Below are 70,788 nucleotides of genomic sequence, written 5' to 3' on the forward strand. Positions count from 1 at the left end.
TCCTGAGAAGCAGCAGCAACTGTACAAGATAGCCTTACGCGTCATCCGGGACCGGGACATGGAGTGGCCGAACGTGGCGCAGCTCATGAACCTGGTCATGGAGGATGTAGCCATACAAGAGCAACTGGTTGGGGTGGTGATGGACTATCTCGCCAATGAACTCAAAGCCGAAATCAAGTTTGACAAAACGAAACCTTGACGAAACCAATGTGTGTGCATTCAGAAGTGGGTGCCAGATGAACATCCCACCAGCCTCACTGGGGATGTGTGGTGCAGGTCCTAGGCTAAGCAGGCACCAAGCATTTAAAGCATTTGACTTTCCCCAAAATAATCCTGGGTACTGTGGCTTTTAAAAGGTTGCTGGGGAATTATAGCTCTGCGAAGAGTGAACTACAGTTCCCACTATTATTTTGGGAGAAAGTGGTGTCCTTTAAATGTACAGTGTGTACACAGCTCTAGATCCATCGGCGTACACAGCTCTAGATCCATCGGTGCGGGGAGCCTTTTGTCTCCCATTTTTATCCTTATATGCTTGTTTTCTTCCATTTCCCCACTGCTCTTGATTAAAAGAAGAAAAGTTCAGAGTTGCAATGTGCCTTTTTGAAACAGTGTGCCAAGAACATAGAAAAAACAGAGTCTCTGTTTCCACCCCTCCTTAGCTGCTGAATTCAAATAAATCTGCTCTTCGTGAGCTTTGGTGTGATTGCATTTTAAGAACTGTTTGCAAGACCCCCGAGTAGGGATGAGGGAAAAATTCGAGTTTGTTTTCATTTTAATGGAATTTGCATTTTAATTTGCATTCCAGAACAATTGAACATAGAAAAAGCAACAAATTTAAAAATACATTCGAAAATAAAATATCTGGGGATCTGGATTACTCCAAAAAATCTAAATTTATTTGAAGATAATTATCGAAAAATTTGGGGGGAAATAAAAAAGGACTTAGAACTGTGGAATAGATTTCATCTATCCTTTCTGGGGCGTATTTCAACAATCAAATATATTACCAAAATTACTCTTCTTATTTCAAACAATCCCAATTATACGAAAATTAGAATTTTTAGACAATTGGCAAAAAGAACTGTCAAAATTCATTTGGTCAGGGAAAAGGCCCAGGGTAAAGCATAAAATATTAATTGACAATAAAGAAAGAGGGGGGTTCGGTCTCCCCGATCTAAAAACATATTTTGAGGCGGCGTGCTTTGTATGGTTAAAAGAATGGTTTACATTGAACAATTCAGAACTTTTAGATCTAGAAGGGCATGACACCCGATTTGGGTGGCACGCCTATCTGAATTATGAGATATGCAAGGCCCACACAGCATTCAACAATCACATAAGATACCCGTTATTAAAAACATGGGGGAAATATAGAAAATATTTGGAACCAAAAACTCCAAAATGGATATCCCCAATAGAAGCAACAACGGTTAAGAAAAGGAATATGAACAGATGCTGGACAACATATAACAATATATTAATAGAAAAAGATGGACAAATAACAATTAAGAAATACGAAGAAGTTAAAAAATACTTTACAACATGGCTGGAGTACCATCAAATTCATGATATGTTTATAAAAGATAAGAAATTAGGATTTGAGAAAGATCCATCGAAATTAGAAATTAATTTAATAAATAACAATAACAAAATTATATCAAAAATGTATAAATTACTCCTTGAATACCATGTAATGGAGGAAGCCGTGAAAAATAATATGATAAAGTGGGCACAAGATATTGGGCGAACCATCATGCTTGTAGATTGGGAACAATTATGGAAGGTCAATATGAATTTCACGGCGAGTTACACAATTAGAGAAAATATGTACAAAGTCCAGCATCGGTGGTATTTGACCCCCTAAAGGTAAAGGTAAAGGGACCCCTGACCATTAGGTCCAGTCGTGACCGACTCTGGGGTTGCGCGCTCATCTCACATTATTGGCCGAGGGAGCCGGCGTATAGCTTCCAGGTCATGTGGCCAGCATGACAAAGCCACTTCTGGCGAACCAGAGCAGCACACGGAAACGCTGTTTACCTTCCCGCTGTAGCGGTTCCTATTTATCTACTTGCATTTTGATGTGCTTTCGAACTGCTAGGTTGGCAGGAGCTGGGACCGAGCAACGGGAGCTCACCCCGCCACAGGGATTCGAACCGCTGACCTTCTGATCAGCAAGCCCTAGGCTCAGTGGTTTAACCCACAGAGCCCCCTACAGATTATCAAAAATATATAAAAAGGCATCAAGCGCCTGCTGGAGGTGTGGGGTAAGTAAGGGCGATTTTTTCCATATGTGGTGGACTTGCCAAAAAATTAAAATATTCTCGAACCAAATTTATGAGGAAATTAAGAAAATGTTAGGAACAACCTTTGCAAAGAAGCTGGAAGCGTTTCTATTAAGCATGGTTGGAAGCGAGATTCCAACTGCCATGAAAGAACTTTTTTTATATGCTACTGCAGCTGCAAGGCTATTGATTGCGAAAAATTGGAAGGAGACTGAAGCCCCTACCTTGATGGATTGGCAAAGTAAGCTACAGGAACTGGCAGAAATGGCCCTATTAACTAATAACCTGAAAGGCAAATCGCAAAAAAATTTCTCAGAAAATTGGATAAAATATAAATTATATATTCAAAAATACACTAAAGGTGCACTGGATTTGGTAATAATTGATTAAAAAAAAGAAGGGGGGAAAGAAAAATAAAAGGTATACGCAAGGTTTTGATGTATGAAGAAAAATGAACGTATTAGATGTGTATAACAGAGAAATATATTGGGTTTAGTACGTTCGCATAAGTTTAAAAATACATTAGAAATTGGCAGGAAGGAGAATAAGAAAGGAAAGTATAAGAAAGGGAAAAAAAACTACACAAACCCTTTGTTTTTCTTTCAACATTTTCAGTTTTTAATGACTTCTATCGAATTCTCTCTCCAGGCTTTAGAGTTGTTATATATAATTGGTATGTATAATGTATAATATGAAAAAATGAACGAGGGTAACAGGTGGGAGGGAGAGAAGATGGTAGGGAAGATGGTTGGAAAGAAGAGTGGAGAGGGGTGGGAGCAGGGAGGGTGGGAGGGGGGGAAGGGTTTTTTTATTCGCATAGGTATGGGCAATGGTTATGATCTATAAGATTTGATGTATTTGTGTTGTACCGTTACCATATGTGCATTTATGCTTTATGTAAAATTTTAAACTGATCAATAAACTTGTTTTTTAAATCAAAAAAAAAAAGAGAGAGAAGCTCAACAAGTTTGACCAGAACCCCCAAAATGGGGGTAGATCACTGCCAGTCTTTAACTCTGTGACTAGATCGCAGTCTCCTGGGACTTGGCCAGGGCCGGCTCTACATAGACCCCCGGTGGCGCAGTGCACCATGGCGGGGGGCTGGTAAGCTGGGCGCCGGCCTGGTAAGGAGGGCGCCGCACGGAAACCAATTGCGCCCTGCGAGGGCGGGGCGGGCGGCAGAGCGATCTCCGCCCCTCAGCACCAGGGCGTGCGATCTGCTCAAGACGGCCCTGGACTTGGCCACCCCTGTTGTAGTGGAATAGAGTGCTGGACTAGGATCTGGCAGAGACCAGGGTTAAAATCACTCAGCCATGAAGATCACTGGGTGACCTTTGGCCAGTCACTGCCATTCTTCACCTAATCTTACCTCACTGGGTAGGGGGGCGGGTTGTGTGGATTGAACAAGGAAGGGGAGAACCATGTACACCACTTTGAGCTCCTTGGTGAGACCTTTCGGTACGTCCAAGGAAGACACCTTGCATCAACTCCAGAGCTTTGTCCATGATGGAGCCGATGGCATGGCATTTCTCAATACATCTGCCCAGGTCTCAGTTACACATGCCAGGTTGTCCTTCTCATTGACAATCAAATCATGCGGGCATTAGCTGGAACACGTGCAGAGGACGGCGATCAAGATGCTCAAGGGTCTGGCAACCAAGCCTTATGAGGAATGGTTGAGGGAGTTGGGGGTGTTTAGCATGGATTTAGAGGAGACCGATAGGAGATGTGATAGCCATCTTCAAATATCTAAAGGCAGGGCCGTCTCAAGCACGTCGGGCGCCGTGGTGCGGAGATCGCTCCGGCGCCCCCGCCCCGCTCCGTTTCTTGCCGCAGCTGGTGGGCGGGCGGGCCGAGCCCACAGCACGGTTTCCACGTGACTCCGCTGTGCAGCGCCCCCCTACCAGGCTGACACCCATCCAGACTACCCCTAGAGCCGGCCCTGTCTAAAGGACTGCCATATGGAAGATAGAGCGAGCTTGTTTTCTCTTGCTCTGGAGGCTAGGACCCAAACCAATGGATTCAAATGACAAGAAAAGAGATTCCCACAGAATGTTAGGAATAACTTTCTAACAGTAAGAGTTGTTCGACAGTAGGGCAGACTACCTAGGAAGGTGGTAGACTCTACTTCACTGGAGCTTGGATGATCCTCTATCAGGGATGCTTTAGCTGTGATTTCTGCTTTGTAGGGAGTTGGACTAGATGATGATTGAGGCCCCTTCCAACTCTCTATATTTATGATGATGATGATGATGATGATGATAATAATAATAATAATAATAATAATTTATTATTTGCACCATGCCCATCCGGCTGGGTTTCCCCAACAAAGATTAAAATACATTAAAATGTCACACATTAAAAACTTCCCTAAACAGGGCTGCCTTCAGATGTTTTCTAAATGTCAGGTAGTTGTTTATCTCTTTAACATCTGATGGGAGGGCATTCCACAGGGTGGGCGCCACTACTGAGAAGGCCCTCTGCCTGGTTCCCTGTAGCTTTGCTTCTCGCAGTGAGGGAACCGCCAGAAGACCCTCGGCACTGGACCTCAGTGTCTGGGCAGAATGATGGGGGTGGTGCCGCTCCTTCAGGTGTACTGGGCCGAGGCTGTTTAGGGCTTTAAAGGTCAGCACCAACACTTAAAATTGTGCTCGGAAATGTTATGATAGATGCTTTATTTTGGACAGACCATTAGACCAGGGATTTGCTTGGTCAACATTCACAGTTTCTGATATATGCTGGGCAAACAGGGGAAGCAAGTGCTTTGATGTAACTAGCTCCCCCCCCCCTCCATGGATACCTTCAGCCACCTCCACACCTCCCACTCCCTGCCAGCGCTTGCATGGAAAGCCCATTCCCCACCTCCCGTCACCCCTGGTCCAGACACCTACTTCTCTTAACCCTTGTCTACTCACAGGGTTAGAAGGGAGGAAATGCAAATTCAACTATCCCAGCTAGAAACCACCCCATAAGATTGCTCCATTTTCTAAGTGACATCCCTTTAGGTATTTGAAGATGGCTGAGGCATTAGTTAAGAGCATGGTGGTTCCAATAATATTTGTAGTGGTTCCCCTTGGGTACAATGCATAGTGGTTACAGTTACCAGTCTTAATCTTTTAGGGAACGTAGTCCTTTAGATAGGCTGGCCGCTTGGTGAGCCGGTTGGATCGCCAAGGGCCAGTATTTGAGTCCAGGGGTTTTTCCCGCTGCCTGCTGAAACCACGGTGCGGCCGAAGGTGGCGGTGAGCCCAAGTCGCCTGGTTCCGTTACTGTTGTGGGACCCTCCCCGAGTGGACTCTGCGGCCGGTCAGGTTCAGCAAAGGTCCGAACCTCTGGAAAGTCCGGCTGAACCTCTGACATGGCTTGGCTAAGTTCCCAGCCTGTAGATTGTGAGGGGGGTGTTGATGTGCACCCTTGACCAGGGTGTCTTGGGTGTCTCCCAAGTGTGTCCTTTCGCTGCTGGTGGTGCCGGTCTCGATTCCTGGCACGGATGACAGGTGGCGACCCAAGTGGTGATGGCCTCGTCCATGTTAGGCCACCATATGTAGCACCGAGCCAACACCTTCATTCGGACAATTCCTGGGTGTCCGATGTGCAGGGCCTCGAGGACGCGTTGTCGGAGCCTTTGGGGAACCACAACTCGGTCTCCCGACAGTAAACAGCTGTGATGAACCGAGAGTTCATGCTGCCTGGACGCAAAAGGCTGGAACTCCGCTGCGAAGGGCCCGTCTGGCCACCCCCTCCACACCCAGTTGAGCACACGTCTGAGGGTGCGGTCCTGGGTAGATGCAGAGGCCACATCGGCGTCTGATACTGGCACTTCTGGGAGGTCCTCAATAAGAAGACCCAACATCAGGGTCTTTTCCAAGGAGTCTTCTCTTCTCATGAGGTGGCCAAAGTATTGGAGCCTCAGCTTCACGATCTGTCCTTCCAGGGAGCACTCAGGGCTGATTTCCTTAAGAATGGATAGGTTTGATCTTCTAGCAGTCCATGGGACTCTCAAGAGTCTCCTCCAGCACCATAATTCAAAAGCATCAATTCTTCGGCGATCAGCCTTCTTTATGGACAATTAGGAGGCGCATTAATTATGCAATCCTAAATCGAAGCGAAACTATTTGATTGTGGATCCCAAAAGAATGAAAGACTTTTTAAACCTTTCCTAGACCCTGGAGCCGGCACCCCTAGAGGATCAGCAAGGTTCTAAGGGGAAGGTGCATTGACAGCTGCCAAAAGCTGTCAAAGCTGCAAAATGATTTGGAAAATCTGCTAAATTGTTGCGGTATAAGATATTTCATAAAAAGAAGAAATCTGTTGTTTGAAGCTGTAACAGACCGAACTTTGATTTGACTTGTGGATTAGTTAAAACAATGGGAAAGACCAGCCAAGATGGAGACACCGTGTAGCCGAAAGGAAATTTCCAGTGCCCGTCGTCTGTTTTGTTTTGCAAATCTCCTGACTGCTTGTGGTTAAAAGAGGAATGAAAACAATGTATACTCCGGCCTTCCAGGAAGCGGTGTTGGGTTACTTGGAAATATTGAAGGACATGAATAAGACACTGCAACATTCCAGCTTGTCATGGGCAGAGACTGTGGCTCAAGAACAGGATTTAGAAAATCACTTTGAAAGTAAGACTAAGGAACAAGAAATAGAAGACTTTATCAAAACTGACTTTACTAAAACTGACTGGGACTGTAAAGAACAAATTCTGGATGTTGCACAACAAGGAATTGGAAAAGAAGAAGATGAAAGCAAGGAACAACAATGTGAAAAGAAGACTCAAGAAATGGAGGAACCTGGAGGGACTGAAATTTGGGGATGTGTGTTGGTGGAAAGGGAAATGCAGAAGGAGGGGGGTTTAGAGGCCTGGATTTGGAAAGGGGAAAGATGTGGTGTGGGGTAAAAACTTTTTAGTTAGAGACTTTTGGTAGCTGAACAACGGTTTCGGAAATCTTGGCCTGTAAAAGGAAATGTTGACCCAATCGGGGGAAGGGCATCAGGGGAGGGGAAGGAGAGTGTTCTTAAGTAAGTTAAGATTTTGATTAGGGAAATGAATATATATGTAAATTGAGTTTTTCTGGAGGGAGAAAGAAGAAAGATTTAGGAAAAAATTTAAGATTTGCATTAAATATATTCTGTATAGATAGGCATCTGGGCAGAGAGCCATTTTCCTCCTCTCTGCACTTGGGAACACCTGGTGGCAGGGGGTGTCCTGAGGGGAGGGGAGGGGGATGGAAGGAAACTCAGATGCAAAAATGGATATCCTTTGAAGTGCTGCGCCTTGCGGGTTCCTCTGGTGGCAGGAGAGGACTGGCGGAGGTGCAGCATGAAGAAGGAGGAGGATTGAGTGAATATTATAAGGGTAAGATTTTGAATTAGAATACGAAAATCGCCACAACTTGATATAGAAATTAAGAAAACCAGGAAGAAGAGAATCGAGGAAGTCACAAATACAATGTTAAGAATGTAGGATTTAGAATATGTTATTGTTTTATTGTTTGTTTGTTGGTTGTGTTGAAGGAGAAGCAGGAAGTAAACCAAACCTCAGTGCTCCGCCGTCCCCGTCCCTTCAGTGGCAGGGGAGGGACTGGGGGCGGGGGAGGAGGGGGGGGAGGTCAAACCTAGCCTTAAAATGGACCCCTTTGACTCTCCACCCCCGCTGGTGTTGCTGGTGGCAGAAGTGGGCCTGTGGGGGGGAGGGGATGAAGGGACAGAATTTATATTGTATTTTTTGTTTGTCTTGTCTATATAAAAACCAATAAAAATTATTATAAAAAAAACAATGGCAATCTTATCACCTCTCAGCCTCCTCCTCTCCAGGCTAAGCTCACCCAATTCCCTCAACCGTTCCAGGCTTCCAGGCCTTTATCATCTTGCTCCACCTTCTCAGCACACATTCCAGCTTATCAATATCCTTCTTAACTTGTGGTGCCCAGAAGAGGACACAGGACTCCAGGATTAGGAGGATAACCAAAAGGTTCCTTGGACCAGGTGGGTTTGAAGAAGAATTTGATAGCACGGGAGGGGGGTGGCTTGGGTATTCTGGGAGAGAATTCCAGGCATTTTTTTGAGAAGAGGAGAACCTTTGTACTCGAGGGTGTGGTGAAGCTAAAGGAGCAAAGGTGACATTTATGTGGACATTCAGGATGAGAGATACCAGACTTGGCTACTGAGATCCTTGAAGTTAAAACTGACAAGTTTGTGTGAGACACAGGAGCAGAGAGGGAGCCAATTGATTAAAGGAGGCGTGTCTGAGGCTTGATTGGATTAGCAATAAACTGTGAGCAGTGGGTTTTTTTGTTAAACTGAAAGTCAGGTTTTAGTCAAAGTTGCTTACTTTCATTTATTAATTTGCCTGCTTCCTGAACCAGAAGAACTATCTCTTGAAGAGGTCCATTTGGCTCTCTTATTCTATCCGAAGAGGTTCCTCTAGGAGAGAAGCTGTTGTGTGAGTGATATTGTAAAATCTCTTAAACTATTTTTAATTGAGTTTCCTTTATTAACGTGTTTGTTCAGAAGTAAGGCCCACTGACTTCAATGAGACTTACTCCCTTATATGCTGCATGCGCCGCTGCCCTAGTTTTCTGCCTGAATTTCCTTTACTGGGCATTCTGTTAAATGAAACAGGGTAGGATTTGTTATTCATTGAGATACAAAAAAAGAGAGGAGAGGAGTAGGGTGTTTGTTTGTTTTTTTAATTTAGTTGCAATGCAACATTTCACTTTACAGATTATATTCCTTTTTCAAGTTTCTGTGGATGGCATTCAGTGCTAATTCTACTCAGAACAGAGCCTTTGAAGTTAATATGCATGATTAACTTATGCTCAGTCATTTCAGTGGGTCAACTCTGAGTAGGGCTAACACTGAATACCACCCATAGGGTTTGTATTACACCTTATTCTATTACTGAATCATGAAGGTTGCAGTTGTGCTTGCACTTGGGTGTCAGCCGCAATGAATTAAAAAAAACACACCAAACGTTTATTTTTCTGCCACACCTTTGTTTTTAATTGTCTGTGGCCCCTTGGTCTTGACATTTACATTAAAAAAAATATGAATGCATTTTTGCCTTTTGTTTTTACTGTTTTAGTTTCATATTTGTTTTAATGTATGAATCCAAGTGACTCTGAGTTATGTTTTGTAAAAACAACAACAACTATTAATAGGTTCAAATAATAATAACAAAAAGAATAATAAATGAGGTTATTAAGCGCACACAGAAATGTATTGTAAGATAACAATAAATTAAATGGAAGTATGGGGGTGCCAGAAGGCCTAAAATATGGGTCATAAAACAAGACCAAACTTATTTGCAGCTGTGGAAGAAGATTGTTGATTGCAACCTTGTACGGTGGAACCCCAGTTTTCGAGCGTCTTGGAAGCCAAATGTTTCGGTTTCTGAACGCCGAAAACCCGGAAGTAATTGCTTCCATTTTCGAACGCACCGTGGAAGTCGATTGGCTTCTGAGGCGCATTTCTCAATTTTCTCCACTGAAATTGCCGCCCGCCCACTGTGCCTTGCTTGTCAAACGTTTTGTAAGTTGAACGGAATAGAGTACATCCGAGTTCAACATCCGAGGCTCCACTGTATCTTCTTGCATTCCAATAAAAATGGGGAGTAGATCCTTGCTCTCTGGCTGCATATGAGAAAAGTACAGCAACTAAGACCCAAAAAGGTTTGCCCAAAGCATTGCAGTTCAAAACCAACAGATGAATCATGAGGCTTGTCAAGCTTAAGATATTGTGGGAAGCTGGGAGGGGAAGCGGCTCAGTGGTAGAACATTTGCCTTGCAAGGAGAAGGTTCCAGGTTCAGTCTCCTGCATCTCCAGGTGTGGATGAGAAAACTCCCTGCCTGAAATCCAGAAGAGTTACTGTACTGCCAATCAGTGTAGGCAACCCTGAGTTATATGGACCAGTGGCCTGACTCAAAGTGGAAAGCAGCTGCCCAGCGCACTATGTGTGTGTTTTTCATCTGTATAATTTTAAAACAAGTTGTTGACTTGCGCATGCATGTCTTGTGACCATTGTACATTTTTTTTAAAAAAGACGTTCAAGGTCTAAACAATGCCGATTCATGTGAATGATGTGATTCAACTTCTGTGCCGACTATCTGAAGTGCGGGGAATGAAGGCAGCCATCAAACATTCGGGACGAGGAGCACTTATGGCAGGTTTCGGCGCGTTCACTGGAGGCTTGTTGGGTGGAGCAGTTGGCCTTGCAGTGGGTGAGTACATGGTCCCTTATGAAAGGGAACCCTCAGTGCAAAATGATCTTGCCATTTAACTAAAACATTAGTGAATATGGAAACACCCGTTGGTGAAAGGAAGGCAAAAGGCTGTGGCTCAGTGGAGGGAGCACCTGCCTGGCAAGCAGAAGGTCCCAGGTTCCACTGCCAGCATCTTCAGAGTAGGACTAGGAGAGACTTCTGCCTGAAACCCTGGAGAGCCGCTGCTAATCAATGGAAGCAGTACTGAGGGTATCACTCTAAGGCAGCTTCACTAAATCATAATCCTGGCTGGCTTACCTGTTGGGCCGCGCAGAGCTAAAAGGACTCTGCTCCTTGGGAGACAGCATGTTTGTGGCAGACTACGGTTTGGCGAAGCATTATGTTCAAGTACATCGAGAGTGGATTTTTTGAGGTGGTGGAGGTGAACAAACACATTGAACTAACACTAAATTGCAGTTTGGGATGGATGTGACCAGAACCAGAAATCCTCTCAATCCAGTGAGCTATTTTTCCTCTATCTTCCATCCTGTTCCCTTCCCGCCTTACAGCTGTCAATGGGCAAAATGTCTACACCTCCCAAATGCCACCCCATGGTGTCCTCCAGTGTGGTATAGTGGTTAAGAGTGGTAGTCTCATAATCTGGTGAACTGGGTTCCCGTCTCCGCTCCTCCACATGCAGCTGCTGGGTGACCTTGGGCTAGTCACACTTCTCTGAAGTCTCTCAGCCCCACCCACCTCACAGAGTGTTTGTTGTGGGGGAGGAAGGGAAAGGAGATTGTTAGCCGCTTTGAGACTCCTTCGGGTAGGGATAAAGCAGGATATCAAATCCAAACTACTACTACTACTACTCCTCTTCTTCTTCCTCTTCTTCTTCTTCTTCTTCTTCTTCTTCTTCTTCTTCTTCTTCTTCTTCTTCTTCTTCTTCTTCTTCTTCTTCTTCTTCTTCTTCTTCTTCTTCTTCTTCCAACTCCCTGCTCTAGCTTACTTCTAACTTTCCTTACTCTGAGGGATTTCTCTTTTCCAAAAGCAGCCCCCAAGAGCTGGTTCATTACTTAGGTCATATCAAATGCTAACCTACTCAGCAGAACCATATTTGTAGTAAAAGGACATGGCTAACACATGTTCAGTAAATACAGTGGGCCTACTACCCGGGTTTTCAAGTTTATGAGCTCTAATCTATCCCCACAACAGAAGATAAGGGGTGTGTGAGAGAATGAATGCAGCAGAACGATTGAATCTGCAAAAAGGCTTTCTAGATAGAGGCTTTGAGAGCAGGGTGGCTTAAAACACCTCTCTGTGTTGCTTTTCTAGGTGGGGCACTTGGTGCCTTGATCGCAGCCTCAATGGCCAGTGGACAATTTAAGCCCGTCCCTCAGATTATTCTGGAACTTCCTCCAATAGAGCAACAACGGCTTTATGAAGATGTCCGGGCCATTGTTAGGAACCTGGAATGGATGGATGTGGCACAGCTCACAGCACTGGTCATGGGAAACTCATCTCTTCAAGAGAAATTGCTCATGGTGGTGACAAACTACATCACCAAGGAGTTTGGAGCTACAATCAAGTATGGAAAGTAAAAACCACAAGAGCAGCAGTCTGTGAAGAGCAACAAGGAAGGTCCAGAAGATCCCACCAACTGTACTGTGGATGTTTGGAGCAAGTCCTAGGCTTTGCAGACACGACACAATTAAAGGGCTACAATACCACTTTAAGAGTAATTAGGAACCATTTGTTAAGGGCGCAGAGAGTTTTGCACAGCACCAGTACAAACCCACCACTAATGCACTATTTCTGTGGCAATGTTGGGTTACAGACAGAACACACCTGCAAAACAACCAACCAACCAACCAACCAACCAAGAACCCACCAGTTTGAAGATTCAGTTGCTAGTTTAATTGTAGCTGGCTTCTGCACAATGGACACAGAGAAAGTTTCTTCCAGGCAGAAAATTGTCATCCAAATTTGTATCCAATGTAGCGTCAAGTTGAAGTTACTAAGCAGGCGAGATGTGTTGCACCAGCAGAATGCTCTGTGCAAGAGCATGCAAAAGTTGGTAATTTTTTGTGCAATACCCTGTTTCTCCGAAAATAAGACGTAGCCATAAAATAAGCCGTAGCAGGATTTTTAAGCATTCAAGGAGTATAAGCCATACCCCGAAAATAAGACATAGTGATAGGTGCAGCAGCATTGCCGGCTGCGGCAGGAGGAGGAGGCAAAAAATAAGACATCCCCTGAAAATAATCCATAATGTGGGTTTTTTAAAGGAAAAATATAAGACGGTGTCTTATTTTCGGAGAAACACGGTAGATTACATAACCTGTTGAGTGGGATTCTTCTGTTTCCAACATTAAAATTCAGCTGCCCATTGGTGCAAGAGCCCTTGAACTAGTGGTCAGAGAACACTCAATACAGCCCATGGACATTTTCACAAATGAGAAAAGCCAGTCTCTCTCGAATGCTCTCTGCGAGAGCAGAACTCATTGATTTTATACAGGATGTTTTGTCTGACTCTTCAAGTCCAGGGATGGGGAACATGTGGTCATCCAGATATCAGTGGATGGGACAGCATCTTCCAATGCACCTGATGGCATCTTAGGCAGTGTATGGCAGGCCACATGGAGTTCTTTTCATAAGCATTTGACCACTGCTGCCTGGCCCGAGGCAGCTACCTTACTCTTTCTAATGGTAGGGCCGGCACTACTGCAATCGAAAAAGCGATAGCCTGCACATGTGGAACAGATGCTTCAGTTTATTCACAATGCAAATGTTTCATATCTATGTCTAGGAAATTGGTTGGCTGGCTGGCTGTACTCTATTCATTCAGATACTGCTGATCAAAGTACTTTCCTGTTTTGGAATGGGAAATGTGTGCCATTTTAGGATCGAACACAAGAGTGCCCATGCAAGCTTGTATTAAATTGGGAATTCCTGGGTGTGTGTTACTGTGCACACACAGTTCTGCTGACTCCTGCACATGCTCAGTTTGTGCAAAATGAGCACACATAAATCAACAATTTGGGAAGTGAGGACAAAGACAAAAGGGAGCACTCCCTGGGATGGGTGGGAACAAGTCCAACTCCCTGCAATGCAGGAATATCAAGTAAAGCATCCATGGCAGATGACCATCCAATCTCTGCTTTAAAACCTACAATGAAGGAGAGTCCACCACCTTCTGAAGAATCCATTCCACCATCAAACAGCTCTTACTGTCCAAAGGTTCTCCCCAATGCTTAGTCAGAATCTCCTTTCTTGTAACTTGAAGCCATTGCTTTGAGTCTTACCCCCCAGAGCTGGAGAAAACAAGCTTGTTCCATGTGACACTGTGACAGCCCTTCTCATATTTGAAAATGGCTACCATATCTCCTCTCAGCCTCCCCTACTCCAAGCTGAACATGGCCAACTCCCTAAACTGTTCCTCATCAGGCTTGGTTTCCAGACACTTTATAATCTTGCTCATCCTTCTCTGCACACGTTCCAGCTTGTCAATATCCTCCTTAAATTGTGGCGCCCAGAATTAGAGTTGTACTATTACTTCCCTTGATCTGGACATTACACTTCTGTTGATGCAGCCTAGAATAGCATTAGCTTTTTTTTAGCAGGGTCTGGTCTGGTTGCAGATTGGAAGGGGCACTGCAAGAGGTTGGACCAGATCAGGGCCGGCCCAACAGCCAGGCTGGGTGGCGCAGGGCGCCAGGCCACCAGGGGGTGCCGCGCTGCGCCCGCCACGCTGGGAAACGGGGCAGGGTGGGGGCGCCGGAGGGATCCAGCGCACCACGGCGCCAGGGCACCAGATCTGCTCAAGACAGCCCTGGACCAGATGACCCTTGGGGTCCCATCCAGCTCTACAATTCTAGGAGTCTGTGATTCCTGTTTAGCTTTTGGTTTACTAAGACCCCTAGAACCTTTTCACATGTATTACTGGCAATCCAGGTGTCTCCCGTCTTATATTTTGGCTGTGTACGCAACATACATTTTTAAAGCATATGGTTTTCCCCAAATAAATCTGGGAACTGTGGTTTACCGCTCATGAAGTTGCACTTCCCAGCACCCTGAACAAACTGCAGTTTCCAGGAAATCGTACGCTTTACGTAAATATTGTATAAGCAACCTTGATGGGAGGGGTTATACAGTGGTACCTTGGGTTAAGAACTTAATTTGTTCTGGAGGTCCGTTCTTAACCTGAAACTGTTCTTAACCTAAGGTGGCACTTAGCAAATGGGGCCTTCCGCTTCTGCGGCACAATTTCTGTTCTCATCCTGAAGCAAAGTTCTTAACCCGAGGTACTATTTCTGGGTTAGCGGAGTCTGCAACCTGAAATGTCTGTAACCCGAGGAGCCACTGTAATGTGTGACTTGGACCTGGGAGACCAGGTCGGCCATGAAGCTCACTGGGTGACCTTGGACCAGTCACCGCCTCTTGACTTAACCAACCTGACAGGGTTGTTGTGGGGATTAAATGAGAAGGGGAAGAACCATGCATGCCTTTTGGAGGAAAAGGTGGGTGGGACAAAATTACAATAAAGAAGGAAAACAACAAGAATAACTTCAACTACAAATGTGTGTGTGAAAATGTGGACCCAGCATTCTGTGGTGTCTTGGCCCTGTAGTTGCATTGCTGTATAAGCTGCATTGTACTTCTTACCCTTTCCCCATAATCCCACCAGCATAATTTGTTGGGATTTAAGGCTGTGTGTGTGTGTGTGTTGGGAAGCAGAGTGTAAGAGCAGCCACCTGCCACCCCAGCAGTCTGCCTTGAGGCTCTTAAGACGGTGCCTCTTATCAGCTGCATAATGTCAGTGCCAAGTGCCAAAAACACAGGTGTTGCCTTGGAAACCCAAGATACGCTGTGCCAGCAGTTCTAGCAAATAGCTGAAGAACTGTGTGTATGTCGCGGGTGGTGGAGAGGTGCACATTTCTACTGAGAAACCATCTGTTCCAGTGACAGTTATTAACCTGCTGGTGCTTTGAGTATGACGGAGTCAAGCCGAACTTTAGCAGGCAGATGGATAGAGTGACTGCTGCTGCTGCTTGCTTCTGTTCCAGCAGAAATCCCTTCTCTCTACTCCTCTCACATTGCTCTCAGGCTTATCAAGCAGTGGGAAGGAAGCCTGTTGAAGGATGAATCATAGAATCATACAACCATTGGGCTAGAAGAGACCCCTGACGCATGACCATGCAACCTTCGCTTAAAGACCTCCAGTGATGGAGAGTCCACCAGCTTCAGAGGGAGTCTAAATGCTATTGGAAAGCTTGCAAGCAGGAAGCAAATACTGGAAGGCCATCATCTGTGTGTCTGCATGACTTGGTATTCTGAGGTAAAGTGCCTTCATTCATGGCAGTTCCCTTCTTTAGGCTTACTGACAGCTTTTGCCTTCATCAAGCTTCTACTATCAGGAATGTAAGAATCCAAAATTGTAGGGAGGAGAGAGGAAGTGGACTTTGCTTTGGCAGCTTGAATCTATTTTGTCTTTAATCAGGAAGGAAGCTTTCATCTCTGCATTTCAAGAGATCATAAAAATCAATGTGTTTCTCCACATTTCCAAGCCAGAATACACACATTTCATCGCTTAATTGCCGTTAACTCTCTCTGTTAATACCCCCCCCCATTAAGTGTGATTTATGAGAGCTGATTTTAAAAAAAAAACTCGGGAAAGATAAAATTTTAATTCATCCTAAACTTTGCAAGAGAGAACTGTGGGATTCCAAAGCCACTGGGAGGCTCAAAATAATTTCACCACAGCCAGGCTGCAGAAAGCAGCTTTCTTTCACTTCACCGTGGTTGGAAGAAACACTCTGTTGCTCAAAGAGAGACAGAGAGATCATGGGCTGAAGAAGAAGCCAACAGTAAAATGCAGCCCTTACTTCTGGTTTCCATTTGAAACTTGGGTGGTGTTCACACCAAACACAGGCACATGCTGTCTCTGCACAGGTACAAGAGCTTGTGTGACACAGCCCACATCCACACCATGCATTTCAAGCAGTATTATGCTTTAAACAGCCATGCATTCCCCCCCAAAGGATCCTGGGAAGTGTAGTTTCTTAAGGGTGCTGAAGGTGGTTAGGAGACTCGTGGAGGAGAGAGAGGACTATCAATGGTTACTAGCCACAATCGCTATGCTCTGCCCCCACAGTCAGATACAGCAATAGCTCCTGAATACCAGTTGCCAGAAAACCCAGGAAAGTGCTCATGAGCTTGAATCCTGCTTGCTGGTTTCCCACAGGCATCTGGTTGGTCCAAGTGAGACTATGGTGCTGGATTAGATGGGCCATTGGCCTGATCCAGCAGGTGGTTCTGATGTTCTTATAGACCCCTATTCCTATCTCTCCCCCATCTTCTTTTATCTAGGCTAAATCAACCCAGTCCTTTCAACCTCTTCTCCCACAGCTTGTTTTCCATACCCCCTACCTAAACATGTTCCAGTTTATCTCTATCCTTCTTAAAAGAGCAGGACCTATAACTGGACATGATGCTGAAGAACAAAGCGGAGCTATTACTTCCCACCACTTGGATGGAAACTGTGGTCCTACTCATGAAGCCTAATGTTGCATTTGTTCAATTTTTATGTAATGGCTACTATGTGCATGTACTAGCAGTTCGAAAGCATGTCAAAGTGCAAGTAGATAAATAGGTATTGCTACAGCGGGAAGGTAAACAACGTTTCCGTGTGCCGCTCTGGTTCGCCAGAAGCGGCTTTGTCATGCTTGCCACATGACCTGGAAGCTCTACACCAGCTCCCTCGGCCAGTAATGCGAGATCATAGAATCATAGAGTTGGAAGAGACCACAAGGGCCATCCAGTCCAACCCCCTGCCAAGCAGGAAACACCATCAAAGCATTCCTGACAGATGGCTGTCAAGCCTCTGCTTAAAGACCTCCAAAGAAGGAGACTCCACCACACTCCTTGGCAGCAAATTCCACTGCCGAACAGCTCTTACTGTCAGGAAGTTCTTCCTAATGTTTAGGTGGAATTTTCTTTCTTGTAGTTTGAATCCGTTGCTCCGTGTCCGCTTCTCTGGAGCAGCAGAAAACAACTTTTCTCCCTCCTCTATATGACATCCTTTTATATATTTGAACATGGTTATCATATCACCCCTTAACCTTCTCTTCTCCAGGCTAAACATACCCAGCTCCCTAAGCCGTTCCTCATAAGGCATCGTTTCCAGGCCTTTGACCATTTTGGTTGCCCTCTTCTGGACACGTTCCAGCTTATCAGTATCCTTCTTGAACTGTGGTGCCCAGAACTGGACACAGTACTCCAGGTGAGGTCTGACCAGAGCATGAGCACCACAACACCAGAGTCGGTCATGACTGGACCTAATGGTCAGGGGTCCCTTTACCTTTACTATGTGCATGAGATGAGAGAATTATTATTATCATTATTATTATTTAGCCATCCTCCACCCTAAGGTTTTACTGCAATGGGATAAATCACAGCATTAAAAACATTTTAAAACAAATGATGATCACAATAGGGCGAGTCCTAAAATTATAAATCTCAAATGCCAAAGGCCAGGGTAAAGACATAATGCCTTCATGTGATGAAACTTGTATAGTGAAGCTGCCCAACACACCTGTGTTGAAGGAATTTCACAGCTTAGGGAGCTACCACTCACACCCTTGAGCCTAGTGAGGGTGGAGTAACTACCAAGAGGGCCCCCTGCTCTGATCATAGCACCCAACAGAGCCTATAGCAAATTGTCTACATATGTGAACCTATACATGGAAGAAATATCTGGGCACAGATGTTTAAGGAAGATCAAAAGCTCCCTGCCCTCATTTTTATTTTAAAATCCATTTTGAAGTAATCACAAACGTTGGCAAATTTGGGAAAGTGTGAAGTTCTGCAAAATCTTGCAATACAATGATTTTACAGTAACCACTTGTCAAAGCATCTAATCTCCTGCTGCGGAGCTTTAGCTTCTGCTGCTCTTACAGTGGCTGTTTTTCTTCGGCAATATCTTTCTGTTGACTTTGGAAGGCCGAAGCTTTGGGTTTCATCGCTCCGTAGGCAAGGGAGCCTCGTTTTCCTGTCATTTGCGGCTGGAGCACCTCCAACACTGTCACTGGGAAGCATACAACAAAGCATAGTTCTGAAACTGCGCTCAGCTCTCTCTCTCTCTCTCTCTAACAAAACTGTGCCTTGTTACTTTCCTAGCTTTGAAGAACAGTCATGTCTCACCACTTCAGAAAAAAAAAATATCCCAGAGCTTACTCCAGTCTGGTTTTGATAAGTAAATGCATTTCAAGGTTGAGTTTCCAGAGTCAAGCAGTTCTATGTTTATGAAGTGGCTTCCTGTTGGAAGGCATCTCTACTCTCCCCCCCCCTTCATGTCTACCAGGGATGAAGAATCTGTGACTCTCATTTCGCCAGAGGTGAAATGGGAAAATCCTGCCCCCTTGCCAAGCCTCACTTACCAGGATCACACAGCTTTCAGTGAGACCTTGTGAGATTGTGCAGAGCTCAGTGAGGTCTTGTGAAAGCTCTGCAATATCCCACTAGAGGTTGTTAAGTTTTTCTTTAAGATTGATGTGGTCAATGGTGCTACGCAGAGATGTGTGTTTGTGGCCCTGATCTGAATGATAGCACACCTGCGAGCTTTTGATAATTTGAATAATTGGAGGTGGAGTTTACTTGCTGCACTGAATGGAGCGATGTGATTGGGTAATTGATTATTTTGAAAACTGTATTTAAGTTACCCAAATGTTTCATACGTTGGTGTAGTGTGAGGTGCAGAGTAATGGTGGCAAGAGGGGTGTATAGCGTATATTCAAAAATAAAAAGCAAGCAAAGATATTGCGGACAAGTTTGTTATTTCATCGTCCCTGCCGCTGCTGACACTCAGAGTTCTGCAAAATTGTGCGAGATCTTGATAGAAGCTACCACAGCGCAACCTTGGCAGCGGTAGCAGGAGTGGGCGAGGTACCCTTTGGGGCACTGCCCATGGGATTCTGCTGCCCGAGGCAGGCTGCTTCACTCCCTTTTCATGTTTGGACTGGCCCTGCCGCCAGATGTTGGAAGCATCCAGGTCACACCAATCCCAGCCAGGAAAGCCAAGAGTCATGAATGATGGATGTCCAACAGTATCTGCAAGGCGATTCCCTGTCCCCCCGATGTTGCGTTGATATACAAAGCCCTGAACAACTTGTGTCCAGGATGCCGTAAAGATCATCTGAGCCTCTATATCCCAGCTCGTTCACTGAGCTCATTCGGAGGCATCTTATTGGTTGTCCACAGTGTTATAGAGGACCAACTGATCTAACCATTTATGGTTGCAGGTCCCTTGGTGTCAAACACGCTTTCAACAGAGATTAGGTCTACATTCGCACCATGATGCCACTTTAAACAGCCATGGCTCCTCCCAAGTAATGATGGGAACTGTAGTTTGTGGTGGGTGTTGAGAGTTGTTAAGTAAAGGTAAAGGGACCCCTGACCGTTAAGTCCAGTAGCGGACAGCTCTGGGGTTGCAGTGCTCATCTCGCTTTACTGGCCGAGGGAGCCGGCGTACAGCTTCCGGGTCATGTGGCCAGCATGACTAAGCCTCTTCTGGTGAACCAGAGCAGCGCATGGAAATGCTGTTTACCTTCCCGCTGTAGCGGTACCTATTTATCTACTTGCACTTTGACGTGCTTTCGAACTGCTAGGTTGGCAGGAGCTGGGACCAAGCAACAGGAGCTCACACCGTTGCGGGGATTCGAACCACAGACCTTCTGATCGGCAAGCCCTAATCTGTGGTCTAAACCACAGAGCCACCCGCCTCCAGAGTTCCCTTAGAAGAGGGATTGACTATTAAACCACTCTGGGAATTGTAGCTCTGTTAGGGGCCTCCTAACAATTCTCACCACCCTTAACAAACTACTTTCAATCAGCATTTAACAGGAAACACTTTTTGACTGAAACATATTTTTAATGCTGCCCCACCCCCTACAAACCACAATACCATCTTTGTTTCATTCTTTTCTCTGGCCATTTTCCTGCGGCTTCCTTTGAACGTGCGTGTAAGCAGGTGAGATGAGTAATAAGGAGATGTCTCTGCCAAGCCGCCCCTCCTGATCTTCATGCTGCAAAAGCCAACCACAATTTTTGTGCAGCGGGACCCTTACGGCAAAGCAGTAGAGCATTGTGAGGGAAAGGTTATTGCCGAGCACCTAGTACCTAATACAGGCAGCCTCATGTGTTATCAAAGCCATTTAATTGCAACATTCAGAAAATGTTGCCAGTGCGGTTTAGTAGGTTAGTGTCAGACTAGGACACAGGAGACCAGGGTTCAAATCCCCCAATCAGCCATGAGGTTGACCGGGTGGACTTGGGCCAGTCTCAGTCTCAGTCTCTCAGCCTAACCTACCTCACAGCTTCTGGACCAAGTGCAAGGGGAGCCCCATACTGAGCGCACTACAGAAATCCAGTCTTGAAGCAACCAGCGCAGGAACCACTGTGGCCAAGCTTTCCCGATCCAGAAATGGTTGTAGCTGTTGTACCAACTGCAAGTAGGAACACCTTCTGTTTTCTATGGCTTTCTAGACTTCTATAATGGAAGGCAACCAAGGACTAGAATGCAGAAGCGTCTACTGTGGTAGCAAGAATGCAAAAGTGTCGTGTGTTTTTCGGAGCAGAATCAGCAAAAATTCCCTCAGCAACACACCAAAATCTACCCTACACACAGCTCAGCCCAGCGTTCTTCACTTGCAGCTCACCAGAACACAAGCTAAAAAGCAAGCTGGGGGGAGGGTGTGCAGTGAATACAATCCTCGTTCACTGTGGACAAAGAGTCACCTGGAATCTTTGCCATTAGAGATTTAGCAGGCACCTTCTGTGGCAATTTTTAAACACCTGCTGAAAACTTTTCTGTTCCACCAGGCCTATGTAGGTGGAATACATCCTTCCACAATGGTTCCCTGATGTCTGTGTTTAACTTTTTAAATATGGTTTTTATTGTGTTGTTTTACTGCTGTAAACTGCATATATACATACCGCTGCCGTATGTGTGTGTACACACACACACACACACACACACACACACGATGCAGCAGTATACAAATATTTTTATAAATGAAATTTAGTTAAGATTAGCAGAGAGTTGTCGCCTCACAGACCTCCAATTCCCAGAGTGGTTTAACCATTAGTCCCTCTTCATGGAGAGTTCTGGGAGGGGAACAGGGGTCTCCCAACAACTACCCCAACACCCTGAGCAAACCACAGCTCCCAGAACTCTTTGAGAGAAGAGTGTGGCATCATAGCACATTATATGTATGGTGCGAATGTGGCCTTTGTGTCTCCTCTGTGGAGAACATGGCCGGTTTGTGTGAGAGTTCTTGGGAACATGGCCTAGAATGGGGCCTAGATTCAAACAACCAGCTTCCAGCTGTCTATATCCTTCACTTAGCTTAAGTACAATGCCTTGCAAAGCATCATGGGAACAACACTCCATAAACACACCATTGTTACTGCTATTTATTTGATCCAGATGAGGGAGGAAAACAAGACAAAGAACGTTTTTTCTTCTTCTTTTTAAATGCTCCTTAAAACCAGAAACATCTGTTTCGGTTATGGCTTTTGCTGGCCAATTTCTATGCTGCTTTCCATGGGCGAGGGCAGGCAAGGTACTATTTCAGCTGACACAGGACTTGGGGGAATGTAGTCAGTCGGAAAAGAATGAACTCCATGGAGGCAGGGGAAAGCAGGCCAAGCTCCTTCTCATTAATCTTCACTTTTCCAGCTCTTTCTTTGCAACTTGGAAACATCCACCTAGCACCCGGAGAGCCCATTCAGTTCACAGCAGGCTGGATGGCATTTGAAATCACATGGTCAGCTACTCATTCTGGACGGTTTTTCTTTTTAAGTGACAAAGTAGCCATGACTGTGGCTTCCTGCCATTAGTCCTTGAAGATTACACGCTCCATTAAACAGTGTGCATATCCTAATGCAAGCAGATTATAAAGGCAAAAAGCCTCCACCACACTCCAGTAATGGATTTAGGCACATATGGAAAATAGGGTGTTAGTTCCAAATAGCTTTCAGTAGGTGGCCTTCGGTTCAGTTCAGACCAAAAACCATTGCAGGCACAGCACGGGCTTTGCTACCGAACTGGAAAGCCATCTATGCGAAGGCAGATGTTACAAGAGACCCCACGGCATGGGCAGGTGAGCAACAGAGCAGGGTGGGGAACCTCCGGCTCGCGAACCTATTTCAGCCCACCAGACCTCTCCAGTTGGCCAACAAGGCAGTTTCAGCCAAGCCCATGCCCTCCTCAGTCAAAAGGGGATTTTCAGGCACCGGCTATCAGTTGATTGGTTGAGCCCCATGCAAAGCTCTGGGAAAGATGGCGCCTTGAAAGGGTCACCTGAAGACCCAACGATCAGCTGGTTGTCAGATCTTGAGAAGCCCCCTTGAAGGCGCTGCACAGCCTAGCCCTTCGGAAGGGGCTGGTGAAAAGGGCCACCTGACGTCATCGTGATCACAAGGGATCCTCTACATCAGGCACCCCCAAACTGCGGCCCTCCAGATGTTTTGGCCTACAACTCCCATGATCCCTAGCTAACAGGACCAGTGGTCAGGGATAATGGGAATTGTAGTCCAAAACATCTGGAGGGCCGAAGTCTGGGGATGCCTGCTCTACATCCACCTTTCAGACCTGGTGTGCAAGGGTAGGGGAGAGAACAGTCTGGTCCACTGGCCAGATCTGGTTCTCAAGCCCTGATACAGAGCATCTGCTTTACACACACAGAAGGTCCTTGGTTCAATTCCCAGCATCTTCAGGTTAGGCTGAGCATGTCCTCTGCCTTCCAGATGTAGCTGTACTGCAACTCCCATCAGTCCAAGTCATCGTAGACAATAACTAGAAATTATTTGTAGTCCAGCAACATCTGGAGATTTCTCCTGGAGTGGACAAAACTGATCTCATCTGAGCAAGTATGACTAGGCTGCCACATTTGCCCTCTGCGGCAATTTTTAATTCATTGCATTTTCATCCCATCTTTTTCTGCAAGGAGCTCAAGTTGGCATACATGGTTCCTCATTTAATCCCCACAACAACCCTGTGAGGTAGGTCACCAAGTGAGCTTCATGGCCAAGTGAGGATTTGAACCCCGGCATCTCCCAGGTTTTAGTCCGTCACTCTAACCACTGCACCATACAGCATGCCATGACAGTCAAACGGGGCCCTAGCATTTTTGTGTTATTTTCCACCAGCATGCACTAATCTTCAAGAAGAGACCTGAAAATTGCATCAAGGCAGTGTAGTATTAAATTAGAACTCTGTGCATCCATTAAAGGGAGAGAGAAAAGCCTGGTTAATTAACTTAAAAAGCTTGTTGGCCAACAGCTCTGAAGTAAACACATTGACCAATGAAAACAAAAACCCACAGATTAGGAAACGGTAAGTATAAAAATGCCAGTCAACATATTTGCTCCAAAAAACCCTGAAGAGTATAAAAGACAAGGTAACTGAACAGGCTAACAACACTGTGGTTGTCATTAAGGTCCAATATAACATTTGTTGTGGCAACCAAGTTGCTGCTGTCTAACGGTCGCAGACAGAAAAGAGTTAACCTAAATTCTACGGGAGTAAGGAATGAGTTATTTTCTTTTAGATTAATGTTAACAAGGCTTTTCTGCTGTCAATGACTGGTGTTGCAGCAGGTGGGGGCAACTGTTAAGTGCAGAGTCTTAAAAAAACTTTGCAGGCGGAAACAACCGGGTCCTTCCCCCACCTCCAGGAAAAGCCACACCACCACCTTTTGTCTGCAAACTATTTTTAGCGTTTCACATATATAGTGTTTTCAGTTATTTGTATGATTTTCTGCATGTGGAGAACATGACAGTTGGTTGCAAAAGGCCTCTGCATCCCACAAACAAAGCACTTCCTCTTGTTGTTTTGAATAATAAAAACAACAGTAATAAAAAAATTTGGGGCCAGGAAGCAAAGCCAAACTTAGTATACAGTGGTGCCTCAACTTACGAATTTAATCCGTTCCAAAGGCACCTTCGTAGGTTGAAAAATTTGTAAGCCGAAAAGCGCCATTGGAAACACGATTTCCCATAGGAATGCATTGGAAACGGAAAAATTCGTAAGTTGAAGCAACCCCATCTAAAAATTTGTAAGTTGAAAAAACCCTATCTAAAACCGGCGCAGTTTCCGTTCGGATGTCGAGACATTCGTAAGCGTGCGGCCATTTGCCCCACTCGTAAGTTGAAAAATTCGGTTTTCGAGTCATTCGTAAGTCGAGGAACCACTGTATATATACAAGCCAGCACTCGTGATACAATACCACTGTTAAGAAGCCATCTGCTTACATGAGAAAGCTGCTCCGAAAACCTTCATTTCCAAATGCTCAAGAAGGTTCTACCCTCCTTCTGCATCAAGCAGATCCAAAAAACTGCATCCTTCTGTGAATACCTCCCCAAAATGACTAGATTTTTTATATACAATCATATTATAAGCCCTTGATTAATTTCTGCATGGTGCTGTCAGCTTAAAAACTGTGAAGGGGATCTTCCTCTGGATTTCATAACTTATGATTTATGGATCCAAAATTTGACTCCTGGGTGTAAGAAAGACAGAGACTTCAAGTTGGGGTGGGTGCTGTTCTGATGTACAAGCCTGCAAGATGCCCAAGCTGAAAGTCAACACTTCAGGAGCCCATAGCTGCCAAGTTTTCCCTTTTCTCGCGAGGAAGCCTATTCAGCATAAGGGAATTTCCCTTAAAAAAAGGGAGAACTTGGCAGCTATGCAGGAGCCCCAGAAAATCTATCAAAGGGACCAAAACTTTCAGCAATGCTCAACACCTGATGTGTTTGGGGTCTAATTCAGCTCTGCCTCAAATGCCAATAAAAACAACTCACTGTTAGACCCCATCTGCACTATACATTTAAAGCAGTATCATACCACTTTAAAGGTCATGGCTTTCCACAAAGAATCCTAGGAACAGTGATTTGTTAAGGGTGCAGAGAGGAGACCTCTAGAATTCCCAGGGTTCCCTGGGAAGAGGAACGGATTGTTCTGGAAACTGTAGCTCTGTGGGTGGAATAAGGGGTCTCCTCACAACTCTCGGCACACATAACAAATGACAGCTCCCAGGATTCATGAAGGGAAGCATAAGAAGCTTCCTGAATCAGATCACTGGCCCACCTAGTTCAGAATGGTCTCCACTGACTGGCAGTGGCTTCCCAGAGTGTCAGACAGGAGTCTCTCCTAGCCCTAGATGGAGATGCTACTGGGGATTAAACCTGGGGACCTTCAGCACGCAAGGCAGATGCTCTACCGCTGAGCTACAGCCCTCCCCCATAGCCATGACTACTTGAAGCGGAATGATACTGCTTCAAATATATAGTGCAGGCCAGGCCTTAGAGCAGGCATCCCCAAACTTCGGCCCTACGGATGTTTTGGACTACAATTCCCATCATCCCTGACCACTGGTCCTGTTAGCTAGGGATCATGGGAATTGTAGGCCAAAACATCTGGAGGGCCGCAGTTTGGGGATGCCTGCCTTAGAGGAAACAAGCAGGCTCTTGCATATTTTAGTTTGATTCAGTTATCTTCTTCCTTAACCACAGAGGAGGAAAACCCATGGCACCAAAAGACATGATGAAAGCCACTCCTCTGAAAAGTGCACTTTGGAAAGTGTGTGTTCCCTGTACTCCTTGGAAATAAGCATGCGGCCCCTGAAATTAACAAGACCATGCAGGGGTCAGCTATGGAAAGATGACCAAGCTGTGTGGGATGTGTAAAACTCTGCCTCCGCTGACCACTGTTCCACTCTGTCCTCGTCGGACCTGTCGCTGTCATCTCCACTGGAAGGCTCATAGCCAGCCAGAGGAGAATGGACTATCTTCGGCTGGTCCTCGCTCTCCTTTTGCGCTGCCACCAGCTGTTTGTAGCAAAGGTTGCACACCCTTAAAGGCTTCGGGGACAGCCGGGGCATCAGGAACCTTTGCCGAGAGCAGTCTCCGCATACCACAAAGCCACACTTCCGACAGTGGTGCCTGCGCGTGAGAGCGGAGAACTTGGTTTGCGTGCAGCGCATGCAGATGTCGGTGGCCTTGTCCGGGATCCAGGGGGCGGCGTGTTCCGTGGGGGGCTGCTGGCCCATCTTGGACAGCAAGTGGCGGATGCATTCCTCCAGGTGGCTGATCCATTCTTTCCTCTCGGTCAGGGAGGCGGCGGAAACGACGAAGGACTTCTTGGCCGTCTTGATCATCCAGCGGTTCTTCATCTGCAGGGTATCCGGCAAAGTCTCCAGGGTGACTTCGTCAAGCGGTATGATGTGCTGGGAGCTGTACTTCCTCCTGTTGATCACAATGCTTCCATACACAAGGATGTCGTTGAACAGGAAGAAGATCCGCGGTTTGGCTTTCTTCCGGCATTCTTTGGTCAAAATCCCTTCGCCCAAGAGGACCCTTCCAGGTATGGCCAACGGCTGGCCGGATGCTCCAAAGCAGCTCTCCACAGTCGCAATGCGTTGGCTGTTGATCTCAGTGTTGGCCAGATGGTCTACCATCTTGAAAGGTCACCTGGAAGCAAGGAAGGAAAACAGAAGCTGTGACTGCTGAATCTGAGACCAAAGGGATCAAAGGAGTGGGAGTAGCTCCCCTAAGAGGAAAGGTTTTTTGTTTAGAGCAGAGTTCCCCCAATTTGGGTCTCCAGCTGGACTACAGTTCCCACCATCCCTGACCACTGGTCCTGCTAGCTAGGGATGATGGGAGTTGTAGTTCAACAACAGCTGGAGACCCAAGTTTGGAGAAAAGGCAAGCAAGAGGAGACACTTCAACTCCCATCATCCCCAGCCCAAATGGCCAATGGTCAGATATGATGGGAGCTGTCCAGCCTGAACAGCCACAGGTCCCCCACCCCTGCTACAGGGAGAGAGAGAAAGTCAACTCCCCCCTGAAATGCTCCCCAGTGCTCATGAGCCAATGCATGTGCTATAGGAGAAGGCGACCCCGTCAATCTCAATCTAATTTCACCTGCGGAAATAATTGCTTCCCAAGAACCATATGACCTATACCCACCTGCCAATTTATTCCAAAGAAAGTTTATTGCATACCTCTTATGCAACAGCAGCAGACAAGCCTAGCACATAAACCAGGCATCCCCAAACTGCGGCCCTCCAGATGTTTTGGCCTACAACTCCCATGATCCCTAGCTAACAGGACCAGTGGTCAGGAATGATGGGAATTGTAGTCCAAAACATCTGGAGGGCCGAAGTTTGGGGGTGCCCGACATGAACTGTGGAACTCCCTCCCACAGGAGGAGGCGATGGCTGCCATCTTGGATGGCTTTAAAAGAGGATTTGACAAACTTATGGAGGAGGAGAGGGCTATCGATGGCTACTAGCCAGGATGACTATGCTCCGCCTCCACAGCTGGAAGCAGCAGCACTGCTTCTGAATACCAGTTTCCAGAAAACAGCCAGAGGGGATTGTGCTCTTGCGCTTGAATCCTCCCTGCGGATTTCCCCACAGGCATCTGGTTGGCCACTGTGAGAACAGGATGCTGGACGAGATGATCCATCAGGCTACACTTGATCTTAGTCAAAAGGCCGAGAAGCGATGAATGTTAGATGAAGGAATAAATAAGCAAGATGAAAAAATATTTCTCTATGCAACCGCAGCTGCAAGAATACTGACCGCCACATATTGGAAAAGACAAGAAATACCAAAAATTAGTGAGTGGCAGGGGAAATTATTTAGCTATTTAGATCTAGCGAAATTAACTGATTCAATCAGAGGTTGTAGCAAACAGAATTTTGATCAAAGTTGGGGAAAAATTGGGGGATTACATGAAGAAACAGTGCCCTACACTAAAATCCTGGATTTATTTCTAACGTCCTGTACTCTTTGCAAAGATTACAACTGCAAGAGAAAGCATTAGGGAAGTATATCATGGTAAGGGAAGCAGTAACTAGTTAAAAACTTAGCTAATTCGATGATAAGTGGAAGTTTTATGGAAGGAGAGGATAATTTTGTTTGTTTGTTTCATTTGTTATGTTTATTTATTGTATTATTTGTTTTATATAATTCAGATTGAGTAAAGGGAATAGACAGAAAAGTCTAGTGGATTTCTGTATTAGATTTTATTTATATTTTCATTTGTAAGTTTGGTTATATGATAATTTCTATGATTTGCAAGATTTGTTTGTTTTGATTTGAATTTCAATAAAGTTTATTTTATTTTATTTTTAAAGAGATGATCCATCCATTTGTTCTTAAGCCTACAAAAGTTACTAGCCCACACACGACTACAGCCATGTTTTATTTCCCCAACAGCCTGCAAGAAGGAATCCTTGATGCCATGGGGCATCAGATGCAGATCCCTCCGGGTCCCTTCCCACTCTAGAGCCAGTGTGGTGTAGTGGTTAAGAGCGGTGGGCTCATAATCTGGTGAACCGGGTTCGATTCCCCGCTCCTGCACATGCAGCTGCTGGGTGACCTTGGGCTAGTCACAATTCTTTGAAGTCTCTCAGCCCCACTCACCTCACAGAGTGTTTGTTGCGGGGGAGGAAGGGAAAGGAGAATGTTAGCTGCTTTGAGACTCCTTTGGGTAGTGATAAAGCGGGATATCAAATCCAAACTCCTCCTCCTCTACAATTCTATGATTAAGAACCGCTTTTATTTCACACAAAAAATGCCTTTTCGCCTGGAGGCAATTTTGTGCTCACTGTAGGTGATTAGAAAAAGCAGATATTTATAAGTGTGCATAAGAGCCGTTCAGCTTAAGGACCTTGGAAGCTTCCTCAGCATTTTTTTTTAAAGAAAAGAAACAAATGCACTGCTGTGTTGCTTTGAGGATCAGTTCATAATAGTGAAGGACCGACTGCCCCACCATCAGCCAGCGTGATCGTTTTATATTTAAAAGACAAAACTAAATGCCACCACGGAGTCGTTTTGCTTCTGCTATTATGAACATAATGACTTTTGCACACTACAGAACAGGAGGGGAGGGAGAAGAATGAAAAGGAAAGAAAGCTAAAAACTACAGTACCTCTGATCTCGGTGCCCATTTGAAGTGGGAACACACAGCTGAGAACGGCAAACTCCAATTATATATATAAAAAGGACTGTTGGAGCCAACCTTTCATAGCTATTAGCGAGAGGTTGTTTTCATGAGAGCTCTTGGCAGGAGGCCTCTAGTAACCTTTCATCACAGAATCCGAGGGGCTGATTAGTTTCACAGGACTCTTCTGTGGACTTGTGTCTTGCAATGCAAAAACGTCCCCGAGCTTTGCAACAGGGCGGCATTAATTGTACCCCCTGGTGCAGACCAAGGATGAAAAGCAAAAGGGCCCTTAGCACGAAAGCTCTAAGCCACTTGGAACTCCACACCAGGGTGGCAATGAGGTGCCACATCCACCTCCCTCTTTCTCTGTTCCATCAAAACCAGCCTTTTCCCCACAAACGTAAAGAGCAGCCCTGTTGGGTGAGGCCAAGGAGCCACCTAATCCAATGGCCCCAGTCAGCCAAGCTAGTGTTTGGAAAGCTTATACAAGCAACAGCTCTCCTCTCGTGTTTTGTGGAGTAGAGGCTAGAGTGCTGGGCTAGAACCTGGGAGACTAGTAAGGTGGTAGACTCTCTTCTTCAGGAGAGGCTTTTAAGCGAAAGCTGCCATGGATGCCTTCGTTGCGATTCCTGCATTGCAGGAGGTGGGACTGCTAAACAATCCTTGGGGTTCCTTCCAGCTCTACATTTCTACGGCTCTATGAGACCAGGCTTCAAACTCTCAACCCCATTCAGGCATGAAGCCCCATTGGGTGACAGTGGGCCAATCAGTCTCTCTCTCTCTCTCTCTCTCTCTCTCTCAGCCTACCCTACCTCGCAGAGGATGAAATGGAAAGAACTGTGTATGCTACCCTGAACTTCTTGGAGTATAAATGTATGAGGAGTAATGCACCCACTTGATGATGATGATAATCTATTATTTCTACCCCGCCCATCTGGCTGGGTTTCCCCAGCCACTCTGGGCGGCTTCCAACGGAAGATTTAAAATACATTAAAACATCAGTCATTAAAAACTTCCCTAAACAGGGCTGCCTTCAGATGCATCCTATATAATAAAGTGCAAGTGTCCCTGCGTCCAAGTTTTTCCGTGTGTCCCTGGGCTACTGTGCATGGGCCCTAGGGACACAGGGATTGGACCAGAGACTTAGAACGCACACACGCGCGCCCTCCCCCCACCCCTCTGTCTCCTCCAACTGCCGTTCCCAGCCAGACAGCGCGTCGGGAAGCAAGTGTGGAGGCCGGCGGAGGTGAATGGGGGGGGGAGGAAGGGCGCCTTTGAGGAGCCCGGTCCAGCTCCCGCAGCCACGTCCCCAGAGCCTGATGCCACCATCTTTGTCCGCCGCCGCCTCCTCCTCACAACGCTCCCTGGCCCGTGAGAGGAGCGGCGGGGCCGCAGACTTCCCTCCCTCTCTGCGCTCGCATGGGACGGAGCTTCGGAAACCTTCTCAGGAGCCCCGTCTCATGCAGGAGGTGCGCGGCGAGGCGGCGGGGGGGGGAGGAGAAGCGCTCCTCACCCCCGCCGCCTCGGCACACAGCGCTGGCATGGGACGGGGCTTCGGAGACCTTCTCCGAAGCCCCGTCTCATGCTGGAGGTGCGCGGCGAGGCGGCGGGGGGGGGGAGAGAAGTGCTCCTCCCCCCGCCGCCTCGCCATGCAGCGCCGGCATGGGACGGGGCTTCGGAGACCTTCTCCGAAGCCCCGTCTCATGCGGGAGGTGCGCGGCGAGGTGGCGGGGGGGAGGAGAAGCGCTCCTCCCCACCCCGCCGCCTCGGCACGCAGCGCCGGCATGGGACGGAGTTTCGGAGAAGGTCTCCGAAGCCCCATCTCATGCGGGAGGTGCGCGGCGAGGCGGAGGGGGGAGAAGCGCTCCTCCCCCCCCCGCCGCCTCGGCATGCAGCGCCGGCATGGGACGGAGTTTCGGAGAAGGTCTCCGAAGCCCCGTCTCATGCGGGAGGTGCGCGGCGAGGCGGCGGCGGCGGCGGGGGGGTTGGGAGAAGTGCTTCTCTCCCCCCCCACCGCCTCGCCGCGCACCTCCCGCATGAGACGGGGCTTCGGAGACCTCCGAAGCTCCGTCCCATGCCGGCGATGCACGAGAGCAGCGTTCTAGCGCCCGTTTTTAAACGGGCTGAATTCCACTAGTTTTAAATAAAAGGACACATTCTACTCATGTAAAAACATGGTTATTTCCGGACCATCCGCGGGCAGGATATAGAAGGCGATTGGGCCGCATCCGGCCCCCGGGCCTTAGTTTGGGGACCCCTGGTTTAGGGCTTTAAAAGTCAGCACCAACACTTTGAATTGTGCTTGGAAATGCTCTTAGTAGGAATAAATCCTACTTGCGAGTTACAGTCAAATAAGGTATGTATTCTGGTAAGACTAGCAGTCTTGAACACAACAAATAAATACAAACAAGAAATTAGCTTCAAATTCACTAGAGTATATGTAGCTTGAAACAAGTGTTGCAACTTAGAATACACGGTAGTAAAAACACAAAAGATATCAACTAACAATATCCGTAAATATCAGTCCTATTCTAAAAGTGTCCAAAGGGTTGTTTTATATAGAGCCGGAGTGCCAAGTCGATTCAGTAAAAGAACCCAAGACAGGGCCCTGTTTCGAAGAGATTATGAAGGAAAGTTAATCCCTTTGACTTCCCCCACTAAAAGCCCCTGGGTTTAGTTATCTGTAATTCTCCCGGCTTAATCCACAACAGAGGGGATCTTTTCAGTGGTGGCCCCCTATATCTGTGGAACACTCTCCACAGGAAAAAACCTCACCGTCATTATCAGTGTTTAGGCACTAGGCACTTTTTATTGACTTTTGGCCTTTGCTAAGCTGGCCCCTGCAGCAGGGCTCATATTTAGGTGGGTATGGGAAGGGCTTTCTTTAATATTATATCAGATGAACATTTTTGGTGTCTTCTATAATGCATTGTTTTTTGTTTTTTGTTTTTTTTAAAAAAATCCTGCTGTTAAGTCACTTGAAGGCTTTTATTTTTGTAAAAAGGGGCAAATACATATAGATGACAATAATAATAACATCTATAGCTCCTAGGGTTCTTCAGAAGCCATAATAGCCAAATAGTTTCACGGGTGACACAGGTGTAATATAACATGAAAATGAAACCACTGCAGAGCTCTTCAGAAGTGATTTGATCTCAAAGCCTGCAGCGACAGAAGTGATCCTGCTTAAGGAATCCACTGGGAGGCACCCAATAAATTCATGACTGTCCTACATTGTGCAATTTCTAGGGGAAAGAACTGGGTGAAAGGTAGAACTGAAGTGATTCATCCAGGAAAGGCAGCAGGGTAAGTTCACGGATAACAGCAAAATGTGGAGAGGTTGTTGGTCTCCACAAAACAACCCCATTGCCAGTTTCAAAGAAAGAAAGGAAAAAACCTGGAACAAATTCAACAAGGCTGGGAAATTATGCAGATGCAGAAAAGAACAAGATCGGAATGAGAAGAATCTGAACTCTGAAGCAAAAGAATATTGTGACTCAGCAAATTTTCAGAGCAGGCAGCTGACCAGTTCAGAGAGCAAGTTTAGCTCCTTAGCACTGGTTTTTAGCAATCATTTGCAGGCATTAGATTAGGTGATAGGCACAGTCTTTTGCCAAGGCTGCAGCTGTGATTTAAAGCTCCAAGAACCTTAGTTAACACACGCACACACACACGGAAAAACTGGGGATGGTATCCACGGCTAGCCCTACTCAGAGTAGGACCATTGAAGTGAATGGACATGGCTAATTTCAGTGGGTCTACTTAGTTGGTAATATGGCTTAGTCATGGGTCTTAACTGCTGCAGAGCACATCTTGAACCCCCTGCTGCCAAAGTTAAGCACTTTAATAGTACAACTCCATTGCATGCTGACTTAAAGGTAACCCTTCTGAACACAATGGGGCATATCCCAAAGTAAGTGTGCAGCCTTGTTACATGGATTTCAAATTTTTTGGGGGGGGGGTTCAAACAACTTTGCTTCCCTGGGCCGCTATCCTGTCACATGGAACAAAAACTTTTGAAATGCTTGAAGAGTAAAGCATACCTTCCTGTTGCAAGAACTGAACACAAAATATTTGGTCGTTTTAGCAAAATTGGGAGCATTGTTCCCACTGAGAGCTGTTACTCTTAGGACATGAGAAGGTGCACAGTCTCCTAGTGTTCATCCCAGTAATGTTAGGGAAGGGCCACAGCTCAGTGGCAGAGCATATGCTTTGAATGCAGAAGGTCCCAGGTTCAATCCCTGGCAACTCCAGGCAGTGCAAGTTCCCTGCCTGAAACTGCTGCCTATCAGTGCAGACAGTACTGAGCTAGATCAGGCACCCCCAAACTTCGGCCCTCCAGATGTTTTGGACTACAATTCCCATCTTCCCCGACCACTGGTCCTGTTAGCTAGGGATCATGGGAGTTGTAGGCCAAAACATCTGGAGGGCCGCAGTTTGGGGATGCCTGATCTAGATGGTTCAATGGTCTGATTCAGTATAAGGCAGCTTCCTATATTTTAGGATACGCCATTCCAACTGAGCATGCTCAATGGCCATGAAACGCTGCCTTGACTGTTGGAGGAGAGGAAGACAGGGAATGGAGATGGTTTGTACGCTGAACAGAGCGTACTCCGTGCTGCAACATTTTATTGCAGGTCTCACTTGTATACTTCCAAAGAAAGAGAGGCCTGGCATTGGTTTATAGGGATCTGGTGACTCAAGAAGAGAAGCCCTGACACAAACATTTCTTGTGCGGCAGTTGAGACAATGACTAATAGCACCTGATGTTGGCCACTTTTGGGGAGAGTAAACTATTGCCTGGGATGCCATTAGTTTCAGAAGAAACTAATTGGGAGTTGCACAGGATTGAAACAGAGTCATGCTTGGGAGGGTGAGGCTGACAAGGTGGTTGCAAAGCCCCCACAGTTACTCTACTGGTGCCTATCTGCTTACAGCAAATGGGAGCAGGCTGTCTCCAGACCTCCTGCCTCACGACTGCACAGATGTTAGAGGCTGGGAGTGTGGCACAAAACCTTCTCTGTCTGTGGCCCAAACCCTCTGGAGCCACTTTCCTAGTGAGATCCTTCTGTGTCCAATGCTGCAGTTGTTCCGAAAACCCTGATTGGTGGCTAATTGTTTTTTTGTTTTAAAAAAAGAGCACTGACTCACTCCCACATGAGCAGAGACAGAGACCAGAGCATCAACTGGCTGTATGGCTGTGCTTATCTTTACTTTGATCTCTGCAGACTAAGCTTTCCATTTCCTGGCCAATTTGGCCAGCGTTCAGTACCATTCTTCCTCCAGCACTATGCCAAGGAAAGCAAAACACACCTGACAAAGTGGGCTCTCAAGTCCACGAGAAACACAATAAACCTTCATTTTCATGAAGGAGCCTTCAGCAGCAACAGAAGGCTCTGGTTATTATGCTCCCTCCATCCTCCTCTGTTCCCCCCTCAACTCTGCTAGGGTTGGTTTAGCCTGGAGAAAAGAAGATGGGGAAGAGGAAAAAGGGTCCATAAGAACATCAGAAGAGCCTTCTGGTTCATGCCAATGGCCCATCTAGTCCAGCGTCCTGTTCTCCCAGTGGCCAACCAGACGCCTGTGGGAAACTAGCAAGCAGGATTTGAGCACATTAACTCTCTCCCCTCCTGTGGCTTCCATGCCATGCATAATTTTCCATGCCATGCATAATTTTATAATTTTATAAAATTCTATCATGCTGCCTCTTGGATGCCTTTGCTCTTAAGCTGAAAAGTCCCAAACGCTGCCTTCATAGGAAACTTCCTCCATCCACTTGATCATTTTGGCTGCCCTTTTCTGAACTTTTTCCAACTTTGCCCAATCCTCTTTTAAAGCCATTGTGGTTCCTATCATTTGCCTGCCTCCAATTTCATTTGTGGGGTAGGGGTGTGTGACGGTGAAGTCCCCCGTGCTTTAGTAGGCTGGGGAAAAGGGTGATATGCAGGCATGTCCAACAGGTAGATTGTGATCTACCAGTAGATCACTGGAGGTCTGTGGTAGATCAGTGGCTCCCCCCAAAGAAGCTAAAAAACTTTGGCTCCCCTAAAAAAGCTCAACATCTTTGCCCTGCACCCCTAAAATGACCTGAACCACCCAAAACAGGGCTTTCCTTCCTAAAAAAAAGTTCAATGTTGCTTTCCTCTTCCCTAAAGAAGCTCAACAACTTTTACATGAACCCCCCAACATGGGCCTTCCTCCTTCCTAAGAAAAGCTCAACAACTTTGACCTGAACCACCCAAAAAGGAGGTAGATCACTCCCAGTTGTCTGTGAGTAGATCGCAGTCTCTTGGAAGTTGGCCACCACTGCAATATAGGAAGGAGGGGGGACAGGGTCAGCAGCCAGCTTGAAATGCATGGTTATAGGTAGAGGTGCCACCTCCGGGTCAAGACCCAGGAACGCTACAGAATGAGAAACTAGGTCAAGCAGGCCCTGTTTAGAAGTTCCTTATCAGTCCTCTCTATGACACCAACAGAGAGGGTTTTACTGTCATGCTACAGTGACAGCAAATAATGTAGAGTTGCGTCAAGATCCTCCACTGTTTCACTCACCTCGCCTCCTTTTCAGAGCCTCCTGCTGTTGACTCACATTTGACAGTCACCTGGTTGTTTCAACATTGACAGGAGCACTTCTTGGTTTCACTATTTCTTAACGCACCAGCTACATGCTTTGAAGGATTCCTGTATCACCACTAAATACACACCCAGACCTAAGAGCTGGGCTGTGGAAGCTTCCATATGTTGCTGCTGGGACTACCACTCCCATCAACCGTGACCTTTGGCCAGGCTGGATGGAGCTCATGGGAGGTGGAGTCCATCAACATCTGGAAAGTCACAGGTTCTCCACACACACACACACACACACACACACACACACACACACACACCACCCTGCCTTACAGAACCACATCCCCTTTCTATAATCTGGCAGCTGTCCCTGCCATCACACTTAAATAACGAAATAAATAATTTAAAAACAAAGTAAGCATCATCATCATCATCATTATTGATGATAATAATATTAATTTCACTTATAAATCACTTCCCATGAGGCATGCCGAAGAGATCTGCAGTAGCATTTAGGTCCATTTCAAGTACATTCTTGAATGAAGAAAAGCATCACTTTATGTATATTTCGGCTGCCAGCGGATACAGAGAGTTGGCGTGATGGAAGTCTGAAAGCCGCTCCCACGGGCGGAATTTGGAAATAGCATTTTAAAAAACCCTTTCAGATTACAACAGCGCACTGGCTCTTCGCTCTCAGGTCCGGCGCCGGCACCGCAACAGTTTTGCAAAGTATGTGAAACTTTAAAGGATCGGTGAATTCCAAGCCCCGTAGAAAGACGCTACAGTACTGTACACAGACCCTTCGCACAGACCCCACCCCCATGCAGCGTTTCTCTCTCGCCTACGGCCGTGCAAGGCGGAGAGCGCGGTCGAGCCAAAAGACATGAATGTACCTCCTCGTGACTTTTCTTGTTTCCTGTCCCAACCGGGTCGCCGGGTCCGTCGATCCCGCCAAGCGACGCCTGGGAATCCGCCTTCAAGGGATCCTGTCGCAGGAGAAAGTGCAATTCCAAAGATTTCCCTCCTTTTTAATCCAGAAGGGCCCCCGCAGAAGGCTCTAGGTTGAGGCTGCAACGCTACCCTTCCCTGGAAGCAAGTCCCATTGAATTTAATGGAACCTACTTCTGAGTAGGCGAGTACAGACTTGCGCCTGTAAAAACTCACCCTACTTTCTTCTTTCTTTCCCTTTTTGCATCCGCGGCTGCGTAAAAAAATGGATGAAACAACAACAATAACAGCAAAGTATCTCTGGAACGCTCAGAGTCCCCAACATTCCATTCTCCCCGCTTTCCGTAAGTGTCACGAGCCAATCAACAGGCCGCCTCCGAAGCAGGACCGTCCGGTTCTGGGACGCTCAGTCTCAGCATTCCACGCGTAGCCACGCCCCCGAAAATAACGGCGGCCAATCAGAGGGCGCAGCCAGAGCCTGGTGAGTTTGGCTGGGCGGGTGAAAAAGAGAGCGAGAGAGAAAAAGAGAAGAAAACAGGGGAAGGAAGAAAAAAGAAAAAAGAACAAGGGTGACTTAAAGCGGCGGTGCGGTGCATGGCGGTGCGGTGCATTCTGCTAGTAACGGAGAATCATAGAATTTTAGAGTTGAAAGGCACACCAAGGGTCATCTAGTCCAACCCCCTGCAATGCAGGAGTCACAACTAAAGCATCCATGGCTGATATGGCCACCCAAGCTCTGTTTAAAAACTTCCAGTGAAAGAGAGTCCTTCCAAGGGAATCCATTCCACTGTCAAACAGCTCTTAACTTCAGTAAATTCTTTCTAATGTTTGGTTGAAATCTCTTTTCTTGTAACTTGAAGCCATTGGTTTGGGTCCTACCCTCCAGAGCAGGAGAAAATAAGCTTGCTCCATCTTCCATGTGACAGCCCTTTAGATGTTTGAAGATGGCTATCATATCTCGCCTCAGTCATCTCTTCTTCTGGTTAAACATACCTGAACATACCCAGCTCCCTCAACTGTTCCTCATAAGGCTTGGTTTCCAGAACCTTGAACATTTTGTTCACCCTCGATTGTACACATTCCAGCTTGTCAATGCCCTTAAATTGCAGTGCCCAGAACTGTACACAGGACTCCAGGTATGGTCTGGCAAAGGCAGAATAGAATGATGCTATTACTACCCTTGATCTGGACACTATACTTCTGTTGATGTCCAGATCAAGGGAAATAATAGTACCAGTACCTTTGTCAGACCCTACTTGGAGAGTAACAGATGCTGACATATCCTCCCTGGGAAGGAATCTAGGAAGGGTGGAAATAGATAGGGAGTGGGAAGGGCACCTGGGAGCAGATGGTGTCTTAGAGCCAGTGCAGTGTTCGGGCCTGGGAAGAATTTGGCCCAAACCAACTTCCCGGTCAACAGCTGTGTATTTGGAGCAGAGATGGCTGGGAAGCCCATCCACCCCAACCAGCAATGCATAGCTGCCAAGTTATCCCTTTTTTAAAGGGATTTCCCCTTATGCTGAATAGGCTTCCTCGTGAGAAAAGGGAAAACTTGGCAGCTATGGGTCAGAGATCAGCATTATAGCATTTGGAGGGCTGTAGATTGTCGGAGGCAGTGAGAAATTTTACTTTCTTGGGCTCCTTGATCACTGCAGATGGTGACAGCAGTCACGAAATTAAAAGACGCCTGCTACTTGGGAGAAAAGCAATGACAAACCTAGACAGCAACTTAAAAAGCAGAGACATCACCTTGCCTACAAAGGTCTGTATAGTTAAAGCTATGGTTTCCCCAGTAGTGATGTATGGAAGTGATAGCTGGACCATAAAGAAGGCTGATCGCCGAAGAATTGATGCTTTTGAATTATGGTGCTGGAGGAGACTCTTGAGAGTCCCATAGACTGCAAGAAGATCAAACCTATCCATTCTGAAGGAAATCAGCCCTGAGCGCTCACTGGAAGGACAGATCGTGAAGCTGAGGCTCCGATACTTTGGCCACCTCATGAGAAGAGAAGAATCCTTGGAAAAGACCCTGATGTTGGAAAGATTGAGGGCACTAGGAGAAGGGGACGACAGAGGACAAGATGGTTGGACAGTGTTCTCGAAGCTACGAACATGAGTTTGACCAAACTGTGGAAGGCAGTGCAAGACAGGAGTGCCTGGCGTGCTATGGTCCATGGGGTCATGAAGAGCCGGACACGACTAAACGACTAAACAACAACAACAACAACAACAACAACAACAACAACAACAACAACAACAGATTGTCGGATGTAGTAAAACACACACATTTTGAGTGATCGGATTGCTGTGGGAGGGAGTATTTTGTGGTAACAAATCAGCTTCTCTCCAGGAACAAGAGAAGACCAATTCTGCAAAAAAATAAAAAAAAATAAAAATGTGCACACAGATGCTGGTGGGGAAGCAAGGGCATTTCCTTTGCATTCAGAAGGTCCCATGTACAATCGTCAGCATCTCCAGGTAGGGCTGGGATGTCCCCTACCTGAAAGCTAGAGAGCTTCTGCCAGTCCGTGTAGACAATACTGAGCTAGATGGACCCTAGAGTCTGACTCAGAATGAGGCAACTTTCTGTATTCCTATGACTGGCTAGTGCTTATGAAGGCACAAACCTACTCCCCCACCCCACCCAGCAGTCACCTGGGTATCTATATATAATCTATCTATCATCTATCATCTATCATCTATCATCTATCATTCATCTATCTATCTATCTATCTATCTATCTATCTATCTATCTATCTATCTATCATCTATCTCTCATCTATCTATCTATCTATCTATCTATCTATCTATCTATCTAATCTATCATTTCTCTCTCTCTCATCTCTCTCTCATCTATCTATCTAATATATTATCTAGCTTTCAATCATCTTTAAAAGGTAGGCAGTGGGCAAACTTTCAATTCAATAAATTATTATTATTATTATTATTATTATTATTATTATTATTATTATTATTAAAACCAATATCTCCCAAGCATGGGGAAGAAGTTGCAAGACCAGCTACTGAAGCACTGTTTGATTTCTGGCAAATAAGCCTATTAAATTTATTAGAAAGGTGGTCAAAACCAGATTTGCCCTTTGGGAGAAAAGACTCATACCAAGTCTTTTTATTAAAGGACGTTTGTCTCCACCCGCTCTTTTGGATCACAATAGTTCTTGTGTTACATGCTTCATGGCAACTGATGGGGGTTGCCTTTTAAATTGAAATGTTTCTAGGCTTTAGTGTTCTTTGGAACTAATAACATGGTAGCTCTCCCTGTGTTTTGAAGCAGTTATCCTGACTGCTGGCGTGTGTCTATAATTCTTGGCACAGTCTTCTGGTTTTGTGGCCTCTGATTTTGTGTAATGGGCAATCTGGTGTGGGTTTGTCTGGTGTGGGTTATTCCGAAATCACATTCTTTGTTGGCCCTGCTAACTGGAGCTATAGAAAACCAGAGTCAAATAATTTCAGGACTGCCACATGTTCCCCATTCGTATACTGCTTTTGTATAAATATAAACATGGATGTTTACAATAGAAATAATAAGAGAGAATGATGATTCTCAGCAGTCTTGCTAAACTACAATCTCCAGGAATATTTGATGGAAGCCATGACTGTTAGAGTGTCATAATGCTAAGTTTCATTTTGCTATACATTCTGAGAATGAAATGCAGCATTTTAAAGTACTATCTTATGACATGGAAAGGGTTTTAAAGTATCGAGTAATACATAACTCTTTGGCAGGCAGAGTCTAAAAAGTCCTTTGTCACATGACAGCTGGCCTTCTTCCCTGCCAATCAAAGACAGCAGTATCATATTACCTTTTTATGGTAGTGCTGAATTTTTCAATTTTTTTTATGATTCATCTTTTGAATTTGAACACTTGACATTATCTCAGTAATTTGCAAGTTTGGAAGCAATATTCAACATTGCTTCGCTTCTGACAATGTTCTTTTTGATCCGTTTATTTTCCCATGCCTGGAAGCTGAAGTTCCTCTGTGTTTTCTGACTTTACTGGAGAAGAAAAATCTGTGCATGCTCCTCTTTTCAATTCTCATTCTTCCCTAGCTCCCTTTTTATTTAAACAGCAATCTTGTATTCACTGTGTGTTCTTTTATTATAACACGGGAAATCGTGATGAATGATTAGGTATTTCAAACACTAAAACTTAGGTAGATTAGCTACTTCAAATATTAGAAGTGAAAAAATATTGCAGAGGACAAGTGCATGATAATAATCAGTTAATTTAAAAAGTTGTAAATGTGTGCACCGTGATAGACAGATTCCTCACAGAGGTACATAAAAGAGCTAGATGGAATAAAAAATACAGCACCTTTAGGCCTGCGAAGGAGAGGCTGCCATGAAAGATGATGGGGCATAGGAAGCTGTTTTCTACCAGGTCATCTACTGCTTCATCAACCCCAATCTTGTCTGCTCTGATCAGTAATGGCTCTCCAAGGTCCCAGGCAGGGGACAATGAGAGGTCAGAAAGAGAAGAGGGAGAAACTTGGGAGGAAGAGGTGTTGGAAGCTGAAGAGGTAATAGGGACTGGACCTAGACCAGGCATCCCCAAACTGCGGCCCTCCAGATGTTTTGGCCTACAACTCCCATGATCCCTAGCTAACAGGACAAGTGGTTGGGGAAGATGGGAATTGTAGTCCAAAACATCTGGAGGGCCGAAGAAGAGTAAGAAGAAGAGTTTGGATTTGATATCCCGCTTTATCACTACCCAAAGGAGTCTCAAAGCGGCTAACATTCTCCTTTCCCTTCCTCCCCCACAACAAACACTCTGTGAGGTGAGTGAGGCTGAGAGACTTCAGAGAAGTGTGACTAGTGCAAGGTCACCCAGCATGTGGTGCATGTGGAGGAGTGGAGACTCAAACCCGGTTCACCAGATTATGAGTCTACCGCTCTTAACCACTACATCACAATGGGGATGCCTGATCTAGACACATCAAAGAAGTGTTTCAGTTAAACGTGTTGTAAACTTTGTATGGGCAATCGGGTTGGCAAAAATGGAACTCCATAGCGCCATCTTGTGTCACAGTGTTATAATGCACATACAATGCACATCAAGTGCTTTTTCTTTGCCAATGTAGTTGAGTCCAGGGTTTAGTGAGCAGGGGGAGCCTGTGGCAGAGAGAAGTGCAGAAGCAGGAGAGGAGGGTGGCCAAGAGGCAGAGATGAGTCAAGCTGCTGAAGAAGCTAGGCTGTCCTCCCAATCCTGCTGTAACAAGCTCCCCTCCCCCTGGTCTCCCAGGACCAGAAGAGGTATGAAGAGGGAAGAGCAGAGAGAAGTATGTCAGCAGAGTCTCAGGTTGCTTTGGGAAGACCCAGAGGAGGGGGAGATTTAGGCAGCTGCGGGAAGGTGGGGGCAGCCTCCACAACTGCCTTATTGGGGCAAGACCTAGTGAGAAGATCCTCTGTGCTCATTAGGTCTGGCTCCCCTGAGCAGGCATTGTTTCTTCTAATAAAGAATTAACTTCATGTACTCCATGTGATTTTTATTGCTGGCTGACTCCCTGACATTAACTTGCATACAGTTCAAAGGCAGCCAGTTGAAATCCCACAAATTAATTGTATGCAAGGCAGAGAGCTTGAAAGCACCAGGTTTTCCTGGTGCAGAAAGAGATTTTAAGCTTTCTGCTTTCCTTACCAGGCTTCCAAGATCTCAGGTGGCCTCCCAGAGCCTGGAGAGTTGAAAAGCGCTCTGCCTTCCTTGTGGGGCAAGACCCATTTGGAGTGCTGGCTCCAGAAGGCAAGATTGCTCATGTAGGAGCAGTTCCAATGGGGAGATTTGAGTAAACACGGTTTTGTGTATATGTGACACCCCTGGAACGTAACCCCGGCACAAGATGCGACCATACTGCACAGACTCTCTGCAAGCCAGCCAAGCCCAATCGCTAAACAATGAATCTCTCTTTCCCCTATTTATTCCTCTTGGTGCACAGCAGCGGGCAGATTATAGGAAACGGTTTTCCATTTAACCCCAAGTGGTAAAGAAATGGGCTTGCAGCTCTCCTAGTAAATTTGCACTTACCATCCGTTAATGGATGGGCTTAGGCGAGCTCCACACTGCTAGCGTTGTATAGAAACGGAGGGAGGGGGGGGAATTGCCTGGGAATTTGTTTTTAATTAAGCAATAAGGCTCAATGGGCTACTCCCGTCATGCAATAAAAACCACTCCCAGAGAAGGGTAGGAAGGCATTTGCTTCAGATGAGCTGCTTCAAATCACCCCCAGATTGCGATCGGATGATGACTCCCTGGAGTTAAGATTAGATGGCCCTCCCAAGAGTTGTCTTATAGCTTATAACTAAAAAGGATTCACAGCACAACAGCTAAGTAGCTTTTGTGTTCGAAAGGAATGGAGTTAGCAGAGGGAAGAGACACAGCAATGTGGCTCCTTGTTATAGATAGAACCATGGAATTGTAGAGGTGGAATATGGGCCGAGTGCAGAGTAACTGTGAGTCCGTGGTGGTGCAGGGGTTAGAGCAGGCACCCCCAAACTGCGGCCCTCCAGATCTTTTGGCCTACAACTCCCATGATCCCTAGCTAACAGGACCAGTGGTCAGGGATGATGGGAATTGTAGTCCAAAACATCTGGAGGGCCGAAGTTTGGGGGTGCCTGGGTTAGAGTGTCACACTAGGACCTGGGAGACCCGGGTTCAAATCCCCCGCTCAGCCATGAAGCTCACTGGGTGACCTTGGGGGCCAGTCACTGCCTCTCAGCCTAACCTCCCTCACAAGGTTTTTGCAGGGATGAAATGAGGAGGGGGAGAACCATGTCAGCTTCCTTGAGCCCCATGGAGAAAAAGGTGGTAAACTCAGCTAAACCTTCTCTACTTTTAGGCAGGGTTAAGCAGGTTTGAGAATGACGTTAAAAGTTGGCAGGGAACCCATTATTTGTGATAAAAGCTGATGTGACATAAACTGTGGACACACCCTTTTGAAGTACATTCATAACACATTTCCCCTCTCAAAGAATCTTGGGCACTGTAGTTTGTTCAGGGTTGCCAGAAATTGTAACATTGTGAAGGGTAAACTAAAACTGCCCAGAACTCCTTGAGGGAAAGGATGTGTTTTTAATGTGCTTTAAAGGCACGGTGCATACACAGCCTATAATGGTTATACAGTCATACCTCGGTTTAAGTACGCCTCGGTTTGAATATTTTCAGTTTAAGTACTCCATGGACCGTCTGGAACGGATTAATCCACTTTCCATTACTTTCAATGGGAAAGTTCGCTTCAGCTTAAGTACGCTTCGGGTTAAGTACAGACTTCCGGAACCAATTGTGTTTGTAAACAGAGGTACCACTGTAACTGGGAAGACCTGAGGTGGTATTCACAGATTTCTCCCCAGTAAATGGATGGAGATTTGATTCAAGGTGTTTTAGGGATTCTGGCACGGGTGGCAGATAATACTCAGAAGTGTCAAGAGTATATTAATAAGAATAAGAATAAGATTTACATTATCAACATGCCCTTCACTCTAAGGTCCCAAAGGCAGTTACAACCACAATTTTAAAAACAGTTCAAAACAACCGACGATCACAAAAATAAGATGGGTCCTAAAACATCACAGGTGTCAAAGGACATGGTAAAGAGGTGTGTTTTTAGCAGATATAGTGTGTATGTGCCCCCTCCCCCACTTTATTGTCATAGTTTCTCCTAGACATATTTGGCTGACTTGTTCAATGGCACGTAAAATTGCTTTGTAATATTGCTCCAGAATTACTGGATTATTATTATTATTATTGGAAGAAAAGCATGACTTTGTGGGTAAGCTGTGCCACCTTGTGGTAGGAATCCAACTGTGTGTTGCCACAATCCATTTAGCACTTTTTATTTGCTTTTCTCCATGCAAGCCTGTCCTATAACCACTAAGCAAGTCATAGAATCATAGAGTTGGAAGAGACCCCCAACAGTCATCTAGTTCAAGACACCCCCCCCCGCAATGCAGGAAATGCTGCTGAAGAATCCCTGATAGATTGGTTTACATCCTATGCTTTAAAACTGCTGGAGATGTAATAAAGACAGTGTCTCTTTGAAGCATGTGTTCTTACAGTGCCCTATACTCACCAAGTTTTTTTGGGGAAAGTGCTGGATTATATGAATATGACTGTGCAGAAAAAGCTAAAAAAATTCAGAGGAAAATATTATTTTGAATTATATACTTACTGTATGGAAGCTGAGAACTGGACAGCGAGAATGGATTCTGTGAGCCCTGACTGTGATGAAATGAAAGAATAAAGATCCCCTTTAATCACTGGATTGATGACATGACAACACTTGCAACATACGAATGTATTGCTTATAGACGTGGACTTGGTTTGGATAAATGTATTGACATTTGGAATGAGTTCAAACAGAATATAGTAGGTTACTAATAATCATATATGTACAGTATTAGGACAATAATATTATTTATAAAGTCCTACCTTGGAAGTCGAACAGAATCCGTTCCGGAAGTCCGATCAACTTCCAAAACGTTTGGAAACCAAAGTGCGGTTTCCGATTGGCTGCAGGAAGCTCTTGCAGCCAATCGGAAGCTGCGGAAGCCTCGTCGGACATTCGGGTTCCAAAGAACGTTTGCAAACCAGAAGACTCACTTCCGGGTTTGCAGCGTTCGACTTGCAAGGCGTTCGGGATCCAAGGTACAACTGTATATCTCTATATAACTGATTATACTCAATGTATTATAGCTTTCTTTCCTATTGTATTTTTTTGTACTTTCCCCCTCTCTCCTTTCTTGTAATTTGAATTTATTGGTTTGGCTCCTCTCCTCTGGAGCAGCAGAAAACAAGCTTGCTCCATCTTCTATGTGACATCCCTTCAGATTTTTGAAGATGGCTGTCATATCGTCATGTGGTCTTCCTCTGGTAGCTCTTTGAAAAACTGGCTTTTCAGGGGGTGCTCTTAATTTACAAGTGTGTGGCATCCCCCCTCACCTTACCAATAATAATAATAATAATAATAATAATAATAATAATAATAATTTATACCCCGCCCTCCCCGGCCAAAACCGTGCTCAGAGCGGCTAACATAAAATGTACAACACATTAACATAAAATCAGACAATCAATTAAAATACATCCTGAAATCCAATCAGGATCAGAATAAAATCCAATCAGATGGCAACCCGCAGATTAGGGTTGGGTACCTTAAATGCTCACCAGGCCCAACTGTTTGTGCTGAATTTATATGAGCCTGTGAGAAAAATTGGGAGGCCACTTTCATGCAAGTTCTTACGAAACGGGAGAGGGAGTCAGACTGTAGCGACTTTTGAAGCGAAACACTGAAATCTTCCTCTTGCCTTCCTCACGGGCTTGGATCTCGGAAGCCTTCCATTTGCCAATGGCTCTTCCCCCCTCATTATCATAGGGTTGCAATAAAGCTCTAATTCCTGGAATAAAATACAGCCGAATCTGTTATTCAGCCAATTAAGCCTTCCATCTCCATTATTTAGGATGGCTACTTACCTTTTACTGAATGGGTAGCCATAATGCAAGAGTTCCTATAAAAACCCCTCAAATGGCCACTGTGGCAGCAAGTAGATTTCCCTTGGAGTAAAATAATCCTTGGTGAGTGAGATATAACGATCATTTACATTAATTAGGCAGCCACCTAATGGGGTGTTCAAGAGCTGCTACATCACTGGAATTCTTTCATGAGCAGTCCCAGCCACCCAGCCGAACCGTTCCAAGCCCATAATTTTGAAATAATCTTTTAGGCTGCCGGTGTGCCTGGTGGTGGGGGCTGCAAGCTAGCCAAAGGGAAGTCTCATTTCTGATCACTTTACAAGGGGAATCGTCTATATCTCGAGCCTGCCACACAAAGCCGAATGGTTATCTTCCCCAAAGCAGGAAGAAAAGGAAGAACACAAGAAGAGCCTGCTGGATCAGGCCAATGGCTCATCAAGTTCAGCATCCTGTTCTCATGGTTTCACCCCCTCAGACGGGTAGATAATTAAAAATCTGTTTTTAAAGTTTATCAGCTGCCTTTCCAAAGACATCTCTGCCCAAGGAAAAGCACAATAAAGATAAAAAAACCATAACAGAAGGTAGCCACAAAGTAAGGAACCACAATTCCCCCAAAACAGCAAAGAATGAAAGTTGTTTATTAATAAAGAGCCAAGAACCTAACTTAAACTGCAACCAGACATTCTCCTTGAGAAGTGGGAGGCCTGCTTTGACACATTTCTTGTGTTTTTCTGCTGAAAAAGAGAAGGCAGGAAATCGATCTAAACAACAACAGAGAATGCTCCAGGTTACATGCACCATCTGTCAGTCTATCATGCAAAAGATGGGACACAGAGCTACATGACCCTTGCTTGTTAGACTCATAGAAACTTAGCTGAATTCATACAAGCAAAGGTGTTTCCAAAGATGCCCTGTGCCCAGGCCAGTGGACACTTTGTTATGTGTCCATTATGCATTGCCGGGGATTGGACTAGAGATGAACCTTGGAGTCCTTTCCAATTCTACAAGTCTATGATTCCATGTGTTGAGTTTGTAGGATGGGATGCACTTCTGCATGGCTAGTTTACTCCAGGAAAACAATAACAGAGGGTCTTTGGGTGGGCATTTTAAAGACTAACAATTATCAGAGGTTTCACGGACTGGAGTCCAAATACAGTGGTACCTCTACTTACGAATAACTCTACTTACGAATGTTTCTACTTACGAACGGAGCTCCATCCGCCATCTTGGATGCGGTTTAGACAGGATTTTTAGGACAAGCGCCAGCTCATCTTCCTCCCTGAGCTCGGTGATGACAGCACTGGGAGGGGAAATAGGGACATTTCAGGGTCAAATCAGAAGCCAGGATGGCTTTCGTAATTCCTGGACTGCCCTTGGAAAACCGGAACCCTTGGAAGGGTATAAAGTGACAGAAATTTAGCAACCCGGGTGACTCATTTGAAAGGATAGGTATATATTTAAAGAAGAGTGACTGTTGATAATGAATTGAGTTGTGTGCACACACACAACAGCTTGTGTGTCCTTCACAGTCCAATGAAACACAGTTAGGGCTCACTTTAATTTGTGTAGCATCTTTGCTAACGATGTCGATTTAAGACGTCCATTAAAGGCCCATAATGTTAATTAACTGGACTGTGCCAATAAAGTTCTATTAGCCTCCCCCTATTAAATTAATATGATAGGCATTTAACAGATGTCCTAATTAGATGTTACATCAAGGAATGAGGTAAATTAGAATCAAGCCACTGTTCGAAGGGGAACTTTTGTGCCATGTTGGGGGGGGGGAGAGAATTGTGCATGTTGGGGCGAAAAAGAAGGAACACCACAACCCTTAACTTCACACAGAAAAAGTGGCTGTGAGCAACTTTGGAAAGAGATATTGGAGTCATAACAGGTCCGATACTTAGGAAATTAAGATGGGGATCAAAACTAAAATTACAAATGCCATTGGGTAAATTTGAGGGGTACCGACAAGACTAGTTGACACCTTCCCCATGCCACATACGGAAGGTGGTAGTTGAATCCTACTTCACCAATGGTAGCGGAGCATCTTCCTCATCCTCTGCAACTAGACCTCCAGTTTTCACCTGAAGTCTCCAGGTTTGCCTGGCTCCTTCCAGGTGACAGGTGGAGGGCTTGAATCTCCAGGTTGGTGAGAGTATCTATTATTATTATTAGCCATTAAAAAGATTGGATATGCAGCTTGCAATCTTTCAGTCTGGCAGAAGCTGGCTGCAAATTATAGCATAGACACTTGAGGGTGGGGAGTCTGCCTTCTTTCATTCCTCTCTCCCAATTAACCTCCATCTCCAGGGCCTGCCCTGTGACATCACTGAGGGACGCTCCCGTTCCATCACCAGGGGTCCCTACTAGGTCTTGGGTTCAGGCTCTGAAATTTCAGGGTCTGGGATGCTCCTGACCTGGCAAGCCTATCTGCACTTGCAAGCCTATCTGCAGCATCCAGAGACTGAGGCCATCTCCTTGCTCTACCTAACAATAGGGCCAGGCCTGCAACCCATATCTGAAGTAGAGAGGGTGCATTTCTGGCCACCCTATCTCAAAATAGGGCAACATAAATGAGGTGGAGAAAGTGGGACCGGGATAAAAGAAAAAGAAGCATTTAAATATGCAACGGATTGTAAGGGCTGTAGCTCAGTGGTAGAGCACCTGCTTGGCATGCAGAAAGTCACAGGTTCAGTCCACAGTGGCATAGCCAGGTACTGCTGGGAGAGACTCCCTTCCTGAAACCCTGGAGAGCTGCTGCCAGTCAGTGTAGACAGTACTGAGCTACAAGGGCCAGTGGTCTGACTTGGTGTAAGACAGCTGTTTATGTTCCTAATAATATTCCAGATTTCCTTGAGCAAGTGAGCCCACCTGTTATTATCAAACTGCTTCAACGGTCCAGGCAGAAAAGGCTGAGAAGGAGGGGAAGGCAATTGGCTGCATTTGGGGGAACCTATGACCTTTTGCCTTAGAAATTTCCTGCACCCCAATACCAACAGCAGGGAAGCAGCTCTCTAATGCAGAATTGCATCCCATAGTGACACCAGCAGCCAGCAGACCAGTCTTATCCTTTTATCCTTTTCTGTGTTTGCATACTCGAAAATTCAGAGCTTTAAATGGCAGGCTGTGCCCTTGTTGCAGATTTACAAGCATCCCTGCCATTTGGCTGCAAATCTCCTCCAAAAAATAATAAATAAGCACTTAGCTTAATTTTCAATCCAGCTCCGACTCCTCCCTTTTCCTCTTTAGAAAGCAGGGAGAAGACATTTTAGCAGTTTATGCAAGCCCACCCGCACGCATTTGACATGGAAATAATGGATCATTTTGCCACCTTTCAAAGACATCCGAAATCTGTTGCTGGAGGCAGCTGCTTCAGATCAGCCTCGTAGGGTCAGCTATGCTGCACAGGATCACTCTGAGAACAAAAGAACCTCCAGCAGGAAAACCTGCTGGATCAGACCACCTAGTGCAGCACCCTGTTCCTCCAGTGGCCACCCAGATGCCTCTGGGAAGCCAGCAAGCAGGATCCAAGGACAAGAACCGGCTCCCTTTCTGTGGTTTCCAGCGACTGGTATTCAGAAGCATTGCAGCCCCCACCTGCGAAGGCAAAGCATAGTAGCCATCAATAGCCCTCACCTCCATGAATTTGCCCAATCCTCTCTTAAAACCATCCAAGTTGGTAGCCATCACTGCCTCCTGTGGCAGAGAGTTCCATAGTTTAGCCATGCACTGTGTGTGTGAAGTACTGCATTTTATCTATTCCCATTCTTCTAACATTCAACTTCATTGGGTGCCCACGAGTTCCGGCAGTATGAGAGGAACTTTTCTCTGCCCACTTTCTCCATGCCGTGCATAGTTGTATTATTAATTTACTAAAAAGTCCCAAATGCTGCACTCAGCAGCAGCAGCAGCAGCAGCACAAATCACTGCTCACATAGCTGCATAGGATTGGAGGAAAAGGCACTGACCTTTTCATGGCCACTTAGAGGATTTGTGGTTGAGATGGTGTTTGAATCCTGGGCTGCCAGTCATTGAATTGGTGGACGCAGCACAGAGATCTGGGTCAAATCTCACCTCTCATTTGGGCTATTTTACCCGATTTGGAGATAGGGATGCGGGTGGCGCTGTGGTCTAACCACTGAGCCTAGGGCTTGCCGATCGTAAGGTCGGCGGTTCGAATCCCTGCGACGGGGTGAGCTCCCATTGTTTGGTCCCAGCTCCTGCCATCCTAGCAGTTCAAAAGCACGTCAAAGTGCAAGTAGATAAATAGGTACCACTCCGGCGGGAAGGTAAATGGCGTTTCTGTGTGCTGCCCTGGTTCACCAGAAGCGGCTTAGTCATGCTGGCCACATGACCTGGAAGCTGTACGCCAGCTCCCTCGGCCAGTAAAGTGAGATGAGCGCTGCAACCCCAGAGTCGTCTGTGACTGGACCTAATGGTCAGGGGTACCTTTACCTTTACCCAATTTGGACGGAATGCCAAACCATAGTTTTTTAGTGTTATGTGCAAGAGCTGGCTCCCAGGTGCAGCTGCAAGAATAGAATTGGCAGAGGGAATGCAGCCCCTGGGCTCCCCAAAAGTCCCCCTGATCCTGCTTTAGGACACACACAGAAGCTCAAAACTATTTTAAGGGATGACGCTCCGAAGATCCATGTTTTATGCATGGCCCTTCCCTGTTGCAAATAAATTGTGTGCTCAGGCTTGTCCTTATTCATAATCCCATCCCACTGAATGCCCTGCTATTCTCTTTCATTTCAATGTCAATGTGCCTCCCGTCTTTTTTTTTTTTTTAAAGAAAAATTCGGTATAGTTAATCTTTGCAGCACACATTTACCTCTGGAGAATTGCGCTCCGTTGGAAGGCCACTCCCCTCCTCCTCCTCGCCACAAAGAGAAAACAATGGGAGAAACTTTGCATTACAAAGCCCGGGACCGGGTATTGCTTCTCGGGAGCATCAAAAGAGTTATTTTCCATCTCAATTTGAAGAGTTTACATGGTTCAGCAGAATGCCCCAAGAAGCGCGGGGGAGGTGCTGGAGCCTTAGAAAGATGGGCTGCATTTACATAATCTTTTTTTAAAACAACAACAGTGGGAGAGAATAGTTGTTGGTATGTTCAGCAGTAAACACCTGCCTATTAAACAGTGAAGAAAAAGAGCCCTTTTTTGGGGGGGGGGAAGCACGCAAACAATACCGTTCCTTTCCAAGTCATCATTCAAAAACCCAGGACAATCAAAATAATTCATACAATTTTGCACACCGCCCCAGTACTTAGAACATTCCCCCCCCCCCGCCAAACTTTCTTACAAAGAGAAGGAGACAAAGGAATGCAATTGTTCCCAAATCTTTTGAATCTTGAGCATTAAAGCGAGAAGACTGTTAAAGCATATAATTTTCAAAGCACAGTTAAAGCAACAGGCCAGAATACGGGAGAAGCGGGCACCCCCAATTTCCCCACCCCAATTCCCCCACAAAAACCACTTTTGAAAGCTCGTTTCCTCCCTTTGGGAAACTGCACAAGTGGAAATAACCCCTACCTAGAAAGGAAGAAAAATAAAAGCCTGAACATACATTCTAGAGGTGTTCCCTTCCTAGTTGTTCGCATCAAAGACAAAAATGAAGACTCGTGGCCTATTAAAGGCTCATCGACTTCTTGTGGACTAGAAGCACTTCCTGGTGATGTGGACTTTTGCCTGTGGAAGTCTGCACCACAAGAGAAAAAAAACTGTACTCATGGTAAAAATGACAGGTTTTTTAGGGTGGGGCTGAAGATTCAAAATTCAAAACAGCAACAATGAATTGCATGTTTATTAGAAATCCAGTTAAAACTATTTTGCTTAATTAATTAAAAAAAATTATAATTGACAGACTCAGTCCAGTGATACCAGTTTTTCCAAATCCGATAGTCATTTACACCTCAAGTACCCCCCCTGCAGCCCCATGCCTCTTAGCACCCACCCTCAGATGGTACCACCCACTTTGGGAACTTCTAGACTTGGTGGACAAACCTTTGCCAGTTTTTCCTTTGGCATACATAGAAAACCAGCCCTCTGCCAAGCAGCACTGACCCATCGCCTTCCTAGCCGAAAATGCTTGCTGTATGTGTGTTGCAAGTGCAAGGAAAAGGAAGGTACTTTTTATCATATGTTGTGGTCCTGTAGAAAAGCAAGAGACTTCTGGGAAATGATATATAGTAATGAATTTTTAAAAATGTTTAAAATAACTTTTGTTAAAAAACTAGAAGCCTTTTTGCTTGGACTAACAGGTGATGGAATACCAAGGGATCTAAAGAGATTATTTATGTACGCAACAATAGCAGCAAGAACGTTATTTGCCCAGAAATGGAAAGAAGAGAAGGAATCAACAAAAGAAGAATGGATAACTAAAATGATAGACTATGCTGAAATGGCAAAGATGACTGTGAAGATCAGAGACCAGGACGAGGAAAAGTTTGAGCAAGAATGGAAAAAATGTTTGGACTATTTAAAAGACCATTGTAATTACATTAAAACGCTAGGGACCCAGGTGGCGCTGTGGGTTAAACCACTGAGCCTAGGGCTTGCTGATCAGAAGGTCGGCGGTTCGAATCCCTGTGACGGGGTGAGCTCCCGTTGCTTGGTCCCAGCTCCTGCCAACCTAGCAGTTCGAAAGCACGTCAAAGTGCAAGTAGATAAATAGGGACCACTCCGGCGGGAAGGTAAACGGCGTTTCCATGTGCTGCTCTGGTTTGCCAGAAGCGGCTTTGTCATGCTGGCCACATGACCTGGAAGCTATACGCCAGCTCCATCGGCCAATAATGCGAGATGAGCGTGCAACCCCAGAGTCGGTGACGACTGGACCTAATCGTCAGGGGTCCGTTTACCTTTACCTTTTAGGTTTGATATAACATTTATATGTTATATCATGTTACATGTTAACATTGGAAATCAAGGCAAATAAGAGGATATGAGTTTGAAAATAAAAATGAGATGCAAGAAAATAAGGGGAGAAAATTGGAATTCAGAATGGCGGTGGGAGGAAGTTCATACTGTATCTGACATTTTGGGAAAAGCATTAATATGTGAAAAATTGTAACAAAAAATTTGAAAATAATATATTTAAGAAAGAAAAGAAAATGCTTGCTGCAAATGTGTTCTTTCCTACTGCAAAGATATATTGAGTCATCCTTGGGATAGTTACAAGGATATGCAAACCAGGACTCACTTTGCTACTGCAAAATGCATAATCTTATGGGAGGTTATGGAAGGTTTACTTTGCTGTAAACAAACTATCAGATTAGATCCTGGGGCTTAGTGGAAATGATTTTATTTATTTAACAGGTTTAATAACATCGATAAAACACAAAGTATGTACAAAGGATAGAAACAGGTGTTCGAAACATAGCGGGAGCATTCATTTATGCGGATGCATTTCTCAAATCCTCTTGTTTAAAACAACAAGGGTTGTCCCTTCACATACACTCAAGTCTCAGGATGCACAAACTGCTAGGAATAGTCTCCCCATCCCTTGGAAACAACACATCAGCGGCTCCCATTTCCAGAAAGAAAGAAAGAAGGTTCACAGGTCAATTGTTCCTCTTCCTTTGAACTTCTTTGCAGAACGCTCGCTGGCTCGGAACTGAATCTTGCTTCCGTAGATGTAGGAGATGAAGCCATCGATCTCTAGGCTGAAGACGTTGTTGAGCTTTGGGATGACTGGAAAGGGAAGCCAAGAAGATGACAGGCGTCAGGGGCCCGCTGTGCAAATGCAGAGCCTTATGTGGTACTATTGATTTATCACCTTCTTTATTTATTTACTGCATTTAGATCTCACCTTTTCCTCGAGTCCACGACTCCCTTGACCAACTACATTCTTTCTGCGGCACCCCTGTGGGTCTCAGGAGCCCAGTATTGCCTGCAGAGCTGGCAGCCTCTCACCACTTTTCAAACACCCTCCCTTGTGGAATGTCCCCTCTGCCTCTTCTTCTCTACCCTCTCTTTGGGAGTCCTTTGGGCAGGTGTGGAGGACTCCCTGGTCCTGAATGGGGTAACTGTGCCCCTGAAGGACCAGATGCGCAGCCTGGGAGTCATTTCGGACTCACAGCTGTCCATGGAGGCACAGGTCAATTCTGTGTCCAGGGCAGCTGTCTATCAGCTCCATCTGGTACGCAGGCTGAGACCCTACCTGCCTGCAGACTGTCTCGCCAGAGTGGTGCATGCTCTAGTTATGCTCTACTCCTGCAATGCACTCTATGTGGGGCTACCTTTGAATGTGACCCAGAAGCTACGGTTCCCTCGCTACGAGAAGCCAAGTTACAGGGAACCAGGCAGAGGGCCTTTTCAGTAGTGGCACCCACTCTGTGGAACACCCTCCCACCAGAGGTCAAAGAGAACAACAAATACCAGACCTTTAGAAGGCATCTTAAGGCAGCCCTGTTTCAGGAAGCTTTTAATGTTTGATGGATTCTTGTATTTTAATATTTTGTTGGAAGCCTCCCAGAGTGGCTGGGGGAACCCAGCCAGATGGGCGGAGTATAAATAATAAAGTATTATTATTATTATTATTATTATTATTATTATTAGCTGTGCAAGCCTTTGGGATGCAGAGGTGTGAGAGGACATCAGTGGAGGGTGGGAAAGAAAGTGACAGAGGCCAGTGTTGCCCGCAGCACCTCTGATCGTCATTCAAGGCATCCCAGGGTGCCACGGCACAATGATTGAAAACCACTGCAGTTCACCACATTGTACGGGGTGCTTAACTCACAATGAGGGGGGCAGACCCCTGTTTTGAGGGGGCCTACAAATCAAGACTTAGACATAAGCAGCAGAGGACAGGGAGAGACATGGATAGTTTAAAGCCAAAGGCCTCATTAAAAAGGTGGCGTTGTGGGTTAAACCACAGAGCCTAGGGCTTCCCGATCAGAAGGTTAGTGGTTCGAATCCCTGCGACGGGGTGAGCTCCCATTGCTTGGTCCCAGCTCCTGCCAACCTAGCAGTTCGAAAGCACGTCAAAGTGCAAGTAGATAAATAGGTACCGCTCCGGTGGGAAGGTAAACGGCGTTTCCGTGCACTGCTCTGGTTTGCCAGAAGCGGCTTAGTCATGCTGGCCACATGACCCGGAAGCTGTATGCCGGCTCCCTCGGCCAGTAAAGCGAGGTGAGTGCCGCAACCCCAGAGTCGTCCACGACTGGACCTAATGGTCAGGGGTCCCTTTACCTTTAAAGTACAGTACAGCATACTCTGAAAACAGATCTTAATTGTGATTTACCAATTTCACTTTTTTGAAGAAAAAAAAAAACCAAACCAAAATCTCAACTATGCAGCAATTAACCAAGACCCTTCCAGGGTGAAATGAGACAAATGGCCATTAGTGAAGTAGGAGCCGTGATTCATTGTGCAATTTGAAGGGACCATGAACAAAGCAAGTTACAGTAAGGAGGATCCGGTACCTTTCACCTTGTCTTCTCTTGTGATAATTTTGAAAACGTGTTTCATTTCCTGCAGGACAATGCCCGTGATGCCGACATAGGAGGGACATTTCGATTTAGTCACTATAGCAAAGAAAAGCAGATTATTAGGGCTGAACAATCAGTTTTAGCATTACACTTATTGCAATACTCTACCTGCCTCTGTGCTTCCCCTTACAGTACAGAATGCAACTGCTTGTGTAATTGACAAGGGTCATCCAGCTGATTTCAGTGTCTATTTATTTACCACACTCAGCGGATTTGCACCAACAAGGGGTAATTGATCTGGCTTCCAATCATGATGTTTAAGTAGCATAGAAACCACAGCTTCCCAGTTTTGACATCACAAGGAACTGTGGTTTGACGAGGCAGGGTAAAAGTGCAAAAGCTTGGCATCTGAGAGGAGGCACATGACTTATCATTCCAAGATTGTTTTGCTGGAACCAGGACACAGACTGACCACATGGTTGCCCCCAATTAATTGGGCAGCCTATACAGTGAGGGGGAAAAGGTATTTGATCCCCTGCTAAATTTGCCCGTTTGCCCTCTGACAAAGAAATGACTAGTCCATAATTTTAATGGTAGGTTTATTGTAGCTGTGAGAGACAGAATAACAACAGGAAAAACCCCAGAAATCCAGAAGACAAAAGTCAGAGACTGATGTGCATTATAATGAGGGAAATAAGTATTTGATCCATTTGCAAAAGATGACTTAGTACTTGGTGGCAAAAGCCTTGTTGGCAATTACATAGGTCAGGTATTTCTTGTAGGTGGCCACCAGGTTTGCACACATCCCAGGAGGTATTTTGTCCTACTCCTCTTTGCAGATCCTCTCCAAGCCAGTAAAATTTCGAGGCTGATGTGTAGCTACTCAGACCTTCAGCTCCCTCCACAGATTTTTGATGGGATTAAAGTCTGGAGACTAGCTAGGCCACTCCAGGACCTTAATGTACTTCTTCTTGAGCCACTCCTTTGTTGCCTTGGCTGTGTGTTTTGGGTCATTGTCATGCTGGAATACCCATTACCCATCCTCAACCCATTTTCAATGCCCTGGCTGAGGGAAGGAGGTGCTCACCCTGTCTCCTTAGCAGAAAAACACCCCCAAAGCATAATATGTCCCCCTCCATGTTTGACGGTGGGGATGGTGTTCTTGGGGTCATAGGCAGCATTCCTCCTCCTCCAAACACGTAGAGTTAAGTTGATGCCAAAGAGATTGATTTTGGTCTCATCTGTCCACAGCACTTTCACCCAGTTCTCCCCTGGGTCATTCAGATGTGCACTGGCAAACTGCAGACGTGCCTGTACATGTGCTGTCTTAAGCAAGGGAACCTTGCGGGCTCTGCAAGATCTCAGTCCTTCACGTCGTAGTCTGCTACCAACTGTTTTCATGGTGACTATGGTCCCAGCTGCCCTGGGCTGCTTCATCACTGTTCTCATGATCACTGCAACTCCATGAGATTAGATCTTGCATGGAGCCCCAGACCAAGGGAGGTTGACAGTTATTTTGTGTTTCTTCCATTTGCGAATTATTGCACCAACTGTTGTCACCTTCTCACCAAGCTGCTTTGGGAATAGTCTTGTAGCCCAGTCTAGCCTTGTGCAGATCTACAATCTTGTCCCTGATATCCTTGGACAGCTCTTTGGTCTTGGTCATGGTGGCGACTTTGGAATCTGCTGGATTGAGTGCTTCTGTCGACAGGTGTCTTTTGTACAGGTACTGTAACGAGCTGGGATTACAGGTAAAACCTCTCCCTTACAGCAGGTGCCTCTAATCTCAGTTCCTTACATACAGTGAAGATACCAGGTAGTCTAACATCTGGCTGGTTGATAGGGGATCAAATACTTATTTCCCTCATTATAATGCACATCAATCTCTGACTTTTGTCTTCTGGGGTTTTTCCTGTTGTTATTCTGTCTCTCACAGCTACAATAAACCTACCATTAAAATTATAGACTAGTCATTTCTTCGTCAGAGGGCAAACGAGCAAATTTAGCAGGGGATGAAATACTCCCCCCCCCACACTGTATATTTTTGTTTAGCAAGCAGGCATTTCCAATATAATATTGCAGTGTATCTCTAGTGTGTGTTAACTGAGTCTGTCGCTAAAGGGATTAGAAAGACAAAAAATTAGCTTTGAAGACAGTAATAAAAGTATCATCATTTGGAAGAGATTTCCGAAGGCACGTGGGTTTGCAGGGAGGAGGCAGAAGCTGCCTATTCTTATCCCCATATCAATGAATACATTCTACCGGATCAAAAACCCTTGGGTATGAGCACCAATTAAATACAGTCCTCGGTCTGATCCAGTATGGCTTTACTTACGTGCAGCCCATTTGAAAACAAAAAAAGTACATAATTTCCTTTGAAGCGGTTGATCCCTCTTATGCAAAATATGCAGGTTTCATTGATCAATCACTTGCTCAGCTGATCAATTCAAAACTCACAGAGTCAACTGAGATCTGCTTAAGTAGGTGACATTTGACTTTCAACTTTCAGAACTGTCCGAGTTAAAAGCATCCCTGCATTTAGGATTGGAAGTCAAATACCTGTAATGAGAGCTCCGTGAAGATCAGCTTTCAGCAATTTGGCCTGAATCATCTGTGGCTGCCTGATAAAAATAACATATAATATACTAATTAATGTTATAATTCTTCAAAGTATTAAAAAAAGCAACAATATTAACATCACAGTGCCAAGAAACATTAAGCCATTCAAATACTGAAATACTCAATTTAAAGCAGCCTTGCAAATAAGCCTTCGGAGTCACTAGCCCGCAAGCGGTTGGCAGATGGCTGAATGTCCATGCAAGGTGCAGAGGAGTGAGCTTCCCTCGCCATTCTATGGTAGGCATAAAGGAGGAATAGTGTGATTCATCTCTCCCCCAGCAGCCTCTTCACTGTCCCATGCAACCAGGAACTGCATGCATATATTACCTTACAAACACAGGGTTGCATTCAACGACCTTTTACTCAGAGTTGCCCTATTGAAATTAATTGATCTATGTTAGCCATGCCCTGTAATTTCAATGGGGCAGATCAGAGTTATGACTAGCACTGGCTACAACCCATAAGTCCTGGACCTTACCTAAAATAACCCCTACAGGCTCTTAAAAGTCAGAATGCATGTAGAGAAAAATCACACGGCACAGCCTTTTCTTCCCCCCAAATATTTTAAATAGTTATCTTTAACTGTTTTTGCTGATAATTTCATTGCTTTATTCTTACTGCTTTGAGGTTTATTTATTTGGTGCTGCCAAATAAAACAAAAAAAAGTATGATAATAAGTAATTCCATTTGGGGCTAACACAGGGATAGGGGAACTTGTGGTGAAAACACTGAACCCGCATCATCCATGACCACTAGCCAGGCTGTTTGCTGGGGCTGATGGGAGTTGGAGTCCAACAACATCTGGAGAGGCATGGGTTCCTCATACCGTGATTTCCTGAGAAACGGCGCCTGATCACTGCTATGCTCCAAATGTGCATATAAGTCTCCAAATGTGATCCAAGCACTACTTAAGCCTAATGAACTTACGCTTCCGGCTTCAGCCCGTTACAGAGTTCTCTGATGTACTGCTCCCACAGCTCATGTAATGGCACAAATATCTCGTACCTGCAGAAGACGTCAAAAAATGTCTTTGTTAATTCCCCATTTGGCAACAATGCCCTGAAGCATCTATTAAATCTAAGAACGCAAGAAGAGCCCGGCTGGATCAGGCCCCAGTGAGCTATCTGGTCCAGCATCCTGTTCTCACAGTGGACAACTAGATGCCTGCGGGAAAGCAGCAAGCACAAGGACTTGAGCCCCTCCTGTGGCTTCTAGCAACTGGTATTCAGAAGCATTGCTTCCTCCGACTGTGGAGGCAGAGCACAGCCATCACGGTGAGCAGCCATCGATAGCCCTCTCGTCCGAAACGGAAACTATTCAATTTAAGATTTCAGAAACGGTTTCCCTCCTGATTTCATGGATTGAATACTACGAGTGGGGAAAAGGCAACTCACAAAAGGATAGCGTAAAGGCTGAAGACGGGGAAGCTGTGGGTGAAGTTTGGGCCTTCCTATTCAGAAAGCGCTCCAGCTGTAAGGGTATAAAAGATGGCCATCCAATGGCTTTAATGTTGTTCAAGGGCAGTGATCACATTGAAGAGAAAGTTACGATCTGAGTTGTTTAACCGCCAGCCCCCTTTTCAGAAGGAATTCTAGGAATTGTAGCTCCATGAGGGGAACAGGAATCTCCTAACCTCTATATATCCTTAACGAACTACAGGATCCCCGTGATTCTTTGCAGGAAGCCCAGACTGTTTAAAGTGGTGTGACACTGCTTTAATTCCATAGTTTAGATGAGGCTCGATAGTGAGTCATTTTTATTGAAGTTTAAGGCAGAGCTAAATTGGATCTGAAACATGACAGCTGTTGAGTGTTGCTGAAAGTTTTGGTTCATTTAATTTTTTGGACTAAGGACAGCCTTATTCTCTGCTCCTGAAATGCTGAGCTGCTTGTCTTCTGGGTTATAACTGCATCATACATTTAAAACACTTATTATACCACTCAACAGTCATGGCTCTCTCTCCCCCCCCCAAAAAAATAAAAAAATATTAGGAACCATAGTTTGTTCAGGCTGCCGAGAGTTGCTAGGAGACCCCCTAGTCTCCTCATAGAGCTACAATTAGCAGAGTGGCTTAAAAACCCATCCTTCTTCCCAGGGAATTCTGTGTAGGGAATAGGGGGGGTCTATCACCAGAAGGTGATGCTATCTGATGATTGCTATCGGAGCACAGCTGAGCCTACCCACCAGTTCTGCCGTTTGAAAGCCTTAAAAACAAAAGAAAAGTGATCATGCACAAATTTAAAACAAGGCACCTTTTGGAATAAAAGGGTCACAAGTTGCCCTCTAGTGGCAAAGTACCATTATAGAATTATTTTAAATGAGAAATCTAGTGCTTTGAATACTCTAGGAAGCTGCCCTGCACCGAGTCAGATCATTGGTCCATCTATGCCAGTGCCGTCTACACTGACTGGCAAAAACTCTCCCGGGTTTCAGGCAGGGATTCTTTTCCAAACCCTACCTGGAGATGCAGGGGAATGAACCACCCGAGTGCTCAGACAGGTTGACTTGAAAGTGATGCCTATCATGTCAAAGGCAAGTTATCTTCCTTGGTTATGAACCAACATGGTGAAAAGAACCTGTTTACTCATTGCCTCTATCAAAATCAGAATGGTACAGACCAAAGCACATTTCCTTACTGTTAGACTCTGTCCTGGGATGGAGTCCACCCTCCCCCACCTCCATCAGTCCCTTGGGCCCAGGCTACTTGAAAGATCATATATCCATATCCAAATCTGCCTGGGTGTTAAGATCCTCAGGAGTGCAACTTCTCTCGGTCCCATCAACATCAGAAACATGGTGGTGACCCAAGAGAGAGAGCCTTTTCTGTGGCTGCTCCCCCATTATGTGGAATTCCCTCCCCGAGAGAGGTCAGACTGACTTCCTCTTTGCTAGCTTTCAGCCAGCAGGCTGAGACCGATGCTGACCGCTAGGCTGCTGTCTAGGTTGGTGGCCACTGCTGCCTCCTGCGGGAGCGAAACTCGCAGCTTAACTATTTCCTTCATGAAGAAGTACCTACCTCTGGTGCTCTGGTTTAATGTCAAAGAGCTTCATCTCTCTCCTCTGCTTGGCAGAGAACCCCTTGCCTTTCCTCTTCTTCTGCCTTCTCCTCCTCTTGTGCAGGTGTTCAAGGACAACCGCTTTTCGGGTTAAGTGGTCCTGGATGTCTTCATCGCTCTTCCGAGGCATGCTGCGCTTTAGGAAGGCTTTCACAAAGGCCTCGGCTTCCTTTGACCCTTGAGGCTACAAAAAGAAGAAGAAAAAGAATTCACTGAGACTAAAGTAACTTCTCCACAAATCATAGGCTATGTGAAGGACCATATTATCCATAGAAATCTGCCTGGGCTCCAAGATCTTTGGGGGAGGCCCTTTTCTCAGCCCCACCACCTTCACAGGCACGCTTGGTGGGGACACAGGAGAAGGGCCTTCTTGGTGGCTGCTCCCAGCCTTTGGAACTCCCTCCCGAGAGAAGCTAGACTGGCTCCCTCCTGGTCCTGCAGACTTAAGAGGCCTTTGCAAACTGACTGGTTTTAGCTTTTGTTTTTAAGAAAAGGGCTTTTAATAGTGCTGCAATGTTTTTATTACCTAGATTTTAATTAACTTATCTTTTTATATCAGCACCACCCATGAACAAACAGAGGCATTGCCAAGCTTGGGGGTGGGGAATTCCTCTCTTTGCCCCTTGCAGCAGGTTTGAAGCCAAACAGTCCAACGAGGACCGAAACATGCTCAGTGGTCACAGAATTCTGACTCACAGGAGGGGGAAGCGGAACGGAGTATTCTGGTTGATAGACCAGAATACCGAAAACAAGTATTCCATACTGCAGCATTTTGTTACATATGAACACCAGAATCGCACCAATGGCCCATCTAGTCCAGCATCCTGTTCTCATAGTGGCCAACCTGATGTCTCTGGGAAACCCACAAGCAGGATTTGAGCCCAAGAGCCCTCTTCTCTCTGTGGTTTCTAGCAACTCAGTCTGACACAGCAGAGGTCCTAGTCCTGCTTCCACCTTGCCTTCATACAAATCCCATGCTTTTTGCCCCAACGCACAGAAAATACCTGTATGTTCAGGAGCGTGGCTGTCTGCTGGGGTAGCTGCTGATATAACACACCTGGAAGAGATTAGGGAGAGGTTTCCATGCATCCTTTCCAAACACAAACATTGAAGGCTTCATGTTCAATAACCAAGCAGCAGCATTCAAAACAGGAGCAGACTGGTCTAAACACGTGGGGCGTTTTGTCATCTTCCGTTTCACATATGGAGTCCAAAACACTGTTCCAAATAAGACACCCCCAAAACCAGTGTACAGTGGTACCTCGACTTACGAATGACTCGAAAACCGAATTTTTCGACTTACGAATGGGGGTAATGGCCGTGCGCTTTCGAATGTCTCGACATCCGGGGAAAAAACCGTGGCGGTTTTAGATAGGGATTTTTCGACTTACAAATTTTTAGATAGGGTTGCTTCAACTTACAATTTTTTTCCGTTTTCAATGCATTCCTATGGGAAATCGTGTTTCCAATGGCGTTTTTCGACTTACAATTTTTTCAACTTACGAAGGTGCCTTTGGAACGGATTAAATTTGTAAGTTGAGGCACCACTGTAGTGGTTAGAGTGTGGGACTGGGACGTGGGAAATTGGGGTTCTAGTCCCTACTCAGTCATGAAGCTCCCTGGAGAAAAAGGTGGCATACAAATGCAATAAATAATAAAAATATATATCTTATGTCACACAACCCTCCACACTCATGGACTCACATTGAGGAAATATTAAATTCCAGATCTGCTTTTCAGCATAGCCCAGACCCTGATGGAGATGCATTTTCTGATGGGTAAAGGTGACACTAAGCCAAACTATGGGTGAGTGGGAACATGCAGGCTCCCAGCAAGGAGATCACAGCCTCTTTGCTCCTCCTTGGGTTATTTTAGCTCAGCCCAACACTGGTTGGCAGCCATTCACTCACACAGGAGAAAGTAGTATCCCCTGGAGCATTGTTTACAACAGGGACATAAATCGGCCCCTTGTTCTTGGTAGCCCCAAATGAATCAAGCATCCCCTTAGTTCAATGCTGGGTTCTGGTTCTATAGTTATTCTAGTGTGATGGAATGCTGGAAGAGTAGGAGTTGGAAATTATTATTATTATTATTATTATTATTACTGTAATCATATTTATTATATTATTTATTTATATCCCTCCTTTTCCCCAGACCAGGAGTCTGGGACTCAGCTTGATTCATTTGCTATTCAGTGAAACAAGAGTGTAATTTGGTACTATACACTGGGATCGAGATTTAATTCTGGAAACGTTAATTCTGCTGTTATTGACATTCATTTTTTTGGATCTTTAGTTTTTGGATCTTATTATGACTTAGTTACTTTTGTTGTGCACATTTTGATACATTTTTATTCATTGCTTATGACTACTTGTCTCGTATTTTTGCAATTATGTAATCATGTTGCAAGCATGGTTGAAAGGCGGCAAACAAACAAACAAACAAACAAACAAATAAATGACAATGGTGATAAACAACATGGTCAAGTCCCTGTTTGGCAACTTGCAAAGATAATAACTGAAGGGAAATAAGATACAGTACATGAAAGTGAGAGAAATCACCTTAGGCCTCCCTCCCGATCCATAGGTCTATTGGGGCGCCCTGTAAGTATACCCCCAATTATGTATGTATTATTGACAGAGGCTTGTGCCTGAATTCAGATTACTGTACTTGAATTCCATTCCTCTCCCGTTTAGCTTGCCCCATGCCTGAGCCTTAAGGGGGAATCTGCTGCTTTAAGGTCATGTTCGCAAGATCAACAGACACGCGTCAACAAGCTTGCGCTACTCGCAAAGAAGGTGGGCGAAAGAGTAACAAAAATTAGTCCCGCTTCCCTCCCTGCTCGTCGGGAAGCTAGCAAAAACGAAAACAAAGCAGACTTCAGGTCACTCCAGATCAGTGGTTCCAGAGTAAAATAGAATGGGGGTTTAAGCACTCTGCATCACGGGGCGGGTGTGGATGAACGCGTGGGGAAAAGGTAGCTCCTCCACCCCAATTCCCAAATGGGTAAAATAGGGCAGCGTTAACGACCGCGAGGCCAGAACCGGAGTCACTCCGGATTAATAATTCCGGAGCAAAACGATAAGATACACGCCCCCACGCCGATGGGAAAGGAGCAAAGTGGTTTGAGGTCGATCCAAGCACACTTACTCTCCATCTTGCCGGCCGGACCCTTCTCCGCAACGAAAGAGGCGACGGCGATTCAGTCCGCTCACACGCTCCTCCTCCTCCTCCGCCCACAAAATGAAACGCACATGCGCTGCCTTCGCCCTCTGGTTGGCTTAGAGGAGGAGAGACGCATCTCCGCTAGCCCCACCCCTCAGAACGAGTGTAGAGCTAAAATAGGAGAAGCAAATTCTGATCAGTATTCTATCTACGCACGCGCAGTTATGCTTTTTGCAGATCCTTGATGAGTCGTAGAAACAGAAATAATAGGGGTAAACAAGCAAGCTGCAGTGCGCTACATTGCAGGGCTGTCGTTAAGTCAGTCTGAAAAGAATGACGGATTATGCGTCTGCAGGACGTTTTGAATTATTTAAACTTCGAAAAATATGCATTTGCAGCACTTTTTTGCTAAAGGGATTTTTTTTAAAGGCAGGCTTATGGTATATATGTGGCAATTACGTTGTTTCCTCTCACTTTCTTCACAAAATGAAACCTGAGCAAAAAAGGAGGCCAGACTCCTCTATCTGCTTCCTCGATGGGGTCTCTTGTCCAATCCCGGTTAAGCAACATTCCTAGACAGCTGCCCCTTTTACAGTACTGTACTGTATATCCTTGCAGGCGAACAAAACCTTAGCGTCAAATGAAACCTGGGAAGTCTTATCTACAGAGAATGTAACTGGTCCTTTATTTTAGGAACACACATGGCTGCCTCAACAGGCAAGGAAGAATCTATGTGGAAAAGTTGCAGTATTTGGGACTTTTTCAGTTCAGAGATAAGGCGAATAAGATGCTAGAAGTTTATAAAATTTATGCATGGCATGCAGGACGTGGATGGAGAAAAGCTTTTTCTCCCTCTCCTCATAGCACTGGAACTCGCGGCTATCCGTTGAAGATGAAGGTTGGAAGATTCAGGACAAAGAAAAGAAAACAATTCTTCAAGCACTGCATACTTAAAACCATGGGACTCCACAGGAGGCAATGATGGCCACCGACTTGGATGGCTTTTGAAAAAAAAGATAAGGCAAGTTCATGGAGGAGAAGTGCGTTGTAATGTTGGAGGCAGTAATGCTTTCAAATAGCAGTTGCTGGAAACCGCAGGAGGGGAAGGGTGCATTTGTGCTCAAATCCTGCTTGTGGGTTTCCCACAGGCACCTGGTTGGCCACTGTGAGAACAGGATGGTGGACTAGATGGGCCATTGGCCTGATCCAGCAGGCTCTTTACACCACTGCTTGATTTATGATTGGCATACAGAGTGATAGCCCAACAGTGACTTCTCATCTATAGGGATACAGGGCTCTCTTGCTGGGCTTTGATGGTGGTTGGATCTCAGACTTGGGAGACCAGAGTTAAAATTCTCATTCAACCATGTGGCTCCCTGGGTGACCTTAGGCCAGTTGCTGTCACTCAGCCTAATTCTACTTCACAGGGTTGCTGTAAAGTGAGGAGAGGGAGAATCATGTACGCCACCTTGAGCCCTTGGAGGAAAGGTGGAATAAAATGTAGAAACTAAAAGAATTATAATTACATCAATGAAACCATCCCACCACTTGCCAATATGTGTGGGGGAGAAACTTGTCACAGCCAATTAGATCTCTTTTTTAAAAAATTGATTTAACCCCTCGAATTTCTGCCGTCGTTAAGCGAGGCACCATTTTCGTGAACGAAAGATCAAGAAAGCGCTATCGGTCTTTGGAGCCACATGAGTGCCCCTTCACTGGATTTATGTCATAATTTGCAAAGCATCTAAGGCATTAACAGTCAAACCAGCATTGGCAATACTTGGCTGTAAATTCAACGATCCAAGCTAAACTGGTGCCTGGGGGAAGATGGTCTCTTTTGCCAATTTCACGGCTTCGTTTTAATTTTCTTGTTTTTGTGAGCTCGAGGTAAGAATTCATTGTTGAATGAATGATGATGCATTTCCTCATGTTAAGACTGTGGCCTGCCCACTATTCTCCTAAAGAGGAGAAGCCTAGCATGGAAGACTTGTGTATAGTACGCAGAAAGGGCACAAAGGGTAAACCACCCAAAAGGTATGCTGAAGAGTTTGCTAAAACAGTCATAGCAGATGCAGCTGTTGTTAGTAACTCAGAGAAGGTTTGGGAACCTTCAAGCTTCCAAGAGGTCCAAAGTTTAACCTCAGAGGATGCTGAGCCATGGTTAAATGCCATGAAGGCTGAACTTAATTCCTTAGAGAGGAACAAGACATGGGAACTAGTTCCAGGGCTACCCAGGCCACAAAAGGATTACAAAGTTCAGTTATTGCAAAAGTTTTTCAGTGTTAATTTTATGCATTTAAAAAAATCTCCATGGTATTTAACAATAATGTCTTATGTCCTTTAGAGGAGAAATTGTGAATTGTAGAATTTTAAATACCTGTCATAATCCTTGGCTTCACTCAATTTTGTTTATAACACACTTCCATTTTCTTCTTGTTGTGAGGGTGGGGGGTGGGGAGGGGCCTCACAAGTGGAACAGCCTAGGGCATCTCTTCATCTAAATCCAGCCCTGGACTTCAGTCAGATAGAAAGATGAAAAAGTGAATGGGCCCTTTCCCCATGAAGCTGAAGAAAGCTCACTTACACACACACACACACACACACACACACGATGCAGGGAGAGGGAGAGTTGGAAAATCTGGTAGAGGCTGCATGGCTCTCCCCACTGAAGCAGAAGATAGGATCCCCTGTGGGTTTGCTACTGTGTGAGAAATAAATTCTGGAGGGATGGAGGGAAGGGCAGGAAGCTGAGGAAGAGAATCAGACTACTAGATCAGGCACAGGCAAACTTGGCCCTCCAGATGTTTTGGGACTACAACTCCCATCATCCCTGACCACTGGTACTGTTAGCTAGGGATGATGGGAGTTGTAGTCCCAAAACATCTGGAGGGCCAAGTTTGCCTATGCCTGTATTAGATGATCCTTCCAACTCTACAGTTTTATGATACTGTGATCCCTTCAGAACTTTGAATGTGTTTAAGTACCTGCGGTTGAGTCATTTTATAACAACAAACAACATTCTTTTCCCCCCAAAGACCCACAAAAACATTTCCAAAAGCAAAATAAAGCAGAAGTACAGGGAAAGGGTTCCAAGGCGGTCACTATGTTTTATCCAGAGCATGTAGGTTTCTATTTCTTATTACTTCCAAGAGGAAGATACTGGTAGCCGTGTTGGTCTGCCATACTCAAAACAAAATAAAAAAATTCCTTCCAGTAGCACCTTAGAGACCAACTAAGTTTGTCATAGGTTTGTCATAAGTTTGTCATAGCTTTTGTGTGCATGCACACTTCTTCAGATACACTGAAACAGAAGTCACCAGACCCTTATATATAGTGAGAGGGTGGGGAGGGGTATTACTCAGAAGGGTGGTGGGAATGGGTGATTGGCTGATAGGAGTGGTAAACCTGTGGACGACTGTTAATGACTGCAATTGGTCTTTTAGGAAAAAGCAAAGGGTCAGATGGCTAAAAAAGCTTTATCATGTATAATGAGATAAAAATCCAATGTCTCTATTCAGACCAGGTCTCTCCATGGTTTTAAGTTTGGTAATAAGGTGCAATTCAGAAACTTCTCTTTCTAGTCTATTTCTGAAATTCTTTTATAATAAGACAGCTACTTATTACAGTCGTCTGTATGTTACTGTGATTAAGGAAACAGCTCTCTCTCTCTCTCTCTCTCTCCCTCCCTCCAGTATTCATATGGAAAAACACAGCCCTGTGAGGTATGTTAGGCTGAGAGTGAGTGACTGGCCCAAGGCCACACTCAGTGAACATCATATGGTTGAGTGGGGATTCGAACCCTTGTCTCCTAGGTGCTAGTCCAATACTCGTAACTACTACACCATGCTGGCTCTTAGCTGAAGCGAAGCAAGTGTGCAACTATCCTCCAGATTGAGGCCATGCAATGTTAATGTGTCCAGATGGTGTGTACCTAGAAGTTATGGATACCCTCTGTTACTTTTTCAACTAATTAGCCTTAAAGTTTAATAATGTATTCCTTTCAGTGACTCTACTCCGAGTTGAACTGAATTGGATTACAATGCCTAGTTTATCAAAGTCCAGGTCCAATGCTCTTGTCCACTACACCAGAGTGGCTCAAAGGCAATTCTGAGCAAGATGGAAAGCAACAGAAACCCCTGGCAGTGGCGCCAACAACAACAACAACAATGACAACAAAAACAACGACAACAACAAATTTATACCCTGCCCATCTGGCTGGGTTTCTCCAGCCACTCTTATCAGAACCAGCTTCTCAAATGTACAGTGAGTGATGGACATGAAGGTGATAGTCTAAAGACGTAATGCAAAAATGTAAGTTTTGAGAGCAAATTTGATTGATAAGAAAGATAGAGAGGTTTTACTATATTAATTTTTTTGTTATGCTTTGGAACTTTGCAATATAAGGGCAGGTATGCAGATTTGTAAAAGCTGCACGATGCTAAATGAAAATAATTCCAGCTCATAAGAAAAAAAATACTGTAAATCTTACATTGGTAGCTCATGAGAAAAATCCATGAGAACCCCAGATACACATCACATTTCTATTGTTCAGGATCTGAGTGCTTTAAATCTGAAAGTTGGACTAAATAATAGCAGCACACTTCTTTGACTCCTATAAACTGTCCTCTAAAAATACAATAATCATTTCTGACTCTAATTTCTCATCTTTCCTTTACCAAAACCCCCAGCTTCCACAGGACTTTAGTTAGGCTGTAACCCATGCATCTTTTCACTAGAGGGCAGGGTAAGATAAGAATTGGAAGTGGGGAAAGTCATTTATACAAATTACATTTTTCTCCTCACAAAAGACTATGCTCTGAATCTGGGCCACAAAATCTCTGTTGATTACTGTGAGCATATATTTTGAAACGCGTAACATTTTAACAATTGAAGAGAAGCCCATAGGGATGTATCCCCAAATTTCATAAACCAAAGTTTGGTGTTGTTGTTGTTTAGTCGTTTAGTCATGTCCGACTCTTCGTGACCCCATGGACCATAGCACGCCAGGCACTCCTGTCTTCCACTGCCTCCCGCAGTTTGGTCAAACTCATGTTCGTAGCTTCGAGAACACTGTCCAACCATCTCATCCTCTGTCGTCCCCTTCTCCTAGTGCCCTCAATCTTTCCCAACATCAGGGTCTTTTCCCTGGAGAAGGAACTGGCAAGCCACTCCAGTATCCCTGCCAAGAAAACTCCATGGACAAAGACAACAGGCATATAAAAGTTTGGTGTATTTGGTAACAATTAATATGCTGAGTCAGATGGTTGGTCCTCCAGCCCAGTATCGTCTACACTGACAGGCAATGGCTCTCCAGGATTTATGACCGGGAAGCTTTCCCAGCACCACCATAAAATGCCTGACTTGGGTCAAACCTGGGACTTTCTACATATAAAGCAGACCTTTCTACCACTAACATACAGCCCTTCCCATAAACCCCATTGAAAGTTGACACTTTCTGTTACTATGCCAAATTTATGGGTCACCAGCTGAAGCGTGATCTGCATAAGGACATAAGAAGAGTGTTCTGGATTAGGCCAATGGCCCATCTAGTACAGCATCCCATTCTCGCAGTGGAATCCAGAAGCAGGACCCGAGCACAAGAGCTGAGTGTGAGAAATGGAGATATAAAACCTAGGAGTCAAATGGCACCTTAAATCTAGTCTATGGTCTCCACAACGATAAGTCTAGCCATTTATCTTTGTGTGTGCAAGATTACAAAGCAAATGGTCTGTAGGGCGGCATCAAAAGACACACAGTGGTGCTGCGCTGCCCCACAGACCAGCTGGCTGGTGCTGCTTCACAACCACACCAGTCAGATGGAGATGTTAGGTGCCAAACCTGGCGACCAGACATCTCCACTTTCTCACAAAAGGCTGGTTGCACATCGCAAACTGTGCCTGGAGCCCAGTTCCCTTGTCAGTTGCTACCAGGCATTTGGTAACTTGCCTAATGCCCTGCCTAAACTTGATTTTCTTCCTTTCTACTAATGTTGTAGAATCAAACCATTCCCCCCCCCCTACA

General features: G+C 45.4%; 4 protein-coding genes across 7 annotated transcripts in view; 2 read left to right on the forward strand and 2 right to left on the reverse strand.

The window, feature by feature from the left end:
• LOC118086800 (protein C19orf12 homolog) overlaps positions 1-691 on the forward strand; it is a 5,832-nt gene extending 5,141 nt beyond the window's left edge. For both annotated transcript variants that reach the window (XM_035118793.3, XM_088671842.1), the window contains one exon: positions 1-691. This exon is cut by the window's left edge and continues 82 nt beyond it. In XM_035118793.3, the coding sequence (XP_034974684.2) occupies positions 1-199 (199 nt within the window). In that variant the 3' untranslated portion in view covers positions 200-691.
• A 7,895-nt stretch (positions 692-8,586) lies between these two features.
• Positions 8,587-12,213, forward strand: LOC118087956 (protein C19orf12 homolog). 2 transcript variants are annotated; one of them, XM_035121049.3, is made up of 3 exons: positions 8,587-8,727; positions 10,327-10,504; positions 11,819-12,213. In XM_035121049.3, exons 2-3 carry the CDS (start codon positions 10,345-10,347, stop codon positions 12,082-12,084), a joined length of 426 nt encoding a protein of 141 aa, XP_034976940.1. In that variant the 5' UTR covers positions 8,587-8,727; positions 10,327-10,344; the 3' UTR covers positions 12,085-12,213. The 2 variants fall into 2 exon arrangements, with proteins under 2 accessions (XP_034976940.1, XP_088527977.1); XM_088671851.1 differs by having other exon boundaries at positions 8,593-8,727; positions 10,336-10,504.
• A 9,718-nt stretch (positions 12,214-21,931) lies between these two features.
• On the reverse strand, positions 21,932-37,457 carry PLEKHF1 (pleckstrin homology and FYVE domain containing 1). Of its 2 annotated transcripts, none has more exons than XM_035120455.3 (2): positions 36,958-37,457; positions 21,932-27,013 (listed from the first exon to the last, which is right to left on the reverse strand). In XM_035120455.3, the coding sequence occupies exon 2, from the start codon at positions 26,998-27,000 to the stop codon at positions 26,191-26,193; it is 810 nt and encodes a 269-aa protein (XP_034976346.1). In that variant the 5' UTR covers positions 27,001-27,013; positions 36,958-37,457; the 3' UTR covers positions 21,932-26,190. The 2 variants fall into 2 exon arrangements, with proteins under 2 accessions (XP_034976346.1, XP_088527976.1); XM_088671850.1 differs by lacking the exon at positions 36,958-37,457 and adding an exon at positions 28,975-29,101.
• Positions 37,458-53,783: 16,326 nt separating this feature from the next.
• On the reverse strand, positions 53,784-64,938 carry POP4 (POP4 ribonuclease P/MRP subunit). Its single transcript, XM_035120454.3, has 7 exons — positions 64,753-64,938; positions 62,607-62,659; positions 61,563-61,786; positions 59,474-59,551; positions 58,487-58,548; positions 55,922-56,023; positions 53,784-54,188 (listed from the first exon to the last, which is right to left on the reverse strand). Exons 1-7 carry the CDS (start codon positions 64,757-64,759, stop codon positions 54,052-54,054), a joined length of 663 nt encoding a protein of 220 aa, XP_034976345.2. The 5' UTR covers positions 64,760-64,938; the 3' UTR covers positions 53,784-54,051.
• Positions 64,939-70,788: the final 5,850 nt, after the last annotated feature.

The sequence above is a fragment of the Zootoca vivipara genome, chromosome 6 (assembly GCF_965207765.1).
Source record: "Zootoca vivipara chromosome 6, rZooViv2.hap1.1, whole genome shotgun sequence".
NCBI lineage: Eukaryota > Metazoa > Chordata > Lepidosauria > Squamata > Lacertidae > Zootoca > Zootoca vivipara.

Coding starts and splice junctions, on each gene's coding strand:
- LOC118087956 (XM_035121049.3), top strand. CDS start 10,345: ATGCCGATTCATGTGAATGATGTGATTCAACTTCTGTGCCGACTATCT. Junction 10,505..11,818: donor AGCAGTTGGCCTTGCAGTGG/GTGAGTACATGG, acceptor TTGCTTTTCTAG/GTGGGGCACTTGGTGCCTTG.
- PLEKHF1 (XM_035120455.3), bottom strand. CDS start 27,000: ATGGTAGACCATCTGGCCAACACTGAGATCAACAGCCAACGCATTGCG.
- POP4 (XM_035120454.3), bottom strand. Junction 61,787..62,606: donor CCACGCTCCTGAACATACAG/GTATTTTCTGTG, acceptor TTCTTTTTGTAG/CCTCAAGGGTCAAAGGAAGC. Junction 54,189..55,921: donor AAGAGAAGACAAGGTGAAAG/GTACCGGATCCT, acceptor TTCCCTTTCCAG/TCATCCCAAAGCTCAACAAC.